This window comes from Lissotriton vulgaris, chromosome 5 (assembly GCF_964263255.1).
Source record: "Lissotriton vulgaris chromosome 5, aLisVul1.2, whole genome shotgun sequence".
Taxonomy (NCBI): Eukaryota; Metazoa; Chordata; class Amphibia; order Caudata; family Salamandridae; genus Lissotriton; species Lissotriton vulgaris.
Genome location: NC_141693.1, coordinates 1,650,853,472 through 1,650,925,560, shown reverse-complemented (window position 1 = coordinate 1,650,925,560; position 72,089 = coordinate 1,650,853,472).

Below are 72,089 nucleotides of genomic sequence, written 5' to 3'. Positions count from 1 at the left end.
TTTATTGTGGGTTTTCCTTAATCTTTTTCTTGCCTGTTTGGACAGGGTCTCAGAGTTTCTAATAACACTTAATTCTTGATTTGCTTCAGGGCAGATCATATTCGCCTCATCCACTATCAAATGATTCATAGATTTAATACTTTTAGGGCTAACTTGAGATACCTTAGACATTTTTGAATTGATGGCATCATTCGCAGATTGTTCATTTGTGTCGGTGAATTTACTATTTCTGCTATTCGTATTTTCTTGTGAATTCACTGATTTTTCTAAGGTAAACAATCCTGATTGAACTGGATAAATTGAATAATTTTTTTCCACAGTTAAATTAGTGTTATCTTCCTTGGTAATTAATTTACCTTGGGCTGTTCTACCCGACATCAATTTCATTTCATGTATAATAGAGCTAACGATTGACGGTAGATCTGAAATTTTGTCAATCAGTTGAGCACAAGTACAGGTTATTAATTGATTCTGTTTATTCGATTGGACTTTGGTTATCAAGTTGGTCAATTGGAGAAGTTTTACTTCTATCCCTACTACATGGGAAGCCAATGTGTTTAAAATATCTACCTGGATGTCTAATTTATCCGAGTGGAAATTAAGAGCATTAGTGATTGAATTCATAGTATGAAGTAAACACTCCCATATTTCACGGTCAGGGCTAGGAGGGTTATTTTCTATATCAACGGTTTTAGCTTGGAAATTCCCATCAAATTTTGTTAATAAGGTTAAGTCCACTGAGTTGAACTGATTATTTAACACTATATGTGTGGATTTACTTTGCTCATTTAGATCGGGACATTCTCAGCACTAACTGTACCTGGTACTAGTAGTGATTTATTATTGATAAATCTGTTCTCCAAAATTATACTCGACTGGTCCAAATTAAAAGGCCTTGCATTACCAAATGTAACAGATTGGCCATTTGGACTAGAAGCTAATTCAGCTATCGCTGGTATTGATATTTGACACCCCCTCTTGGTTTCTGTCTCATCAGCGATATAGCCTAACATGAATACCTCATCGCTTACGTTCTGGTCCAGGCCTGAGGAGATGTTGATCACTGATCCTGTCTCTTTTTGGCTACAAGCCAGTGATTTAGAAACTCCTCCTGTCTAGTTACTAGAGATTTGTCAACTTAGATGTCACAACAGATTGTATAACAGAGTCCTGCAAATGGTTTTGCGCTTTTGTCTGTAGCTGACCAAAAGTCGTTAGTAATTATTTGAGGGTTGGCAGCACTTCATCCTTTTTTGAGTCAGAGTTTATGATCCTGATCTGAGAATTACCTCCATCTTTTAATTCTTCTATTTCTGAAGACACCTTAGATTGTAATATTTCACACGGGTGAACTCTTTTTACACTTGTTGACGATGAGGGTGATGAAGGTGATAAACGATCATTGTCAGTTTATTTTTATTTCCTTGTTGTTTTTTGTGCTGTTTTTGGTGGTACTTAAAAATACTTTTAATGGACGGCTGAATAACATGAACTAGATTTTTGAAGTCTTGACCAGGATTTATAGAGGTAACTGCCATTTTAGCTGGATCCTTCATACACTCCTTTGTGGAGACACAAACCTCAATGTTTTCCTCACTCTTTTGAGGTTGCTTCGATTGAGACACAACATCGATACTTTCCTCACTCTTTTGACGTTGCTTCTTTTGAGGTTTAGGCGGCGCCCCTCGCTGTCAGCCTGATCTCATTGTCTACAGACTACAGACTAGTTTGAGCGAGATGCTAGGCAGGCATGCAGTCTAGCAGTCTAGCCTTTCTCTTTCTGTAAGTGGCGGCCCTTCTGTCCATGCAGGGACACCCCTCCTTAATAATCGGTGGCCGCGCTCACCTTCCTTGCACCTTCCTTGTAACTGCAGACTGAGATAACCCCCGGTACTCTGGACCTCTCAATTTCCGCCCTGCTGTGCTATTGTTCACTGTTCACTTTATGACTCCTATGATAAGATATAATGAATGTCTTATTGCATTTGACCTTGAGCCCGTTACTGTTGCCTCCAAGTGCCTCCAAATTCTGATTTCAATAAACCGACGAATGGGCAAATGTGCAGATGTGCATCTTACTGCAGGGACGAGGCTATTCTCTGGGCTCTGCAACCAGATAACACCTATCAGGAGCTGTTCACAACCTGTTCACAACCTTACCACCACCTCTTCCTCTCCCTCTGGGCCTGTGTGGGAGGTGCGGCAAGGGCGGTACTGAGGCTGCCACAAACCATCCAGAAGAAAACAGGAACAGAGACAGGAACCGGGAGCACCAGCGTTCCGACAGCCATCGGAGCAGAAAAAAAACAGGCATGACGGTGGTTGGGAGGGGCTTATGTAACCTTCGACCTTTGGATTTCTGGCGTTTTGATTGGCTGGGTGAAGGCAGGACTGCCTCACGTGGTAAGGACTGGGACGGGGAGGACCCATGAGGGGGTAATGCCGTGCAGATCCACTCAACAATGTGACTCGTCTCAAAGGGCCTGGGCTCGGAAAGGAGCATGAAACAAACAAACGGGGGGGGGGCAGACAGGGAAAATCGGGCAAGCGGGATTTACCTGTGATAGCAAGTCCTGCTCAAGCTCCGACCACCACTGCCACCACTCCATACTCCGCACTCCAGGCTCCACACTCTAGTCTCCGTGAGCCCAAACTCCTCCTCCTCCAAGAAACTCCAAAGCTCCAAAACTCGTGCGGACTGAGGGCGAGCAGACTGGGATTAGAGAGCGAGCAGGGTTTTGATATAGCAGAGAATCCTGCTCAAGCTCGAGCCCAAGCTCCAAGCTCCAAGCACCGCAGTTCCGAACCCCAGACTCCAAACACCACACAGAACCTCTAGTACAGATTCCTCCTCCGAAACGCTGCAGTGCCAGGAGGTTTAGAATGAGATAAATGACGCTATGCAGCAAGACAGGTAAAAAAGACTGGCAAATTGGCTGACTGTCTGTCGGGCTGTCTGTTTGCCTGCGTGTAAGATATATTGGCTATAAAAAGTTGTGAGAGGTATCACGGTTGAGGAATGTCAAGATGCCTCGCTGCGCTCAGCAGGCATTCATGGCTCCCTTCTCATCAAGCAGTGCTTCCGTGGCTTGCAGACCTTGCCACAGTAGTGGGGGAGCCAGTGGGGATGCCAGCCGGGCAGGGGCCAGGCAGGGAGGGAGCCAAGTGGGAGACCAAGCCAACTGGTCCTGTCCCGGTCCCGGCTTACAGCCCTGCTCAACGTCTCTGCTGCTCTCCGACGGTGACTCCTCTGCTCCTGCACACTGCTCGGTTATTCGACTGACTGCAGAACGCAAAACGTGGACTGGATGCCCGTCAAGAGAAGAGACTGATTTTCATAGAAGAGACTGATTTCAAGGGAGTGGTTCCGAGTGAGCTGCTCTGAGGGCAAACCTTGCAAACATAAAAAAATAAAGAAATTGAGTGCTACCTGCGCTAGGAAGAAAACAGGTCACTGCCGCTTCACAAAAATGCGTGAATGCACCGGACCCAGTTTAAATCATGCATAAGGGGTGCAGGAGAGTAAATGGGAGGGCGATTACACTTTCTCAGCGAGAGCTCTTCACTAAAAGGTAAAAGAAACGTTGGGCACATTTCCACTTAATCCCAAAAGCAAATGGGCTTGCACTCGGTAACTATAGCTTCCTCGCGCTATGCATTCCAGGAAACAAAAATGGGTTGATTAGGAAGACAGAGCAGGAAGGCAAGATCTTCGTAATATGACGAACCAACAGAAGGGAGAGGTCACAGACGAGGATTTCTGCTGGGAGGTGTGGTCCACCTGAAGGCAGTTTGCCAAGCACCTGCACGTGGGAGCAGGATTCTTTTAAAGCAGCTAGGGCACCTTATGGTGCTTGGGAGAGCACACAACCTGATTTTGGGCATAGTAGGGTATATGTAACAAACCTGGTTTGAAATGCGAAAAAACACCCTAATGTGTAACAATAGCAGAAAAGGAGTTGTAGACCTTGCCAAATTTGTCATTGAAAAAAAAACAAGATTCTCTCCCACAGTGCCAGAGAGGCTGGGCGTCAACTACCAGCTCACAAGGTTTGAGGAAGGAGTTGACCACTTTAAAAATTACCTTACCCTCTCTATCGGAGTTATCAATGCACCTGGCAATATGGTCTCTCCTTGCCTCCTTCATCAATTTATGCATTTCTTTCAAAGATTTTTTATATGTCATTTTAGCAGTAGCATCATATTTCGCCCTCCACTGTCATTCGAGGCGCTTACACTTGCTCTTCATTACCTTAAGCGACTCTGAGAACCATGGGGCTGAGGGTGATTTCCTCATGAATTTCGTGACTCTGGCTGGTGCCGTAGCCTCTACTGCAGCAGCAATCCATTTATGTAAGACCAGAGTGTCAACATTAGGGTCTAGAGATAGAGGAGGTTGGCTGGTCATCAGAACTGGGCCTAAGCATTCAGCTGTAAACTTCTTTCAATTTCTCTTTATGAAGTATCTAGAGCTAACCGGCACGTTGGGTTTTGCCAGGTTAAAAGAGAAAGGAATAAGAAAGTGGTTGAAACTAAACGAACTGTGGCCACTTATGTAGGGTGGTCCCAAGATCTCTTCATAACTGTGAATAAATAATGACCTATTTTAACACCATGATCATTTCTATTTAGATCAACACATTTTCATCTGCTACCCTTTTACTCTAATATTGCAATGAAGAACCTTTCATCAATATTCTTTATTTGTATTCTGTTCCCAGAACAGGAGGATCTTCTGTATTATATAAACACATATTTTTCTACATGAATCTCAACATCAAACCTGCAATTATCAAATCATTTTGATCACAGCAAAGAGTGGCAGTGAAATTCAATCTAATTACTTTCTGGTTTCATACAACCTGTCTCGCAATGGCAATGGAAATTACAGTGACATCTCTCCACCCATCTGCAGATCACAAACTTGTCAATTGATTTGCAGTCCATGTTCCTATCTTGTTATATGAAAAACTTCTAAACATCACAGAAGGATTGATTCATCCTTCGACATTAATTCTAGTGGGCCTGTGGCAGTATTTGTCAAAAATGACCACAACATGTTTTCAATAATTTCACTACACATACTGGAGACAGAGGTGCCTTCATCCAAGACACATAACTGATATATAATTTCAAACTAGGTATTTTCCAGTCTGATGTCACTAAAATTAATTGCTTAGTATCACATGGCTCAGCCCTGTCAAATCTTTTCATTCCTTAAATGGCACTACTAGCCTGCATCTTGAAATCTCATCACATCACTGTTAGACCTGACACCCTTGGTGTGGTTTTACCCTCCCCCCTCCTATTTTGCTGATATGTGTTTTTCTTTTGGTTTAGGACTCTATGCACTTTACCACTGCTGGCCAGTGCAAAAGGGCTAGTGCTTTCACCCCTAAACCTGGTAAAATAGGCATACACTCGATTGCACATCTAATTTACTTAAGTACCAAGTAAAGTGGCATTATATGTACCCAAGAATGTAAATTAGATGCTGTTAGTATCAAGGCTCACCTGAAGTTTCCACAGGAGCGAGAGACAGAAGACTGAAGAATAAATCCCAACTTCCCACTACCACTAGTCCACCCAACAGAGTCAAAGCAGAACTGGTGTACAGGGGGAGAGGGGAAATAAGGGGAGGAGAAAGCCCAAGAAGGTCCCTTGGCATGCCCTGGCATCAAGATTACATCACTGGAGACTTTTGTGGTCCTGTAAACAAAGTATTGTCAATACACTACTCTAATGAAGACTATAAAGCATGGCAATAAATAATCACTAATAACACATTATGGTGTTTACCTGATTTGTTCCCCTCTTCCACTTGTGTCCAATAAAAGTGTAATACAGGAGCCAACAAACAATTCTGCCTAAAGATATACAAATAACAGAGAAAACACTGGGGGGTGGGGCACATTGCTCTATTATGTAACGTTGTTTGTGTATCAGTGCTTACCAGTGTAGGTACAATAATAAAAACAGAACTTAGCCCAAAAATAATACCCAAGGCTGACTCTCCGTTCAGCCAGATATAAAGAGTGCAGGCTAAACCAACCTTGTCTCCTTAAAACTTAGGAGAGTGTAACACTGACTGCTGAGGGGTCAGAGGGGTCATACAGCCAAGAATAACTGAATGTAAGGGACCTCCTTTTCTTCAGTAGTTTATAATGCAGATTACTATGTTTTATACAGCCAGGAATGATTGAATATAATGTATCTCCTTAACTTCTGGAGTTTGTAGGGCATAATGCAGGGATTTCATATAAACAAAGAAAATGCAGATGCTCATTTATGCCACAAGGATCCTTTCAGATAAGTATGCTTTGTAATATTCGCAGATGGCTCTCATTCATACAAGCGCAAGCGTGTTACTGAAATTATTCTTTGGTTGTTTTTTTGTTTTTGTGTAGGAGCAGCCGCCCCATAGAATGCTGTGCCAACGAGTGAGGGCAGAGGAGAGACCCCACAGAGGAAGGCAGTGCTGAAGAGTCAGGGCAGAGGAAAAGGCCCACCGCGAAATGCTATGCCGAAGCGTCTGGGCGATTAGGATTGCCCAACGCGAGGAGCCGGGTGCTGGGGAGAAGGACATGAGGAGCCATGACCCGGAAGTGCCGACGAGTGCCCCAGACGGGAAGGAAACGCTTGCAAGAGCTAGAACGCGAAGTGCCCTTCCCATCTAGACAGGGAACTGTATGTGGGTTGAGCTCTGCCACTGACTGCGGCAGGGACAGATCATTCATGACAATTAGTAGGTCTGTAGAATTTATTGTGCCATCCACTTAACTAGACTTGTTAAAAATGTTTCAGGCCTGCATTGTAGCCTGTGTGCAGTTCTAAACAGCCAAATTGACCTGGCAAAATAAACCCCTTGCCTGGCATAAAACATCCTTTTCACTACCTATAAATCAACCCTTGGGTAGGCTCCAAACAGCATTGAGCAGGGTGCATTTTATCGCTGTGAAAAACTCTTAAATAAGTTTTTCAATAAGGAACGGCCTACCCATCCCCTAGGGTAAAATCGGGTTACCTTATTACCTTTCATAAGTGATAACTTTTGTCTGGGAACAGGTACAAATGTCACATATGATCTCTAGACAATTGTAATGTAAAAATCCTCTTTAATAGTTCATTTGAAATTGAAGTCACAATTCTGAAAATGCTACTTTTCGAAAGTTGACATTTTCTTGTGCTAACCATTTGGTGCCTGCAGACTGTATCCTCGGTAACATGAGTAGGTGTTGTTGTTGGTTGGTCTTTGTGTATTCGTCCAAGACAATGTCACAAAGGGGGACAATGTGTTGGCAGGATGAGCCATCCTTACAAGATAGGTGGGGGCGGAGCTTTCACCTACCACGAGTGCACTCAATAGGGTCTGCCTCCTGCACTCACAAAGAACTTCACACTAGCCTTTCGTCAACCAGATATCTTTGGGTTTAGGCAAAGGTAGGAAGGAAATTACAGTGCCAGATTTTGCAACTGCCCAGGTGGCCTGCTGCAACTGGACCTGCGCAGACCTGAATTGGACCTGCCTGATCCATGTTGGCCTTTGCAAGAGGGGATTCCTGATCCCAACATATGCCTTAAACACCTTGGACTTGCATCTGAGTACACTCCTCTGAAGAAAAAGGAGACATTCTGACATTTTGGGGCTCTTCTAGACGGTGAATGTTTGCACCAAGATTTCACTATCCACAATGACCACCAGCGTGAAGCTTTGGTGGACTTGACTCTTCGTGCTACAGTGACCACCAGTGACAACCAGCAATAAAAGATCTGCATTTCGAGCTAAGCATCAAGAGCCAACAGTGACCACCAATGTGAATCTCCAGACATGACTGTCCACATTCTTTGCGCTACAGCATTGACTGTCAGAATTTTTGTCATTTTGGTGTTCTCACAATCAGCCACCATAAATCAATGGCACTCATATCTTTTGTACTGCCACTTACAAGACCTTGAAAAGAAGTGTGTGGAAAGCAACTTGTGGGTTTGCCTAGGAAATGTCTGTTGCTGGGTCGGTTTGAACTGGGCATCCTTCTTAGGCACCAGTTATGTGTGTGGAATTTAACCAGAATTCTATGCCATTTTCAATGTCCTCTTGCCCATTCTTGCTGGCCTAACTTCGAATAGCTGGTTCAGAGTCTGTGGCACCCAGATCCTGTTCAAGTGTTACTCCTTAACGGGATTTCCTTATTCTCTATCTAGTACCAGTGCATTTTCCATACCTAGTACCTAGTTGTCATAGTGCCTGTGTTGAAGCTTTTTATGATATGCAATTTAGGGTGACAAATTATTTAAGTGAATGAATAATTGTAATGATGCATTTGTTTGTAACCAATTGACTGATCATGTTGCACTTAAAACAATCTGATTATATTGTTTAGTAGTATGATTAAAAATGAAGCAATAATGTAGTCTAATTATGCCACATTTTAATGTGAGACACTATTCATTTAAACCGGATGCCATTTCTGGTGTTATGCTCATCTTGCTGCTGCTCATTCTTCCTTCCAATCAGTGACCGGCTCTCAGTCTTCTCTCCCACAGTTTCCGCAGACACAAAGCACTATGACGCAGAAGAGCTATTTTGTCAGAATATGTGTATTGTGAATTAAACTTTGAATCATGTACCTTATGTACCATTTTGTAGGTTTTCCACTGCAACTGTTCATGCGAGCATGTAGTAAAACATAACTCTATGGGCTATTGTTTAAGAAATGTTTCATTTTATGTTGAACATCTATGGAGTGCAGTTGATGGGGAAGCAAACTGAAAGTTTCTCTTACCTTCAAATATAGGCTAGTAGTAAGAACCTTTTATAATTAAGAAGTTGTTTTTGATTTGCCAATGTGACTTAAGCAAGATCATACCATCCTGAATTTGCTGTTCTATTAATTGATATGTATAAATTGTGAATAAAGCCCCCTGATTGTGAATAATTTTCTTATTTTCCTCTTGAGAGTGAATACTTTGAGATTTTCTTTTCTTGCTTAGGACACTATTAGTACTCCTTATGAGTTTGACACTTAGGAGCATATTTACAATAAAGCGGTGAAGCTTGTCATTAAGCCAAGAAGGCTAACAACATGCTTTGTCACTTTAGAAACGCAGGGCAGTACCATATTTACTAGAATATGGTGCAGCCCTGTGCTTCTACCTGCACTGGCACTAACTTTAGCTGCCTGGCACCAACACAGGCACCCGTACACCACAGTGCAAGGATGCCTGTGTTGAGGGGAAGATTGTTTATGCGCAGGAAGGTTCTCCTTCCTGCGCATAAACGATCTTTAAATGCCTTTTTGTAAGTTCTATGTGTGCTGCTGCTTAGTGCAGCACACATAGAAGTTGCAAAACTGCATTTTTTTCAAATTGGAGTTTAATAATGCCGCCACTCCCCCGCAATGTATACTTGTAAGTCGATGAATGTTAATAAAAAGATTTATTTTAAAAAATGCCGCCACTGATGGGTAACACTGTGGAGTATGGTTATTTGTCCCCCCCCACCCAATGGGTACACTAATGCAAAAAGAGATATATGGTATCCTAATCTCCACCATGATGTATGTACAGCTTATGTTACGTGGTGCATAAAATGAATAAAGATTATAAAAATAAAAATAAACAATCATAGGCAATTTGCTGTTTCTGTGTGTGCTGCACAAGGCAGCAAATAATGAAATAGCAAAAAAGAGGAGAAATAAAGCTTTTCTCCCCTTTTCGCCTGTATAAGACCAGGTTTTTCATGGCCTTAAGTTTAGCACTGCCTCCTATTTACGCTGGCCTTGTAAATAGAAAGTGGTGTCAAAATCAATGGGGGTTGCGGTGGAATGCCCACAACAACACCCATTGCCCTCCCCTTTCACGCTAAATACAGCTTGAAAGGTTGCCTTATTTACAAGTCAGTATTAAGCCATGTTAAGTGTCTCAACGCTGACTTGGAAATAAGGTGAGGCCCCTATTGCCATCACAAGATCACATAAAGTGACATTGTGACAGTGTCAGTCTCTCACTGTCTCTGTGTGATTATCTATAGCATTTGTCTGGTATCAGGTTGTCTCAGGGGCAGTGTGTCACATAACCCTCTCAGGGTATGACCACAGTGGTCCCAAAAATAACTTTAATTTATATCCACCTAATCCATAGTGGCCACTTGCAGTAACTCCTCTATTCTACTCATTAACACTTACTATACCAATCCAGCACTTCACATGATGCACTGTACAACACATTACATGTCCCTGCTCAGTCAGAGCAAACAAACAGATAGAGATTGACTTCCTTTTAGGCTTGGAATGTGAGTGGTGTAAAGCATAACGCATTTTAAATTATCAGGTGCCCATTTTGTTCTGTTTATTATGCTTGACTTCTATATCCTAATCAGCGTGCTGACAAACTAAATGTAAATTGATACTTGTATAGCGCACTACTCACCCGCAAGGGTCTCAAGGCGCTTCTACGAATACCGCTGTGGAACCCATCCTGGCTTTCCCTGTGAGGCGTCCACTCCTGGGCACCCCCAAGGTGGAGGCCATACATACTTAGCGCTGTGGGGGTGGTTGTGGAGATTAAGCAAGCTATTGCCCAGAGTTGCAGAGTGGGACTCCATGATTGGAATAGGCACCGAGGCGAGAATTATCAGGTCCGTGGAATTTTGAGCCCAAGACCAGCAGAGGCAGGGAATTGGACCCTGGTCGCAGGTTAGACCTCTGCATCAGGGTCTGCCGCTCTAACCAGTGAGCCACACTACTCCACTGACGAAGCCTTTTTCCTTCTTTACTGCGTTTATAAAAGGCCTTATTGTAATTCAATAGAACGCTGCATGAGAATGTTAGTCTTGGAAAACTCCAAGGTAATGTACTCCATCAGACCATTCCACATCTGAGAGCACACAGGCCCGCCACAGTCCTTCAGCACCGACCTTGCAATTCTCAATCTGTACATGGAGCACAACTCGTAGGAAATCTGCATTTTCTGGCCATACATATTCATTGACTTTATACATATTCACACTCTTCAAACATTTCCTGCACATATTGATTATTTCAGAAATAGCTTACTGTTGTGCACCTCAGGAAGCCAGTAAAGGACGAGTACATTTTTCGAATTCCAGCTAACACATTTAAAATTGATGAGATGGCACAAACATAATATCATCTGGTGAGATAGTCACTACGTTCTCTTGCATATTCAAAAGTAGCATCGTAAAAAATACAACGTGTAAAAAGTTTCGCTAACAATGAGTTCAGGATATATATAAAAAGTCACCAAAAGGTAGTCTATCTGGCAACCTAAGTCAGGAGACTTTACCCACCAGTACTGTGCAAAGGTATGCAAGTGACTATGCACACTAGTGTCATGTATATCTTCGCCAAATAAAATGTTTGGTCAACTACCCAGGTGCATACTGATGCAGCGACCGCTTGCAAAAGAGAGAGCGCTGCACTCCCTGCTGGCAAGGGCCTGTCTGTACCGTCCCCCTGAACCTCCTCTCTCTCTCTTCACTTCGTTTTTTATCTACTCTCTTTTACTTCAATTTCTTCTGCATCTGTGAAGTTAGATTTTTATCTTTGCTTCGACGCAAGTCAAACTGGTAACGTGAAGACAGACTGCAATTCTGGCATGCGTGTGGCGGTATTGATTTGATAAAAGTAGCTATTTTTACCTTGCTTCTGGAATGAGGAATCATAGAACTGGCTATTATCGCTCTCTATTTCACTGCACACAGGGAGAAATGCCAAGTGGTGCCTGCTGTGCTCTGCCTTCCTGTATATGGAGCTCTGGTCAAGAAACCTTTCTGGGAACCCCTCTAAGGTTTACTTTTAGGTCAGGGAGAAGAGGGAAAAACAATGAATACAATAGAAGAAAAGCTCCCTCGTGACCGATACACTATTTTTTCAGGGTACAACCTCTGATCATCATGGGCATAAACACATTATAGTAACACAATAATTTTATTTTCTCATTTTTTTATTATTTAAATTATTTTTTCATTCAATTACTTCTTTTTTTGCATCATTATTCTCAGTTTAAAAAAAAATATTTTCTTCATTTCAGATTACATTATTTCCATCTTAAATCACAGTCCAAAAATTCATAAGTCCTATAACAATATGTACATAGCCTTATCAACAGGTCGAGAACAACCCAAACACAACACTCTCTCACACTCATCCACACTCACAACTTCATCAATTCATATTTATGACACACTCTATTATTGTTCTATCTGTTGTCTAGTATGGAACCACTTTGAGATTTTACAAGAACTTGGCCAATGTGTTTCGGTGGAAATTAACAGCAATGAAGACCACCTTCATCAGGACCCGCCAGATAAATCAATGAGTGTTCTCTATGACCCGGAATTTTATACTCAATTTAGATTCAGTCTTTCCACGTATCGCTCAGGAAATAACATCATGTAGCGACCACAGTTTTTAGTTATTTCTCAACTTATCCTTATGTAATAGCAGGGGGACTTCTGTCTTGTTGTGTCCCACGTTCCTAGCTCCACACAAGTAGCTTCATTATCTCATAAGGACCATAAAATCTGTAGTTCACTTGTGTCCGTTGTTTAGCAGATATATCTTATGCAGGGAAAGGTACCTTCAAATGTTTTTAGTTTTTCTCTTTTTCTTTTGACCGTATATTTCTATTTCTTCTCTGCCGAAGAATATCTTCTATTATACCAGGCTGTGTTCCATCCAATTACTTTTTTTAATCTGCGTCTTTCTCCACAGCCGTCCAAAGTGTAGCAGCTCGCTTCCTCGCACTGCGTGAACTATGGAGCTCTGGTCACAATTAGCACCATCTGCATTAAGACCTCATGCCTGATACACCTCTGGGCAACTTACATACTTTGTTATCTTGGTTGCAGATACAACATATCCATCATTAAATATTTATGTCACTTTTGAAACCTCTGTTTGTTTTAAAATATATATTTACTAAAGGATGGAAAAGGTTGTTCTAGTCAGTACACTGCTCATAGACATGTCTGGCTTTGAATAAAAGTATCAATATATTAATGGGTCTGTCTTGAAAACTCCTGATTAGAATTTCACAGCAGGTCATGTTCCTGATTTCCTGGCACTAAGGGCCCGATGTAGGTACCAAATACCGGTCGGAAACGGCCGATTTCTGCCGTTTCTGACCGGTATTTGGCCTACTGAGATGTAGGGGACCTTTTTTTGTCCGAGTCGGTATTTTACCGATTCGGTAAAATTACCGAATCGCAAAAATACCGAATCGGTAATGTTACCGATTTTTAAGTTTGGGATGTAGGTGGGACTACTTTCTGTCCCACAGGCCCTTCAGATTCGGTATTTTAACACCCAATCCAATTGGGTGTTAAAATACCGAATCCAGGTGTGCATGCACATGTGTGCATGCACACCTATGCCATGTGACAGACAGACATGCCCTTAGGGCATGTCTGTGTGCCACATGGCTCACATGCCTGTTTTGGGGGTGCTAGAGGGTGTCAAAGTGACACCCCCTGCACCCTTGCACAAATCGGTAATTACCGAATCGGTAGTTACCGATTCGGTAGTACCCATTGATTCCTATGGGCTTCAAGGCTCATAGGAAGCAATGGGGGATACCGAATCGGTATTTACAGAATCGGTAAATACCGAATCTTACAGATTCGGTATTTTGCCGAATCTGAAATACCTACATCTCCCCCCCTCTAATTTACCACTTCATAAATACCGATTCGGTATGATTCGGTATTTATGAAGTGGTAAATGTAGATTTACCTACATCGGGCCCTAAGTGAAGTAATCTCTTTGGGCCATATTATCAAGAACGGCGATAAAATTATCGCCGCTTTAGCGACAGGAAACTGGCGCTAAAGCGGCGATAAGGGGCTTGATAATATGCCCTTGTGAATTCCCATAGAAGCCCAGGTTTGCTGCCCTGCACACCAGAACCTGGGTGTCTATGGGAATTCACAACGGCATATTATCAAGCCCTAAAGCGGCAATAATGTTATCACTATTCTTGATAATATGGCCCCTTATTTTCCTTACATTTAACAAGGCAGTTTGCTGGTTCTAAGCCCTGGCATTTGAGCCCTTCATCTCCCCTGCCTAACCATTGGCTTACCTGCAAGGCAGAGGAGGAGGAGAAAGGAAAGCAGGTCACACTTTTTCTCCTAAGGAAAGATCTCTACTTCAGAAACTATCACAGTAAGCTGTGAAATCTGATTGCTTCTGACTAGTGAAAGGAAATATTGTATCCTGGAGTCTAGTACATGTGCCTACAGACTCCACTGTGCACATTATATCCAATGGCACGTAGAAGATGGTTAAAGGTTTTTTTTCTGTGTGTTTGATATATTTGTCAACAGTATGTGCACAGCCTTTTCTATCAGGATTGAATGTCTGCAGAGATCAAAAAGAAGGCCTAGTTCCCAATTCTTCTTTCTTTCCCTTTTCTTTATATATGCTCTCATGTCTGAAGAGAATATTCAAGTGCAAGGTGCCAGACGCCACAGGGCCAGCTGCACGCAGATGGCAACCACATCAATACTGCATTGAAAAGGTCAATGGGTACAACTCTTAAAACCCGTCAGAGGAGGGAAAAGGAAATCTCTGATCCAACCAGGTGGGTTTACTTATTAATAGTTTGGAATACACAAATGCCGGTTAGGTTGGGTTGATGGTTACATTGGAGGAACCTGAAAATACATACTGGTGCTCCTCTCTAGACCATAATAATACATATTCTCAGAAATTGGGAGCAAACTGCTATCTTTTCCACCTGACTGAGAAATCAGGAAGGTCCTCTTGACTCGTTGCAGACACTTTAGTCCTCTCTACCATTCAACAGATACTGGAGGCTGGCTGCCTCACAAACGGCATCTGCAAACGCAGTTGAGCTAAGTGGTGACTCTATCTAGCAACTAAACTAAGGCAACAGCCTTCATTCTAGCATCACTTTTAGCCAGTTTTATTTTTCTTGTGTCTATCTAAAGGTTCTGTATGGTCCAATGTAAACACCATTTGTTTATGTGGTTGCATACCATTACTGTGGAACACACTGACGCCGATTCCCCTTCTTGATTACATTTTGTTCCTCATGAGTTAGAGGCTGGAGAGCCAAACCCTCAAGATTCCTTGAGTTTTCCCAGTTTATAAAATATCCACGTTTGAAGTAAACAACAACACCTAACCCTAATAGGTGAATCTTCCAAGCTGTGGTAACCCCTGTTTCTGAAACTGAGAGACTCTTAGTTTGACTTGCAAGTGAATGCTGAATTTCTTCTTGCTTCAAGTTGTTTTCTGGGTTGGCTATCCGGGAATCAACATACCTTTACAGGTGAGCAAAAAGTGTCCAATTACCTTCAAATAGTAAACAGCTATCAGATACTATTTAATTGTCAAGAGCTGGGCACTCTGAAGGACTTTCCAGTTTTCTTCATGATTGCTGAAAACAAAAAGGTGACTTTCCTTAGTAACAACAGATGTGACATGTGTAAATTGTTTCTTTAGAAAGTCCCTAGTTAGGAGTAAAAAGTATCAAAGAGCAGAAAAAAAGCCCTGGCAAAATTGGTAATTCTTGATTGAAGATAAGCAAGTCTCCAAAACCAAAATAACGGTTGAGAAAGAACCCATAATAAGTCTTCAAGAAACAAGGAGCTCCAGAAGGAATCGTGCAGCATAAAAAGTAGAGCAAACTTTAGGGACAAAAAGACTGCTAAGTGGGAGATGATGCTTGTTTCTGGTCCAGGGAGGGCCTGTCCTGGCAGGTCGGTCTGGACTGTTCCCATGGGGAGCAGGGTGAAGAATGATTTGCATATGGCTGAGTCCAAACTGGAATGGCGTGGTGAGCAAACACACAATGGATCTATGCCCAGATCTCTGACTGGAGGTGAGTGTTTGACATTGTTCAGCACTATGTTCATCAATTTTTCTTTTTGTGAGTGGGAGATGAAAGCAACAAAACAAATCAGCAAACACATGAGCTACAATGTATCCCTTTCATCCCTTTTAGACAAAGCCACTGTTAAAACACTGGAAAGAAGGTCAGGTCCCTTCAAAATTAAGAACTTCAGACCACAGGCACATTAAACGCAGCTGTCTTCGATAGGCATACATTTAAGACAAGCCACACCATCTCCAGGAATATAGCATCTTTGAGGTACAGAAAAAAGAAGACCATGCTTCCATTTCTTCATGAGTGCTTTCCAGGCCAACACAATGAGTAGTCTGTAGTTCACCCATATGGGTGACCACAGTTGTGGAAAAACCAACACTAATTGAGGGGCATTGTATGGTTTATAGTCTAGTTTCTGCCCACTACAAAACACTGACTGGTCCTTGTGGCCATTTCCGATAACATATGGGCTATTCTTGCATCAATGTGGCTCAGCAACATGATCTTCTTGGCTTACCCTTGGTCTTGGATATTATTCTCTTTGCCATACTTCTAAGGGCCCGATTACAATGTCCGACAGACCTAAGTCCATCCGACATTGTTTGGGAACTAGGACCAACCAACCCGTCGTCGGTCCCAACCCAGCAAGTAGAATGTAACCAAACAATGTTCAGTCGCAATCCTATACTTTACAATGGAAGCTTACATTCTGACTGGAATGCATGCTCTAATTTTAAAGAGATGATGTGCAGTTCATTCCACCACCCCGTGGCATAGAACACTGTACGGTCGCAATCCTATTCATTACAATGGGAGCATGCATTCCGACCGGAATGCATGCGCTCATTCTAAGGAGCTGAGGTGCAGTTCATCCCCTCAGAACGGTACTGCCTCTCCTGTAGTAAACAGTAGCCCATGCACTTATCACATTCCTCTTGGACTACAGCAACTCTTTATATCTTGGCTTGCCCAAACTTTCTAATTGTCTCCAGATCATCCAAAATGCCACTTGGTCACTCTTTTCCTGCTGCCCATTGTGAAATGGTTTTGGTTCAAGGCTGTCTGCATGGTGTAAGGAGCTTTCCAAAAAAGAGGACTCAGGGGCCTTTTCAATCTTATCACCGACTATTTAACAGGAATCTTCCAATAAGGTCAAAAAAAGAGGCTGTTCTTTCAGCTTTTTAACACCAAGGCTCTGCAACAACCTTCCTCTGACTATTCAACTCTGTTTGTCTAAATCTATGATCCGAAAGAAACTTTTCTCAGTAACATTTCACCTTGCTTCTCCTAGTGCAGTTCTAGTGGTTCAGTGCCAGGATGCCTTAAAATAAATACAAATAAATGAATAAAGCCAAGTCAATTATTTGGTTAGCTTTTGATAACATTTACCAAGGTACAAATGGAAACAATATAGGTGCTAACAGGATATACAAGCCCTGATGAATAGATCTCTACTGTAGAAAGCTCTTTAACATGTTTAATTCTTGCCACAAACAGCAATTTTTAGGTCGAGCTTTAGCGGCAGCTGGCATGCGCTGCTCTCTCTGCGAGACTGCAGTAGTAGAGTAGGGAAGACAAGCTGCCCCCATTATCCGCCTATATTTAGGCTTCTGTCTCTGTCCTTTGTAAATGATGGTGTACAATTCCATAATAGGCTTGTTAGTCCCGCCTTAGTACGGCCATGACGTCATTGGTATCCTCCCATGTCTACTGGCCCCTTTACTTCGCTGTTAGACGATGCGTGCACTCTTTTATAATTTATTGACCAAAACAGGATAGGACACACCCCAGCCGGCATCCCTGCGGATTCACTGCCCAATAGCTTGGCTTCTTAGACAATTACAATGTAATTGGGAAGACTAGAGAGGGTTTAATAGGTGAGGGGTGAGGCACGGGGTCAATCCTGCAGTGCTGGGGGAGCCGCCCTCGGCGGTGCGAGCCCGTGGCATTTCAAGACGTTTCGGCTGCACTTGTGTCAGTGTGTGGGCAACTGAACGGCAGCGTAGGTCCTCCTCGCACCATGGCAGGGTGGATGAGGATCAATTACTGGACCCAGTGCTGACCACCGCTGCCTTTCCATTTTGTTACCCGCTCAGCATTGCTATATAATGCTCACTGGCATGGTGGTATGGATCCCGCGACCATGTCATACACAGCCTGAGCCCACCAGCGCCGGCGACAGAGCTGATGCCAGTCCAAGTCAGAAGCTTGCCCCACTGCCAGAGTGAGCACTGTCACCCCCAGTTTGTGAACAGTGGCACATTACCATAAAAAGGGTAGCATTGAAGGGGTGGCATTGGTCACACTGTAGGCCAGGGTGTTCATGTTGCGTTGTTGCAGAATAGCCCTGCAGGGGGCCTGCCTTTTGCGGGGACACCGGCTTGCCTGCAAGGAGTAAGTACAAAAGCATTAATATGTCTTCAAGTAAACTTGTGCTATATGTGTTATTGGAAAGACTAGCAATAGTGGGGCCTCTAAGCTGAGGTAGCGAGCAGGTGGGAAGTTGGATAACTCGACTCTTGGGCGCTCAGCTATAATAAATGTTTTTATTTGATTGCCTGAGTTGTCAATGAGTTTGTATTTGAAATACTAGAGCATGTCGGGCTGTGACCTAGACTGTGTCAGCTTCCCATAATTACGATGGGTGCCGCAGATGAAATCAGAGTAAGGCCTCTCACATCCTACAAGACTGGACCCGGGTCCCTCAGGGCACAGAGAAGGCTGCCTGGCTACTGATGCTCCTTTCCATTGTTTGATTGCCAGCAAAAAGCATGGGGCATAGTGGGAGCACTAAGGCTTGTGAAAGCCTGCATGACAAATTGTTTTTCTACTGGTGTTCTGTTGCATTGAGCTCCCCTTCTATGTGTGCCCTTATAACACCGGCCCGTCCACCAACAGGTGACTGTGACTCTGGCAGCATGACCCTGGATCAGTTTCCTACCTGCCCGGGCTCCCTGGAATTGTTGCTGTTGCCTGGGAACACTAGTACTGTGGAGCAGGTGGTAATCTTCCAATGCCAGGGCAAGCAGGCCTCTCTCCAAACTGTCGCACAGTGCAGCCGTCAGTTCAGAGTGCTGCTCTCATGGTCTGGTGAACCTCCTGATTCAAGACAGACTGATTTCAACAGCAGCTGAGAGGATGCATGCAGCCCGCTGAGTCAGCCACTTTCTTACCAACGACAACGGCAGCTGCCTTATGTTTTATTTATCCCCTCACCCTGCTACGTATCTAATAAATGAAGAATGAAAATGGCGTCATTTATACCAAGGTTGTAAAATCACCTTGGCACCAAAATGTTTTTCACAGGCACACAATTATTTTGGCACCTGATTAAGAACTGCACATAAACAGACGAAGAATCACCAGGGCAAATGGCAATTGTGCCCCCCTTTTAATATGATATATTACCCCGTGCACACAAATCCGTACGTTGCATTGAGAAAAGGTACATGTGATAGAGAGTGGCTGAGAACCGGGGGCTTTTTACATCTAATAAACCGCTCACTCAAGGCTTTCAGTAGCAATAATTGGAAATCCATTGATGTCAAAAGGCTAAAAATAGGATGATTTTATGGCAGTAAACATTCGCACATAACTGGGCATATTTTTTATTTCTTGTATAACAACAATATGCCATTCTCTCTGGCGATGTCTGATTGTATTTTACATTGTTAACATATAGCACAGGTCGGACCGGGACCAGGGTTCAATTCCTGACGTGGCAGGGTCTTGGGTCAATGTCTGCGGACTCGATAATTCTCGCCTAGGTGCCTACGCTAACCATGGGTCTCACTCTGCAACTCTGGGCAATAGCTTGCATAATCTCCACAACGGCCCTAGCAGCGCTGGGGAGGCCTGGCTTCACCTTGGGGGTGCCCTCTCAAAGGGAAAGCCAGGAGGGGTTCCCCAGCGCCATGACACCACGTGACAAGGTAACTGTGCGCTTTACAAGTATACATACATACATACATACATACTTAATGGATTTCAACTTGCTCCTAAGTCATGAGGATTTCTTTCAGTAACTCCTCAAGTGCTTTGTACCACTTTTTAACTGAAGTGTTTTATGCCGCACCATTAATTATATCCGCGCGACCCTATGAGAGACCCCCAGTTTTTTCATCCCACTTAAAGGTTCCAAAGGTGAGACCTATTGGCTAAAACACAATACACAGAATGGGATTTAGGTCAATCTACTGTGATCTTTGTTTGGTTTTCTCGTCAATCTCATTTCCATCCATCGTATTCAATTGCTTTTACTTCCTGTTCTTGGTTGTTCTTCCTGTGTAACACATTTGTTATATTGCATTTCTGATTGGATGAATTGATTCCTTCCAGTGTTTACAATCAGGTAATATCTTTTTTTCTGTCCCTTCTGTGCTTGCCTTGTTTTAAATGTTTGTCCTCCATTTGTACTGTGTGTGGTATTTTCTACACAAATGTCTTATGCTACTCTCCCACTGCTCACCACTTTCTTTTTTTTCCTGCGAGGGCCTGGCTGCTGCACTTTGCAGCATTGATGCTCCCTTTACTGGCCATTGCTCTCCATTCATTCCACTCTTTTTAAGTTTCTTTATATGTATTTATTTCTGAGAGGGCCCTATCAATCCACACCTCTGCAGGGATGTTTGCTTCTTTCTTTTCACACTTCCATACACTACTTATTTTTTACTTTTTCATTCTGAATTGGTCATTGACCATGCTGGAACAGTATATTAAAAACAAGCATTTGCAATGCAATCGGTCTCGCATTTGCGAGAGTTAGAGCTATTGGCGTTGTAAATGACAATGTCTTTTACCCATGCGTTTTGGTTTGGAGTGGAGTGGATCTATGAGTTTAGAGTGGAATTATGTGGGTTGCATTGAAATTGTTGTTGAATTGTGTGGTTTGTAGTGTATTTGTGTAGTGGAATTATGTAGCATGATGAATAGATAGGAGGGGGAGCTATATAGAATAGATAAAAAGGAAGGTAGAGAGGAATATCTAGTTTGTGAATGAAGTGGTGAATGAACTCCTGACAGAGGAGCAGAAAGTCTATGTGAGAAACAGAAAAAAGGGGAGGACAGGCCACAGACATGTAAAGAGAGTGACACCCAAAGAAGAGAACAGCGTGGGTTTGAGGAACAGAAATTTGTTAAAGAAACTGTGCCGTAAGGCAAGGATCTAATTAGCATTATTACTAGTGCCAGCCTTGGAGGTCCATCCACTGTACATTATTATCTAGAACAAACTGCTTGTGAACATGGTTATCAATGCCAGTCCTACCGTAGGCATCCTCTGACCATTATTACCAGTGCCAGCCTTTTTCTTTGAGTACTATTCCCAACAGCAGCAGCCTTCATGTAAAAAACAGTTGAGCATCATGATCCATGCCAGCATTAAGCGGGAGGGCAATGCTTTGGCAGAATATATAATGTCAGCCAAAATGTGGGCACCATCATCTGAGCCCGCCTCAGTGTTGACATGTCCTTTGGAGCTGTTAGCAGTGCCAGTATTAGTGAATCCATCAACCTGCAAACTATCATTAATGCCAACCCTGGTTTTGGCACAGGTTCTAATAATGCCCTTATCTAAGGTCGGCATCACTTGAATGCCTATTTACCAAACTCCTAATGTCAAGCAATTCACCAACCTTACCTTCCTGTCGCCCCATCACTGCATGCTGCTCCAATCGGCTTCGCTAACTCAGTAAGGCTCAGCAAACATTTGGCACTCACCCACTGGTGACTCGGGAGCCGAAGGAGCTGAGAATGTCTGCCATCACCCCCAGCATCTGGTCGGTTCACCCCGGGGTCTTCTGAGGTTCCTTCATGGTGCCGGTGCTTCCAGGGTTCTCCAGCTACCCAGCGTTGACGTCAGCAAAAAAGACGCCATCAATGACGTCACTCGTAGGCACTCACGGTGCCCTCGACCAGCTCAGAGAAGAAGTTATGGGTTTACCCACTGCCTCGGATGGGAACCGATCCTCCCTGCCGTGCACCTCCAACTCCAGGGATTGCACAAATAACTCTGGGGCAGGAAGGAGCTGGGCGCGGGGCAGACCCAGGTGTGCGCATGAGAAATAAATTGACAGGAGCGATGGGCCGGGCCTGCGTGTAACACCTCTCTTACTTTCCACATCATAATACGCCCAGCTAAGCCTTTCCAAACTCCACAACTCACTCCTCGGCCGGCCGCCATCGTGATGAGAGCCATATGTTCTGGGGAACTACTGTAACTCAAGCCCTCGCCGCAATTCCGCGCATCCATAGATCCACCATGGGGGGAAGATCCTTCTCCTACTTAGCGGCCAAAACCTGGAATTCTCTCCCCACCCACCTCCGCCTTACACAGAACCACCTCTCCTTCAGAAAGCAACTAAAAACTTGGATATTCGATAAGTAAAGCACCCCCCTTCCCTCAAGCGCCTTGAGACCCTCTGGGTGAGTAGTGCGCTATATAAATTTTTGAACTTGAACTAGCTGCAGGAGGGTCTCGTCGGCAGGGGAGGGTGTGCGAGGTGTGAGACAGGGAAGGTGCCAGAGAGAGCACCTCACACATCAGATGGAACAGTGCTTGAGATCTCCATATGCATGATTGCTCATGGGAATATTGTCAGAGCGCACAACATGCGTCAGGCCAAGACGCGGAAGGCACGAAGGGGGGAGGGGGCAAGGATGCGCAAGAAGGTAGTCTGCAGTAAAGGGGTCAACAGCCAGGGAAGGATACAAATGACGACAAGGCCGTCATAAGGAGGGACTAACAAGCCTACAACCAATTAGAATGCAGCATTTACCACACAAGCCAATCAAAAAGATGTGCGGGGGAGTGGGTGGGGCTTCTATGAAGCTTCCAGCTATAGTGAATACTGCATGCCTCAAAAAGTGTTCTGCGCATGCGCTGCAACGCTAGGCGAGACCTAATGACATAATAAACGCCAGTTGCTTCCCTTTTTTATAGGCAAAACAAATTTGATTTTTCAATGCTTTACATATGATGTCTGCAGATAGATACTGTGATATCACTTTCTAGGTACTAGAGGAAAACCCATTTGTGATTTTGCTTACTAGGCAAAACCTATTCTTGCAATGACCCTAGTATTTACCTAAAATATGACCCATATGTGATTTTTGGCAAAAGTCCTAATGTAATTAGAAAAACCAATAACTGCAGACAAATATTGTTTATATCAAATGTTGCAGACCGATAAATGATTTTACAGAATAATTGTGAAAAGGGTTAGTATATGATAAATCATGAGGCTGCATAGAAACAAAATATATGACCAATGGTCAGAAGTCAGTTTATTATATCGAATCTTATGAAAATTACACTATTAATGATTTTGAGCAAAGCATGCATTTCCAATAGGATGCCAGATGTTACTAACTAGTGCTTTTTTTCACCAGAGTTTTATATAGTAGGTATCAGAGTGCTTTACGTGAGCACCAGTTTTGTTACAGATAGACACATTCATTTTTTTTGGTTTGGCATGGGGAGATTACGTGATTTGCCCACAATCACAGGAAGTTGAATGCCCCTGCCTAGATTTTAACGTAGTTCCCCATCTTTGAGGTCGACGGCTCTAGCTGTAAGGCTACATCCTCTTCCCTAAACCTTTGCACCATTTATGGCTTTAAACCATACATGATTTTTAAGCTATTGTGTATGATTAATATGATTTCCCACACAAAACACTATATTTTACTGCTACAGACAATCTATTGATTGTGAATGCTCATGAAAGTTATAGGACAAGTTTGTTGTAATCACCAAAGGTCATAAAGTAAGGTTTTAGATAATTTCTTAGGCATGTCAAATTAGCCGTTTACATGTGTCTGTGTCAAAAGTCATTAATCAAAATTTTAGTTTTTTGTAGGAAAGTTACATCTGTCAAAATGAAAATATGCAAGTGAGTGCATCCTTATAAACCAATCAAGGGACACTTGTTTCAACCTCATTTGCTACAGCATTTTAAAAGTAGGCAATAGGCACATGTCCTTTGGGATGCAACTCTCCTCATCTCAATGACAAAAACTATAGGTGACTATCCCGTCGTTATGCAAAAGCTGGCAGAATAGAGAATTACCATGTAAGCTAATGATGGGATGGCGTGCCTGACAGGTCAAATTTAAACATTTGTATGGTACACCAGTCGTACTGGCTGGGATGTGGTAATGTGGGGATATTTTGTATTTTGGTGGACATACCATAGCCGTACGCTCTTTTGGAAGAAGGTTCTAAGTCATATAGAGAAGTGGTTGGATATCCCTTGTAACCAAACCCGGCAACAATGGCACCTAATTTGAGGCCACCTGACATTAAATACATAGTGAAACAGGACTTAAGAATGACTCTCACCATGACACAGGCAGCAAAGCAACTCATAGGACTTAAATGGAAAACTTATTTTCCTCAGACAATGCAGGAATGGGTGTGAAAACTCTGGATGTTGTTGGCAATGGAAAATTTTACCTGGACTTTCTTGAAACGAGGGATAAATATGAATGAATGTGGGCCTCCTTGGTACATTACTTGCAAGAAATAGTTTTGTAAGGTTTTCCCAAGTTGCTCAGATCCCTAAGCCTTACCTCGTAAATGAGTAACTACTATGTCACCTATTGTGGATTTACAGTAAAATGTATTCAGCACCAGATGTGAGACCACATACCCATGCAGTTCAACCTAGTGGGAACGTAAGGGTCATACACTAGTGGAGGGTCAGGGGAGTGCAGCCAGAAACTGATGTTGGAAGTGTTTTGTATTTGCTTTGACAGATGGCCTGCAGTGTTTTATCCTATTCAATGAAAACAAAGAAAAAGAAGAAAACTGGAGGCAGAAATCGTGTTGCTGCTGTGTGATGGAGGGGCGGTGCAGGAGTACGCGTCAATCTCATGACGGAGAGTCTGTCACAGTGGAATCGTACTAGTGGATAGATGGAAATACTACTCTGTATCACAATGAGCCATCCCCTAAAGCAGTTACAGTGGTTCTGAGAGAGACAGGCTACCAAACAGCTCTGTATGGTCTCCAGACAAGGGGCGAACTGCCAGCACATACCGAGTCCATGAGTACAACATGGAGGCAGGCCACTAGATAATTTTACAGTGGGACTCCTGGTCTCAGAAGGCATTCCTGGATTTATGGCAGCTGAGGGGGAGGGAGCTGTCACTCGAGCGCTTCAAAGCGTCGCTCTCTCTCCTGCAACAGGGGCCGCGTGTGGGCCACAAGTGGGCCGTGCCTGGGTCAAGGGTGGGCCCGTCCTTTCATAGAATTGACCAAAGAAAGGGGGCTGGGCCACCCCCATGGATTTGCTTCAACGCGTCATTCCTACGTCGAACTCTTTGTCCCTTAAAGTCCATTTTATTTGATCGAAGCGGCGTGAAGAGATAATTGGATCTGATTGTGGGGAAGTACAAGATAAATGCAGGTGAAGTGGTAATGACTGGTTCACTAGAAAAATCTTTAATGGGTGCTATGGGGGCCTTGAAAAATTTTATTAAGGACACAGAGGCCAAACTTGAGGCAACCCTTAAAGCTATGTTTAAAAAGGTCCCCACATTGGTAGAACCGCTTGACCCTATAGCCTTAACTTTACTTGGATGTGAACCACAAACAACTAGCATTAGACAAGTCAGCTCACAAGGGGATGACCAACACTCGACTAACTAAAAAGCTGCTTGCCAAGAGAAAAGTACAACATCACCCCCAAATAAGAAACAAAAGCAGAAACTTGCACAAGAGGTCAACTCCAAGCTTCATACCCCACATATGGGCATTAGGACAGGAGAAAGAAAGGCCAGAGGTGCGGTTAAAAAAATGCCCCTAGCGAAGACGCACAAGAGGGACAGGACTCTATGATAATAACCTGTAAGTTTATTAAATATCTTTGGTAACTATGGAACAGATAATGACCATCTTGAACCTATCCCTAACCAGCAGATTATCTGCCATAGAGCTTCTACTGCAATCCAATATCAGAGCACCAGACCAGTGTATGAGGAGACCTGATTGTAACATGAGGGTCCAAACTCAAACAGCATTGGATACGAAATGGAAGGAACAGGCCCCAGAGAGCAATGACATTAGAACTACTACTGGCATTAAGTATCATGATACAACCAGTAATATAAATAAAATGACTAAACTCCCATCATCCCTGACACAACATAAATGTCAATGGCTACGGAACCAGTCGATCCTCTTTAGGAACTATAGACCTACCACCTGACAGTGTACCATACGTGGTTGCCCATGTAGGTGCCACCCGATCCTAAATTAGAAATGCCTTATAGAACGTATGATGCCTTCGGTGTCAGATTTGAAATTATCAAAAGAACAAAAACTATGTCATGATTTTTTAACCAAGATTCAATGCTTGCAAAAAGTTGTGTGTGGTAGATTGTATGAGGGAGTATGATGTCAGGATGAACAAACATTGCACCACTGTTGTAAACAGCTACTTATTTCCTTTGTTAATCCCTTCAAACCCATCTTCTCTTCCTCTATTGCTAGATGGGTTAAACGAGCTATGCAACTGGCAGGCATAGACCTCCAGAGATTTCAAGCACATTCATTAAGAGGCGCTAGGGCCAACCAATCTTTTTGGAAAGGAGGTAAGTTAGACTATATTCTTAAGGTGGTCGACTGGTCTAGTTATTATACCTTTGTGAAACACTACTGTAAACCTGTTGAACACATGTCTGATGTAGTTTTGCTAGTCTACCAACATGCATAATGGTAGCTTCTGGTCTTGTAATGAAAGTGTGATTCTTCTATTACTATGACCAGAGAATCTGGATTTCATTAACGACACAGAGGCTATCATTATCCCAACCATTCCTTCCCAGAAGTGCACGCTTCACCTAATACGTTAATGGATTGGTGTCGTTACAACGCAGGCTATTACAACGCCTGCTGTTACAACGCGGTTTTTACATCGCATACCACTACAACACATAGTGCTTTTAAGCGCTGGATAGTGATTTATTTAATTTACTATTCCAACTCCTGTCCCCGTGGATAGTAGGGAAGGTGTTGGATAGTAAATTAAATATATTCCCTATCCTAGAGCTCCCCCCAGCGCAATGCGTTGTAATGGTTTGCGTTGTAATGGTTGCGTTGTAATAGTAATGCGTTGTAATAAATGCGTTGTAAGTGATGTTTCCCATGTTAATAGGTTATTTATAATGGCAAAATTTGAAGATTAAAAACAAATTTTAAAGGATGAAATTAAGAAACAAGTCAGTTTTCTTTGTATAAGGTTTTAATAATGCACTATTTAATATTCTCAATATTCTCCCTTTTACAGAGGGCTTAATAGTTCACATTTTAATATTTTGTCCTTTTTCTGATAATTCAGCTCATATGGTTCTTCCATAAAGATCCATAGGATGTTGCCACTGGAGATTCAAGACTGCTTCCTCTTCCCTCCAACCAAGTTTCGGCATTGTGATTTTGTTGTTCATATGGAATTTACCAGTTACTACAAGAAGAAATGTATTTGTTTTCTTTATAGTTGAACTTGTTTTCATTGCATTTAAAAGTGGCTGATCTATCTCTAGGCTTGTATCCATTGTAACACATGAGCATTCTATTCTAGATCTTTGCTTTTGTGATGTATAACTTTAAAATGGCTGCTTGAAGTTGCAATAAACGAATAATGCATAATGTTAGCCTCCGTGTCTTTAATGAAATCCAGGTTCTCTGGTCACAGTAATAAGAGAATCACAATTTCATTTAACATTCTGATTCTTGGGATACTCTTACTCTTTAAAGGGTAGAAGTAGGTGAAGTGATGCTTTATCCAGGTGTAATTCTTCTTGAGGAGATTATTCCATAGTTAAGGGTAAATCAATTTGTCTTAAAGGTTTTATATTCAAATTAATTTGGGCTTAAAGCGATTGTATAAGGATAGTACCAGCTAGGATGATTAGTGGTGAGAAGCATTCAGATAAATATTTCCAATTGCCTACTTTTAAAAATCTGTAGAAACAAGTGCCCCTAGATTGATTTATAAGGATGCCAGCACTTGCGTATTTTCCTTTTGACATATGCAACTTTAATACAAAAAATTACAATTTTGATTTATGACTTGTGACTAAAGGGCTAATTTGACATGCCTAAGACATTATGTGTCTAATGTTTCGCAATAGTATAGGAACTGGATCAGAAAGAATATTGTTTAACTTACCTCCTTTCCAAAAAGATTTACTGGCCATAGCGCCTCTTAATGAATATGCTTGAAATCTCTGGAGGTCTATGCCTGCCAGTTGCATAGATAGTTTAACTCATCTAGCAATAGAGGAAGAGGAGATGGGTTTAAAGCGTTTAAAAAAGGAAATAAGAAGCTCTTTTACACCAGCGGTGCGATGTTTGTTCGTCATTGCATCCTAATCCATCATACAATCTACCACACACAACTTTTCGCAAGCATCGAACCTTGAGTAAAAAATCTGTTCAGACATAGTTTTGTTTGTTTTGATTGCAAACATTTCTTTTGAATTATTGTTAGCCAGGTTGATATGCGAAGTGTAGTATCGGCCTTTAGCGACCACAATGGCAGCATAATAGCTTTTTTGTTTGGCTCTAAGTGCAAGTTTAGCTTTTGAACAATGACCTCTAGAGCAGCACCCCCTCTCCAGTACTTTGCAGTCATGTTTCAAGGCTTTCAACTCAGGAGAAATCCAGGGTTGGAAGGGGACTCTCTTGTCTGCTTAGGCCGACGTGAAGCGGATTGGGCAGACACCGAATCAGCGATCCAGTACGAAAACCTGGACACATTACACATTCAAGGTCTTCTTGAAGGGAAGGCCGGGAGGCAGCCAAAGAACTAATGAACTGGCGAGGGTAAATTTTACTATAAATCGGAAGGGGGTAACTTTCCAGGAAAAAAATATAGGGAAGTGATCCGACCAGGAGGCAGGCAAGGTCTTGACAACCAGTATGGGAACATTCGAGCAAATAGGGTCTAGGATGTGGCCCCCTTGACGGGTAGGATGACTGACTCATTGAGAAAGCTGAGCCAAGTGAAGAGAGTCAAGAAAGACAGCAGAGTTACCCGCCTCAGGTTGGTCGAGGTGAAGGTTTACACCACAAAGGATCAAATAGTGCGAAAAGCCCATTGCTCGCTAGCTAGCAGTTAATTGATCTATAGTTAAGGACTCTTTCAAATTGTTCAACCACGAAGTTTGCTACATGCACTATAGAAGCCTCCACAGAATCCAGGTTCCTTTCCAAGCACCAACGAACCCATCTTTTCCAGATGCCGTTGTATCTATAGTGTGAACCAGGGGCCCAGGATTCTTGGAGGAGAGAAGAAGCCTGTGTCAAAAGGTCAGATTTCATGGGCTCTCCTGACCCTTTCCAGGCAAGAAGTTTCAAAGTCCAGCTCTGGAGTAGCGGGTGTTCCAAACTGTCTATGTCTCTTAGGAGGCCTTGTGAAGCTGGGAGTAGAAAGAGAATTTCGTAAGTTAATTCCAAGGCTGATGGAAAACAAGGTTGGGACGGCCAGACAAGTGTTATTAGGATTATTGAACATTGCTCCTTTATCAACTTTGGTAGGACACATTTGGATCATTGCAAAGGGGTAAAAAGCCTATACTGAATCATTTTCCAAGGTTGAAGAAAGGCATTCACTGACAGAGCACCCGGGTCTGGCATCCAGCTGAAGTAATTGTTTAGTTGAGACATCAGTCTGCTCTCAAAGAGATCTGTTTCTAAGGGGTCCCAAAGGTAATCTAGTCTTCTGAAGATGTTTACAATCAATTGGTTTCTAATCAGTGTGATCTCCTAGGAATCAGGAATTTCAATCCACACAAACATTGATTTTTCCGTGAAGGTATTCTGCTCTTAATGATATTTTGTATTCCAGGCAGAACATCCATAGCTTTTTTGCTAGGTTGGAGAGGTCTGGTGACTTGGTGCCCCTAGGCGATTTATGTAGGCTACGGATGACATGTTGTACATCTTGAGAATGCCTGATCTGCCCTGAAGGGATTGCTTGAAACTCTTTAGGGCATAGAGCCCAGCAGTCAATTCCAAAAGATTTATGTGGTGTGTACTCTCCAAGTAGGACCATAAGCCTTCCATATTCTGAATCTGAAAGCAAGCACCCCAGCCATGAAGGCTGGCATCTGATTCCAGGACAAATTATGGGGAAATGCCAAAAATGGCTATGCTATTCCATGCATCCAGATTTTCTAACCACCAGGTCAGTTCTGTCTTGGCTTTTGTGTCTAGACAAATGTTGTCTCCTACCATAGGCCAATTCAAAGGGCTCTGCCCTTCAGCCTTTGGAGGGCCTGCTAGTGTAAAGCACCTGGGAAAATAGCTTGGATGGCGAATGAGAGGAGGCCCAGGAGTCAGGCTAGTTATATTAAGGTTAACAGGACATGTTTCAGAACGTGTTGTATTGCTCTTTAAATCTTGGTTATCCTTTTCGGAGGGAGTAACAGCATAGACATCACGGTATCTACTGTGAACCCCAGGAACAAGGAACTCTAGAGACCTCAAGGGAGTCATGATCGATTGTTCTCTGTTTATTATAAAACTTGCACTCTCTATTAAACTTACAGTAGTATTCAAGTCTTTCAGAATTTGAGAGTGGTCTTGAGACATGAGAAGAATATTGTCTAGGTAAATTATAAGACAGATTCCTCTCTCTCTCAAAACTGTGGTGATGCCCCTCATAACCTTCGTGAAGCACCAGGGGGCAGAGGGTTGACTGAAGGGGAGAGCTTGCAACTGGTATAGGTGATTGTTCCAAGCAAATTGGAGGAAGGATGGGGATTCTTGCTCCATTAGAATTGTAAAGTAGGCGCCCTTTAGGTCTAGTTTCACTAACCAGTCTTTTTCTAAAAGCATGTCTCTCAGGAGATGGATACCTTCCATCTTGAAATGTCTTTAAGTGAAAGATTTGTTCAGTTCTCTGAGGTGTATTACAGGTCTCCAGCCTTTGTCCTTTTTCTCCACCAGGAAAATATTGCTCAGGGAATTCATACATTCCCACGGGACCTCTACAATTGCCCCTTTTTCCAACATAGATTTCACTTCCTCTGCCACAATAGTCTGTTGTTCTTGGGTCAGGCTTAACACTTTGGGTGTTGTAAGTTGTGCTGTTTTTTCCATGAAATCTATTTTGAAACCATGAACAGTTTCTAGAACCCATGGGTTTTGAGTAATTTTTTCCCAGGTGTGAAAGAAATGTTTTAACCGATCCCCCACTTTCCCTGTTAAAAAGGAAGGATGAGGTGAGTTGAGGTGAGTTGACACTTACTTGAAGTGTTGGAGGAGTTTTGTCCTCTGGGTCTGAAGCCTCTTGAATAGAAGGGTCTTCCTCTCTGAGGGTAGATGGAGGGGTTCCTCTGGTAGGGATGACCAAAACCTCATTGTCCGAAGAAGGGCCGGTAGTGACGGCAGGTAGAGCGACTCCTTCTGCCGGCCCTAGAAAAATCCGTAGGATTAAAAACTCTGCACGTTAGATTGTGCCTTATACAGTGCGGTGACAGTTGCCACTTTTTTCCTAAGGCTCTTAATCATGTCTTCCCCAAAAATAAGTCCATTTGGGTTGACAAAAGGTTCCTTTTCGGCCACATCACAAAGCTTAGGGTCTATTTTGTATAAGCCAACTTTCCTTCTCTGAGTATTAATTGTGGCATAGGCATTCCCGAGAAGGATTAGTGCCCCCTGGCTCCATCCCCCCAATAAGTTGAGGTTTGGGGAAAAGCCATTAATTTGGCTTTCTTTAGGTTAATCATTCTGCACAATGGACCTAGCATGTCAAGCATGCAGTCCTGGCAAGTCTTGAGAGAGGGCTCCATGCCCTTCCTAGGGTCCCTGTCCAATTTGACTTAATAAGTTCTGGTTCTAAGTTTAGAGTGAGGCAAATTTTGTCTGGACCATGGATCTTGGGCATTAAGCCTTTAAGATTTTTCATGTGTATCTCTCAAGGGGGGTTTCCTAACCACCTCTTGATGAATTGGCCACGTGGTTCTGATGCCACCTTTGGGTGCTCCTGGGATGTTGTATGTTAAAGGGGGAGAACAGTTCCTCGCCTCGAGGGTCAATTATCATTTCCTTGAAGGAAGAGGGAGGTTCATCCTCTGAAGGAGTAAAATCTGGGCCTTTCTCGTCCGGATCTAAGTCTAGGATATATTCGTCCATAGTCTCAATTGCTCCTTAATGAAGGACAATTAATTGGGGGTCAGATAGAGCACTTGGGTAGTGGGTGATGCTTCAGGCATCCTGGTAATTTATGTTGCTAAATAGTCCTGAGGTCTTTGGGGCACGTAGGCCTCCCTTAGAGTTTGAGGTGCTCAGTCCTGCTTTAGAGTGTGAGCTGCGTAGGCCTCCCAATAGGTTTGTGGTGCTTTGACCTTCCAGTGTGCTCAATGGGATCACTTTTCTATATTATTGACCTTTTGACCCTGCATGTAATAAAATCGTCATTATGCGCTCCTTGGCTTGCAGAAGGGTTGTTTCCCTCATGCAGGGATCTTTTGCCCGCAACCATTTGGCTAATGGTTTCTCTCATGCATGAGTGCATCTTTTTGTATACATTTTTGAATAAGCTTCTCATTAGCGTTGAGAGTGGGGACCGGGGCATGGAAATTATCTGATTCAATGTCAGGCATTATAAGTTAGTGGATTCCAAAGGGTTAAATCCTTACTAACTTGATACCCAATGGGGTTAACAACTAACTAACTCAAATAGCAAGAGACTTGCAAAATTATAAGTATTAAATATTAAATAATAAATATTCCAACGGCTAGAAACACTTGTTCTGTTGGGAACTGTGCTTGTTAGAACAGTTGCCTGTCCTGATAGGTTAACTAATGTAAGGCCACGGCAAAGTGGCAAGCAGGATTTAAATGTATCCAAAAAAGTGTCCTAATCGAGAGGGGAGACCCAGCTGATTGCTTGCGTCTCAACCGTCATTATGCCTTGAGACGAGACAGTTCGTCAGCTGTTTCTTAGTACATCGCTAGGCAACCAATTGCGCTAATAAAGACTCTCCCTTTTTTTATTAGTATTGGAGGCCTCATAGATTCTCAGCAACTAGCGTGATGCATGTGCAGTGTACGTCGCGTCATGGATGCCAAGGGTCTTTCCGTGAAAATGGAGGAGACTCCTTGCTGAAGGAAACCCGAGTCCGAGGGGAGCCAGCAAGCCTAAGGTAAGCACCTGCCAGTGGGCCCGGACTCATAGGGGGGAAGAAACCAAGACTGGAGGGAGTCGGCAGGCTCCCAAAGCCAAAAAATATCAGCCAGGCCCACACTCCGTAAATTGGAGTTCCGACAGGGCTACGTTGCACCTACATAAAGGCTAGGCAAAATAAGAAAAGCACAGCAAATGAGAGAACACCTACACAAATAGAAATAGCAAGGTGTCCCAGAACAGCAGTACAACAAGGCCGCAGAAGCAATGATCGTCGCACAGGAAAGGCCAAACATCACAAAAAATCATCAACAGGGTACAGAAAAACACAGCAGGCTGTAGTAAACTAGTTCTTCTCTCTTCCCTACTGCTCAGCTGGAATACATGATGACCTCTACTCCATTTATGGGTGTGGTGTATCTTGTCATGGTGAGATTGAGGGACAGTCAGTGACTGTAGTGACCGGATATTTTGTCCCATTTCTGAGTGATGGTGACTTTAGTCTACTACCATCTTAGTATAGTGGATAGATCCCTATTTTCGGCCTATTCTTAGGGTTAGCCTACTGACTTTGGCATAATAATATGCCCTTTCATAATTTTCAGGCCTGAAGGCCTATATTAGAGGGTAGATCATTTATTTCTGACATCATATTACCTATTGGTAGGGCTTGCCTATGTATTTTGATAGAGCTATACGTCTCTTTCACCTTTTTTGGGCCTACAGGGCCCAAACGAGAGAGACTCCATTTTCTTTCCTCCCTCGGCTGCTTGAGGTGCTTGTAGGTCAAGAGTGATGTTTTAGTTATGACCTGTTGTTCACTGGAGAGGAACCGGTCAGGGCTGGCCCTTATCGGAGGAATGTAAGCAGAGCTCGGGTTTCAGACGAAACAGCAGCTGGCCACTGTGGGAGCGTCGGAGGCCCGGAGCCTAGAACAGGAATCTGGTGGGCGGCTGGTTATTGTCTGGAAATTTCCATGAACGAAAAGCTCTTTATATTATCGAGGTGTAGAGAGGAGAGGCAGGCAGTTGACAGTTGGTAGTTGCAGTTGACAGTTGGAGTTTGGAACGATCGAAGGCTGATGATCTTTTGGAGAGACTGAAGTTACATCATGAGTCAGTCTGTTAGAGCAGTTGGAGATAGTTAAACGTCGGAGTTAGAACAATCAGAGTGAAGAAGTTAGTTGAACAGATGGTTTTCAGAGCGGCTGAAACTATATTATTAGATTGAAGTCTGGAGGTGAATACAGTTCGTGGGAGAGAGGAAGCCAGTGCAAAGTGATCGATGCAGAGCTGAGAAACAGAGAAGAAGAAGAGCGAAGGGTTCAAGTGCTTTGAAGGAGCATAGCGGAGCAGACGTGTATCCGTGGGTGCAGAGTAGAATCTGAGATGAGCCAAGGCACAGACGAGAGAGGGACCTAGATGACAGCTAGAAACGAACTCCGTAATTATAAGGTGAAGTCTGTCCTGCTATTATAGTGTGCAAATATATTAACTCTTTCCTTTACTTTTCAGGCTATGCTTAGATTGTTAGGTAGTATTGTGACTGTATAATATAATGTTTTCTTTGTCCGTTATTGTGTAATAAAGGGACCCCAGTTTGTAACGAACATATATATTTGAGTATTGTCTCTATGATAAAGCTAACCTTTCTTTACAGCCAGGTGCTAGCGTATGGAAGGATGGGCGATTCCCTTCCTACAGGCAACTGATGCGGGAAAATGATGTAAGTTTTATGTCAGGGAATAATTCTTAAATATAACAATTTGGCAGTTCTTGTGTGAGAGGATCGGATCTTCTATCTATCACATGAGGGATAACAATTCATATAAGATAGAAGATACTCCCAGTAAATATTAGGTACTTAGGAACTTCCCAATAGAGAGAGAGCAGAAGGTATTAATAGGACAGTGAGATTGCTCAGGATAGGGCGTTAATGAGAACACCAATTGTGATTGGTGTGTAGTGAGTATATTTACAACAAGGGGTGGTGAGGGACAGAGTCTCTGAATTAAGCAGAAAGCTCTCACCCAGTCAAGAGATCAGGGCTAGATCCAACACTGTTTTTTAGCTCACTGCACCATCCCAGTTTCAGAACCTGGCTGTATGCAAATTAGTCTGTTCCTGTCCCAGTGCATGATGGGAACAGGGCAAACCAAACTACAAAAGCCAATTCTTACACTGGGAAGGAAACAACTCCCGGGGACCGGTTTCTGGCATTACAGCCGTCTTCGGCCCGGTTTGCTTGAATCCTGATGGTGCAATGAGCAAGGGTCTCACATCTGAGAATACCCTTCCACGCTTAGGGTGGACAAAAATATTTACAACAAGGGGTGGTGAGGGACAGAGTCTCTGAATTAAGCAGAAAGCTCTCACCCAGTCAAAAGATCAGGGCTAGATCCAACACCGTTTTTTAGCTCACTGCACCATCCCAGTTTCAGAACCTGGCTGTATGCAAATTAGTCTGTTCCTGTCCCAGTGCATGATGGGAACAGGGCAAACCAAACTACAAAAGCCAATTCTTACACTGGGAAGGAAACAAGCTCCCGGGGACCGGTTTCTGGCATTACAGCCGTCTTCGGCCCGGTTTGCTTGAATCCTGATGGTGCAATGAGCAAGGGTCTCACATCTGAGAATACCCTTCCACGCTTAGGGTGGACAAAAATATTTACAACAAGGGGTGGTGAGGGACAGAGTCTCTGAATTAAGCAGAAAGCTCTCACCCAGTCAAGAGATCAGGGCTAGATCCAACACCGTTTTTTAGCTCACTGCACCATCCCAGTTTCAGAACCTGGCTGTATGCAAATTAGTCTGTTCCTGTCCCAGTGCATGATGGGAACAGGGCAAACCAAACTACAAAAGCCAATTCTTACACTGGGAAGGAAACAAGCTCCCGGGGACCGGTTTCTGGCATTACAGCCGTCTTCGGCCCGGTTTGCTTGAATCCTGATGGTGCAATGAGCAAGGGTCTCACATCTGAGAATACCCTTCCACGCTTAGGGTGGACAAAAATATTTACAACAAGGGGTGGTGAGGGACAGAGTCTCTGAATTAAGCAGAAAGCTCTCACCCAGTCAAGAGATCAGGGCTAGATCCAACACCGTTTTTTAGCTCACTGCACCATCCCAGTTTCAGAACATGGCTGTATGCAAATTAGTCTGTTCCTGTCCCAGTGCATGATGGGAACAGGGCAAACCAAACTACAAAAGCCAATTCTTACACTGGGAAGGAAACAAGCTCCCGGGGACCGGTTTCTGGCATTACAGCCGTCTTCGGCCCGGTTTGCTTGAATCCTGATGGTGCAATGAGCAAGGGTCTCACATCTGAGAATACCCTTCCACGCTTAGGGTGGACAAAAATATTTACAACAAGGGGTGGTGAGGGACAGAGTCTCTGAATTAAGCAGAAAGCTCTCACCCAGTCAAGAGATCAGGGCTAGATCCAACACCGTTTTTTAGCTCACTGCACCATCCCAGTTTCAGAACCTGGCTGTATGCAAATTAGTCTGTTCCTGTCCCAGTGCATGATGGGAACAGGGCAAACCAAACTACAAAAGCCAATTCTTACACTGGGAAGGAAACAAGCTCCCGGGGACCGGTTTCTGGCATTACAGCCGTCTTCGGCCCGGTTTGCTTGAATCCTGATGGTGCAATGAGCAAGGGTCTCACATCTGAGAATACCCTTCCACGCTTAGGGTGGACAAAAATATTTACAACAAGGGGTGGTGAGGGACAGAGTCTCTGAATTAAGCAGAAAGCTCTCACCCAGTCAAGAGATCAGGGCTAGATCCAACACCGTTTTTTAGCTCACTGCACCATCCCAGTTTCAGAACCTGGCTGTATGCAAATTAGTCTGTTCCTGTCCCAGTGCATGATGGGAACAGGGCAAACCAAACTACAAAAGCCAATTCTTACACTGGGAAGGAAACAAGCTCCCGGGGACCGGTTTCTGGCATTACAGCCGTCTTCGGCCCGGTTTGCTTGAATCCTGATGGTGCAATGAGCAAGGGTCTCACATCTGAGAATACCCTTCCACGCTTAGGGTGGACAAAAATATTTACAACAAGGGGTGGTGAGGGACAGAGTCTCTGAATTAAGCAGAAAGCTCTCACCCAGTCAAGAGATCAGGACTAGATCCAACACCGTTTTTTAGCTCACTGCACCATCCCAGTTTCAGAACCTGGCTGTATGCAAATTAGTCTGTTCCTGTCCCAGTGCATGATGGGAACAGGGCAAACCAAACTACAAAAGCCAATTCTTACACTGGGAAGGAAACAAGCTCCCGGGGACCGGTTTCTGGCATTACAGCCGTCTTCGGCCCGGTTTGCTTGAATCCTGATGGTGCAATGAGCAAGGGTCTCACATCTGAGAATACCCTTCCACGCTTAGGGTGGACAAAAATATTTACAACAAGGGGTGGTGAGGGACAGAGTCTCTGAATTAAGCAGAAAGCTCTCACCCAGTCAAGAGATCAGGGCTAGATCCAACACCGTTTTTTAGCTCACTGCACCATCCCAGTTTCAGAACCTGGCTGTATGCAAATTAGTCTGTTCCTGTCCCAGTGCATGATGGGAACAGGGCAAACCAAACTAAAAAAGCCAATTCTTACACTGGGAAGGAAACAAGCTCCCGGGGACCGGTTTCTGGCATTACAGCCGTCTTCGGCCCGGTTTGCTTGAATCCTGATGGTGCAATGAGCAAGGGTCTCACATCTGAGAATACCCTTCCACGCTTAGGGTGGACAAAAATATTTACAACAAGGGGTGGTGAGGGACAGAGTCTCTGAATTAAGCAGAAAGCTCTCACCCAGTCAAGAGATCAGGGCTAGATCCAACACCGTTTTTTAGCTCACTGCACCATCCCAGTTTCAGAACCTGGCTGTATGCAAATTAGTCTGTTCCTGTCCCAGTGCATGATGGGAACAGGGCAAACCAAACTACAAAAGCCAATTCTTACACTGGGAAGGAAACAAGCTCCCGGGGACCGGTTTCTGGCATTACAGCGGTCTTCGGCCAGGTTTACTTGAATCCTGATGGTGCAATGAGCAAGGGTCTCACATCTGAGAATACCCTTCCACGCTTAGGGTGGACAAAAATATTTACAACAAGGGGTGGTGAGGGACAGAGTCTCTGAATTAAGCAGAAAGCTCTCACCCAGTCAAGAGATCAGGGCTAGATCCAACACCGTTTTTTAGCTCACTGCACCATCCCAGTTTCAGAACCTGGCTGTATGCAAATTAGTCTGTTCCTGTCCCAGTGCATGATGGGAACAGGGCAAACCAAACTACAAAAGCCAATTCTTACACTGGGAAGGAAACAAGCTCCCGGGGACCGGTTTCTGGCATTACAGCCGTCTTCGGCCCGGTTTGCTTGAATCCTGATGGTGCAATGAGCAAGGGTCTCACATCTGAGAATACCCTTCCACGCTTAGGGTGGACAAAAATATTTACAACAAGGGGTGGTGAGGGACAGAGTCTCTGAATTAAGCAGAAAGCTCTCACCCAGTCAAGAGATCAGGGCTAGATCCAACACCGTTTTTTAGCTCACTGCACCATCCCAGTTTCAGAACCTGGCTGTATGCAAATTAGTCTGTTCCTGTCCCAGTGCATGATGGGAACAGGGCAAACCAAACTACAAAAGCCAATTCTTACACTGGGAAGGAAACAAGCTCCCGGGGACCGGTTTCTGGCATTACAGCCGTCTTCGGCCCGGTTTGCTTGAATCCTGATGGTGCAATGAGCAAGGGTCTCACATCTGAGAATACCCTTCCACGCTTAGGGTGGACAAAAATCGCTCAAGATAGGGCGTTAATGAGAACACCAATTGTGATTGGTGTGTAGTGAGATCGCTCAAGATAGGGCGTTAATGAGAACACCAATTGTGGATGGTGTGTAGTGAGATTGCTCAAGATAGGGCGTTAATGAGAACACCAACTGTGGTTGGTGTGGTAGAGTGAGCTGCTCTCCAATATGAGAAGGAGGGTAGAATAGCCCGGGCCAGATTGTCGTGGGCTATAAGGTGAGATCATAGGATGAGACATGGAATTCCGTAGTTATTAGTGAATATTCTTAGTAATCCCTTAGATCTAGCAGTGTTTTTGATGGTATAAGCTTGTATATTGCAAATTCCCCATTCCCGGGTAAGTACTCAGGTACTGTTGTAAATAGGATCCGGGAAGGGATGGTGTTACGTTTTGGCCTGGTTGGTTGCATCTAGGTGAGTGGAAAGTTTTTGGTCTGAGAATCCGGTCATTACAGTGACCTAATTCAAGTTTCAAGGTGACTCTTACCCTGTTGTGCATCTTATCATGGGGAGGTTGTAAGGGTGGTCGGTATATTTCATGGTTAGTGTGTACTCACACTTGGGTAGGGTGTGAGACTGGAGTGTGCTAAAGTCAAGTTTAGTATTAAGTGTACTTATTTTGTGGTGGTTCTGGGACCAGTCAAATGCTCCAATTTAGATTTTTAGGGATATGTATACCCCACAGTGTACCCTTCATTGGGGAGGTTGTGGGGCCAGTCAATGCGGGATTCTTTCCCTCGGGTGATGTTTTACACCCACGTGGGACTTTGTGGAGCCAGTCAGTGCTCCAATTTAGTTTCTAGGGTGGTGTTTTACCCTACGGTGTACACTTTATTAGGGGGGTGGAGGAGCCAGTTAATGTTCCAATTTAGTTTTCTAGAGTGACACATACTCTATTGTGTCCCCTTTAATGGGGAGGTGAATGCTTCTTTTCTTTAGGTTGTGGGTCCTCGCAATGTTATTCTTCCCAAGGGAGGGGGATAGGGCCTGCATGGTGGTTTTGGAGCATAAGATCCTTCCACTTTTCATGTTTGTACAATATTGGTGTGTTATGCTCTAGTATTGTGTTTGTACTTTTCATTTACCTCATCCAGAATGTTTATTCTTTCTTTTCTTCGGGTGTCTTCATTTTGATGTCCTTACTCCGACGTTTATTCTCCTACATTTCTGATGTATCTTAAATAATTATGTTTACACTTTTTCACTTCTTTGCTGTTGTAGTTCCCTAAGGTAAGAGAATGTGTAGTAAACTAGTTCTTGTCTCTTCCCTACTGCTCAGCAGGAATGCATGATGACCTCATAGAATGTTTGGGTGCCTGTCTGCGTGTGGAGCGTCAGTCGGTGAAAGAGGCTGAGCAGCAGGGAGGCTGCTCCTGGTGGGGCTACGCTTTATCTAGGTATCTTCTCCTTCTCATCTACCTGGAACCAAGCCTGAATAAAGTAACCAGCATCCTGTTTCTAGCACTGAGTGGTGGGAGCGAGGTGTTCCTGCACTGACTCTCCTTGGATTTCTGCCTCTCCCTACCTCCTGCTACTGTTTGCCGGACCCGCTCCGTGGCTCCCGCTTCACGAGGGGAGCGAGAAAACCAAGCAAGGGCTGCTGTGGCTCAACGGGGCTGCGAGCGCGAAAGGCAGGGACTCCATTGACCAGGAGTCCCTGCAAGGCCAATCAGAGACGCCTGGCCCGCTCTCCCCGGTAGCCACGCCCCCAGCACACACGTTCATCAACCGTCTCATACCCGCGTGCGGTACGCGTGCGGTACGAAGCGCAGAGCGAAGACCGGGCAAAGAGCGGGCCGTTTGAGGCCGTTCGAGGACGGCAGAGACCGGACCGGGCCGCCCCTAGTGACGGCCATTCTCTTTGTCCACGTATTGGCACCAGGACTTACCCAAGTTGTATAACAGCCGCTCTATAATGAGCAATATGGAGACCAGGAGCAAAACAACTTTGGCTGCGGTTGGACCCGTCGCGGCTGGATCCGCCCAAGGTAAAATTGACAATTACTTTCTCAAGGCAGGATCTCTCTTGATTGATGATATCACAGTCCTAGAAATATGCATCTCCCAGGAAATTGAGTGGGTCAGGAGATCATCCATGGGCCTATTAGCGTTAGCAAAGACCCCTGATTGAAGGTTGGATGCAAATGGATCACTGGCCGGGGCGTGTGGGGGTGCCCAGCCACTCGCCAACTTGGACCTCTCTGAGGAAATCTTACGTGACCTGGAAGACATGAGCCTACTGAACCTCCCACTGACCCAAACAGCACAACCCCCAAACTCAATCATGGAGGAAGCCACGCCACAACCCCTAAACTTACCCAGGGAGGAAGCCCCGGTAGCATCGCATACCCTCGACACAGCAGATTCACTAAGTAGAGCTAGGGGAGAAAGAGAAGGGGCTATACGAAAAAGGAAGAGGGGGGGACCATCCAACAAAGAGAGGAAGGCCAAAACACCGAGACTAGGCACCACACAAGACAAGGGTAGCCCTGGAAATACTAGAGTGGAGACCTCTATACTAAACAGAACAGAGCCTGCACCATCTGTTAACGCTTCCACTGAACCTCCACCCCTCACAACGGATGACACACTGGAGTCAGTTGGAGAGGATATTACACTCGCAGATATAGGTGCACTGTTCAGGTCCCTGCTTAGCCCCATAGAAGCTCGCCTGATCAGGATAGAAGCAAGGCTGACCAACCTTGACCACCACCCAGTTTGTGGATAGTTGGAAAGCCGAGAAGAACGGTTGCACAGTAAGCGTAGATCCAAAGACTAAGAAGGGTCCGGAGCCACAGAACCTGACCAAGAAAAGGGGGACAGAAACCACCAAATTCTCGAACCCAAATCCCAAGCAAAAATCCACTACCCAGCAGGCGGCTAGTGCAAAAACAAGTAACCCTCCCCCATGCCCACAGCCATTAGCAACATCCACCGATGTAGTAGACTCACAGTCAATAGCCACTCCACTTCCTAAGCTTTTACAAACTAATTCCCAACACCCAAATATCACATTACAGAAGACACAAAAAACTGTAACAGTGAATCTTCCACCAGAGGTAGCTACATTCACTGTAATTCTGGCCGGGGTACCGGAACTAAAACCAGCAGCCATTGAAACAGGGGCCTCGCTAAAAAATAAGGTCATAAACTGGCTATCTACATTCAGGCCGCTCCCTAGAGGCATGATTAGCGACATTCGTATGATGCGAAGAGTCTCCTGGGTGGGGAAGAGGCCCAAAACAATCAGCGGCGACTGCATACTGGTCAGTTTTAAAGAACCAGGAACAGTCTCCTATATTTGTGGTTGCTTTCCGGACGATGAGGGGAATAATACCCAGTCGCTCCCTCTTTCATTTTTTTATCCATCAAATACCCATATAGCTAATGACCAGAGATGGGGATGCCCCCAGGATTCATTGGGGAATTGGGAGTACAATCAAGGAGGGAGGAGGAACCCATACCATCAGAGGCAAATGGCATTGGGGCATGCTATGATACATGACGAGGCTGAGGGCTGGGAAACTGTCACCAGGAGAGGGTTGGGAAGGGGTGGACGAGAGCGAGGAGCACCCTGGCCCCCTAGATACTACCAGCCCCCTTATCTCCCAACTTTCAATCGGTATGATTGCCTTGAAATGGTGGACTGGCAGTCCGAGTACAAAGGCAGGGCACATTTCTATGGGCAAGCTACACCAAACACTACAGAGGGCGGCGGGGACAAGCTGCCTGCTATATTATGTAATACTAATCAAGGGGAAGAGCATGCCATCCGCACAAAGCTAGGAGATCCCCAACACAGAGTGGAAATGGCACCCAAATCACTTGATGACCATAGGGGACAATGGACCACACGGGGGTATCCCCAAAATATCATAATAACTTATTGATAAACCCAGGTACACTGGAGAGCAGCCAGCATGCCACCCAAACAAGAGAGTATCACACTCTAAAGATGCTGTCATGGAATGTAGCCGGACTGGCTAATAAAATAGACTCCCAATCGTGGGCTGCCCTAATTGATTCTAAAAGTGTATGCCTGTTTCAAGAGACCTGGGCAAGGGAGGAGCACACTTTTCGGGGCTTTGAGATATTTGCAATACCGGCAAAATGGGGAGGGAGGGGTCGTCCATCGGGAGGACTCGCAATCTGGGTGGCATCCCATTTGGGTTGTCTAGCCACACGCCAAGATGTGGACTCAGAAGACATACTGGCCGTCCTTTTGGAATGGCCCAGATCGCTCAAACTACTTATAATAAATGTTTATTCCCGACCACTCCCTATATCTAGCGTCTCAAAAACCATAGAAGAACTGTCGTCCTTCCTGGAGGCCATTCCTGGAGGTATGCTCTGCGTAGTAGGGGGGATTTCAACTTGCACTTTGAGCCATTACCGGGCCTACTTGATGGACCCTCCCTAGAGGAGGATTCAAGTTGGCAGGTTCCTCCCTCAGAGGCCCACCCACCGAGAGCATGGACACCATTAGCCGTAAAGATAAATACACTTACCCTCACCCATGGCCTTAGGGCTTGTAATGGCTGCGTCACATCTGACATCCCGAGTAAATGTACATATAACAAAACAGGGAGAGAAACAAGATTAGACTATCTCCTTGTACAGCTATCTGCTTGGAAAAGGGTTATAGACTTCAGAGCGATACCCAGAGAAGACAGCGACCATAACGCCCTGGAACTGGAATATGTCATCCTTCGAATTGAGGACAGGGTACAGGACGACCAAAGGGCTAGGGCAGGACATCTCCTAGAAAACAATAGAAAGAGAATAAGATGGGAGAAGCTGTCCGCCACGGACTATAAGATAGCGAACCTCTATGCCAGGATCACACCGATTCTAGAAGAGGCATTTGCCCCGCGGGCGCCATCGAGTACTCAGGAAAATAGAGATCAGCTCCGGAGTATACACGAACATTTAATTAAAACTCTAGAGGTGGATCTGTTTAGTAGTGGACCCTCCAGGACCAGGGGAACACACAAAGACACCTGTTTTAACATCACATGCCGAAACTCCAAACGTGACCTTGTGCTTACAATTAAAGCGGGAGGAACGCGGGAGGAGATTCGTGCCAGAAGGCGGGAGTATAAGACACTCGTGGCAAATGCCAAGGTGGAATGGGAGCTCCAACACTGGGAGAAGCTCCCTGAGTCACTAGCAACCAGGGACTCCCGTAAAAATTGGCGTGTGGTTAACCACGGTTCCGAAAACCTCCCATCGGCAATCGAACCAAACATTGCTCCGAGCGTGTGGCAAAACCACTATCAGTCCTTATAAGCCCCGGAGGCTGAATCCTTGGAACCCCCACCCCAAATCCCGCAAAGTAATCAGGCCCGGTGCCTTTCACTGAAAAAGATGTAAGGGCGGTGATTGCAGGGTTATCCTCTGGTAAGGCACCGGGGCTGGATGGGGTACCGGGAGATTTATTTAAACAGGAACCAGGTATCTGGGCCCCCTACCTTCTGTTGATATTCAATGCAGTCCTTGAGGGGATGGAACTACCTGATACTTGGCTGGGGGCGGAGGTGGTCCCGATATTTAAAAAGGGATCTCCCTTGCTTCCAGCCAACTATCGCCCAATAAGTCTCATTGATGTATCGCAGAAGTTATTTGGCAGGTTAATACTCAATAGGCTACAGACCTGGTTGGAAGAGACAGACATCCTCAGTCCACTCCAAGCAGGATTTAGAAGAGGAGTCTCCACAGTCGATCAACTATTTCGACTAAACATCATCTACTGGAAGACAGCATTGATCGAGGGCGGCACCCTGTATGCGGTCTTTGTGGACCTACGTGCCGCATTCGATCTGGTTCCAAGGGCAAAATTGTGGGAGGTAATGGCTGAGCTGGGCGTCCCGGGAGACATCCTTGAAATCCTAATCAGACTCCACAAAGATAATTATGCACGAGTTAGGTGCGGGAAAGGTGGTAAGCTGACTGACAGGTTCCCCGCTCGCAGAGGGGTGAGGCAGGGTTGTGTGCTGGCCCCGACCCTGTTTTGCCTCTTCGTGAACGGGGTGATAGAATACCTGAGGAGGATTAGTAACATCGATGCACCAAAATTGAACGGCAGCAGGGTGCCCGCAATCATGTTTGCGGATGACACCCTGCTGCTGTCCAAATCACCTATGGGGCTACAGAGGGTGCTGGATGGATTTCTAGGTTTTTGCAACAAAAGGGGGCTTGAAATCAACCCTGCAAAGACTAAATTCATGATTCTTAACCCAAAGGGCAATAATCGCCCAAATCCCCTCCTGGGCACAGCATGTCTGGAAAGGGTACATACCATAGAATATCTTGGGATTACCCTAAACCAGAAATTAACATGGTCGGCCCACATAACAAAAGCTAGTATGAAACTATCGCAGAGGGCGGGAGGTATCACGAGAATCACTAGGAAATCCCCACTTCGCTCGCTGGCACCTGCCATTCAGATTTATAAAGCCCAGGCTCGGGGGGGAATCATCTATGGAGGTGAGCTGTGGGGCCACACCTCGACACACACTATCCAAAGCATGGAAAATAAATTTATCAGACAGCTGGTTGCCCTCCCTCCAAGTACTCCACTTCTCCCATTGAGACTAGACCTGGCTTTGAGACCTATTACGGAAGAACTGGGCCTCAAACCTCTGATGTACTGGCGTCACCTCTGGAGCAGCCAGGATCTTGCCAACTACAGAGCGGAGCTGCAGGAATTTCTCATGTTACCTAATGCCACCAAAATTCCTTGGCTAAAGTATATAAGGAGAATGTGTGTGACTCTTGGAGTGCCTGACTTATGGTCGGATCCGGAAAATGCGTGCAGGAGGATGTCCAGAAAAGCATTGTCTACTTTGTTCTACAACCACATGCTTCAAAAAACACTGGATACCACTCGGGAGGGGTCCTTAACAGATCTCTTCATTAAAATCAAAGACTCGTACAGCCACGAATGTGTCTTGGATGGCATGACACCGGTGTTACAAGGAAGATCTTCCTGCAATGGAGGTATGGGTCTCTCCCCCTAAGGTCCTTCACAAAAACTTGGGCAGGTGTATCGGAGACAGGGGCGTGCCCGGCATGTGGTTACAAATCGGAGAATGACTTGCACGTGGTCCTGTTCTGTGGAGCCTATACTAGAATTAGGAGGCATTGGTTGGTCCCTCTTTTAAAAAACTTGGGCTTCAGAACATATGCTCCGGCCTATAGAGTATTAAAGTCGGATCTATCTCCGCCAACAGTGTTTGCTATGGCAAAATTTCTGACTGCAATGTGGCGGGCACGCGCTTGAATAATCAAGGGCACCATAACACTGTGAACACCTCTTCTACTTCCCTTGTATTTGGGCTAACCCATTTTTCAGAATTGTACTGTATTAAGTATATTTTTATACTGTTCTTATTGGGTTTTATATGCATTTTAATGATTATTCTATCTTGTGCATATCTTTTATGATCTTTTATGATCGAAATAAAGATTTGAAATTGAAATTGAAATTGAAATTGAATAAAGTAACATTGTTTGTACAGCTGGTCTATGGATCTTCCATTTACAACACAGGCCATACAACTAAAACAAGGTTACATAAAGTATCAGAAATATCATGCTAAACAAAACAGTTCACAGTATCATTCTAGAAAAAGTATTAGAGAGTAAGGCAATAGAACGTATCTGCTTGAAGCTTCATTTAAATAGGCAGCTCTATCTAGGCTTGCCCCCATTGTAGCACATGAGCATTCTATTCTACAGTTTTGCTTTTGTGGTGTATAACTTTAAAACGGCTACATTAAGAATAATGCATAATGGTAGCCTCCGGTCTTGTAATGAAATTATCTGCCCCACCAATCTCTCAACAAATGGCAGTAAACCCTAGCACCCTAGAGGACACACTAGAGGACATCCAAAAGCCCCACTGAGTAATGGATATAAAACATTTATAAAGGAGAACTACAAATGTTATCCTCCTTTAAATATAACATTGTTCCACGTGATCAAGATACTTTCTCATGGTGCTCCTTCAGGCAAAAGAAAATCAAAATCCAATATGGTAAAACACTCTTGCTATCCATGAAAGAAGGAAAAATCAAGATATCATAATCAAATTTTTTTTTAAAGAAAAAGTAGTGTTTCAAGGTTTAGATTCCAAACCAAAATAATTTGAACATATGTTCCAATCCTTCAAAAATGCATGTTCCCATACATCACTCATATTGTCATAAACAGACAGCATGCTCGACACAATATCAAAATGACAGCTGAAAAATCACTCCACCCACTCATGTCTATGTTCCTAAAGTAAACACAATTACACACTCAATTCCGCTTTACCAATACAAATCCAGTATGCATTCTGGAATAGTTATCAGCTAAAGTTCAAAACATTTCTGGCTGTTAGTCAATTTGTAAATCAATATCTGTGGCTAGAGAAATATTGTCTTGTGCTGCAAAACTAAGCCTTTACCTCCTCCACATATCACTAATTCTCCCAGTCTGGCACAGATTATCCTATTCAACACAAACACACCCACTATACATGTAGAAAATTGGCAGCAATCAGTATTAGCATTTAGCTGAATCCATCTTGTTTTCAGCAGCCATTTTTTCTGCCATGTGCTCACCCTGTGCTCTTTCCTTCTTCACGGTTGTTTAAACTTGTGCTCTGCTTAGAGGACTAGCTATCCTTAGACTCTGCCACTCTGCACATGCGCAGAGGAATCTGTAACTGTTCATACATATGCTTTAGTCTGTAACTGTCAGGTTAACTTTACCGGAGTCAGCAACTGCTAGCTCCTCCCTTACTGTTGACTCTGCATTTCTGTATGACCATTTATGTATGCAACTCTCCTATGTGTGTTTGTACTGCCTTCTTTTGAGCTTGTGTGTGGGTATAAAAGACCCATGGTTCTTCTACTCCTTGTGCTACTTCATATACTACCGAAGGGTGCTGTGTGAATGTAGTTCCACCTCATGAGGTTTAATAAACATTTCTTTTATCCTTTCAGTTTCTATGCCAACTTCTAACTACTTGTCTGAGGAATTGCGTGCATAGAAGAGCGAACCCCTAGCACTGGTAGGCCTGCCTGAGGCCCACCTCTACAGATTGGCACCCAACCAAAGTGGGGCTCATCGTCGACTCGGATGCCCGAAGGAGTGGTCGAAACGAAGGATTGGAATCTCGCTGTGGACGATCAATGCCAGAGGAGACCTGCATCTTGGCATGCACAGCGTTTTTCCTCTCTTTCTGTTATGACCCACCAGGTGGTGCCGGTCCTCGACTGAGATCTCTTCTGGTGTTCGCTGTGCAGAGACCATTTGGTGGATTCAGAACTTGGCAGTTGGAATCTGGAGACCCATGTAAGGTAAGGTCGTTTGATGAGACAATAAATATATGGAATATGACAGTTCGCCAACATATGGAATGTATGTAATGTAAATGTAATGTAAATTGCATTTATATAGCGCATAAATCACCCGAAGGTCTCAGAGCGCTTGCACAGACATCAGACAGAAAGTGAAGGACAAAGAAAATTAGAAAAGCCAGGTTTTAAGGATTTTGCAGAATCTAAGATAATTAGATTGTGCCCTAATAGATAGCGGCAGGGAATTCCAGGTTTCAGAAGCTGTTTTACTGAAGGAGCTATCGCCATTTCTCAAAGTACAAACTTTGGGAACCTTTAAGAGCTGCTTGCTAGAAGATCTAATGGCTCTGGCCGGTATGTGGGGGTTTGAGGTTTTTTCCAGGTAAACCGTCCCTTGTCCATGGATGGTCTTGTGTACTAAGCAGCACAGTTTAAATTGGATACGTTTCTTAATGGGAAGCCAGTGCAAGGTCCTAAGGGAAGGATTTGAAGGAGTACGGGGAGGAAGGCCAAGCACCAGTCTGGCCGCGGTGTTCTGCAACACCTGCAGTTTTGCCAGAAGGTTTTCGTTTATGGAAGTTAGTAGGGCATTCCCATAATCAATGCGACCTATGATAAGGCCTTGGACTAGGGGCATACGGGACGAGAGGGGGAGTCACTTGAAAATTTTCTTCAGACTGCGCATCAGGCCAAAATTAGTCTGCACTACTTTGTTAACGTGTTCAGTCATTGATAGCCTATTGTCGACTATCACCCCCTGATTCCTGACTGAGGACCTGGGCGGAGGGCACTGTCTGAGTGTGGTTGGCCACCAATCGTCAGTCCACGATTTGTCTGCTGTTCCAAAAAGCACAATCTCCATTTTGCTGGCATTTAGTTTTAAAAAATTGTTGCGACCATGCATTTTTGAAATCTAGTTTGGTTTCCGCAGGATCAGGGCCAATGGTGATCAGCAGCTGGGTATCATCAGCATAAGATACTGTATCAAAGCCATAGGCTCTGATCACTTTCGCCAGGGGGGAAACATATAGGTTAAAAAGCGTTGGGCCTAATATCGAGCCCTGGGGAACACCTTTATCATTTTCCTGGTGGCTGGAGGAGAACATTCCGACTTGCACCTTTGAGTGCCTTTTGGACAAATAACTTTTAATCCAAAGTAGCGCTGGGCCTTCAACACCAATCTCTACAAGCCTCTCCAAGAGAATGTTATGCGAGATGGTGTCGAAAGCAGCAGACACGTCAAGCAGGACCAATATGGCCGATTGTCCTGTATCAAGGGTCATCCTAACATTGTCTACTATTTCGAGCAGGGCGGTCTCGTTGCTATGGTACGCCCTAAAGCCGGATTGGGAGGGGTAGATATATGGATTGCAATTTATATAGGCAGGTAATGCGATTTTTCTCTAATCTATGAAGTATCTGTAACGGCACACTTTGTGTTAAGTGCCACTGCTGTATAATATTGTATATTTTACAATATTCTTGGGCATGCCTGTTTTAAGCACACTTCATAGAATGTGTTGCTTCTGTAATGGTACCAATGTAATTATTGAGAGGACACAGATGGCTTCCCCGAGGGGACGCCTGATAGCGATATGTATATTAAAAATTGTATTTCTTATATAATGTACAGCACCTTATGGAATAAATATACTAGCAAGTAACCTGTGTTTGGCTGGCCCATGCATGGGTCAATTGATCTTAAGAAGATTCAGTATGTGGAACAATGTATGTTAAAGCGTAAGAGTCAACAAGACATGTTTGACTGTGTACGAATGTGGGAGAAAGAAGCGCATGAACGAATGAGAAGAAGCAAGCTTTACTAGATAAGCAAAAACGCAAAAGTATCCATGCGAAAGCACAGGAATTGAAAGAAAAAGAAATTAGGGAGATAAAAGAAAGAGAGGATAGAGAGCGTCGTTTACAGGTAAATGGCCAATACCCTATCCGGGGGCCCCCTCTATTCTCTCCTTAATAAACCACAGGATGATTCAATTTTTCTAGACCGTTCTCCGCCGACATATACCTTTCCCTCTGATCCTACTCCTGATTCTGATGATGATGATTCTCCTTCAGATCAGGATAATTTGCAAGAGACTCGCTCTATGCTAACCGCTGAACCTTCTGATCTTTTGGCTGACACACAACAATGGCAGGAAAGGGAGCAGTTATATTTTGCGGAATTGTTTGCCACACAAGTAATTGAACAGTTTAGGAAACATTCCACGGATTTAGAGCCTGATGATATAGCAAGGGATTATATGCAATTGCGTGAAAGTCTTTTTCTCCTTCCTCAGGTGGCTGAATTAATTAGACGTGTGGTTAAACTGTGAGCTGATGTATTCCGTTTGCGAGAGGAGAAAAAGGCGGCTGTTGCAGCTGCACAAACACTTCAGACCTCCATGATGCAGGCCGATGCTTCAGAGACAGATAAGAAAGTTGTAGTTCATGGGAAACCAATGCGGGAGGCCGCTCCTTTGTATGTTCCTCCTAAGGGTGTGGGGACGAGTGATAATAACAAAGATTCTACTGATGTGAAGGATTATTTTATTTATAATTGGGTTTATACTCCATGGAGTGGAGCAGACGTCATGGCTCTTAAAGCTGCTTTGCCTGACCCGCGCCAAAATCAGACTGCTTTTTATTAACCCTGGGCAAAGCACTACGCTACGCTCGTGTAGTTTGCGAAGTTTGCGCAACTTCGCACTACGAGAACTGCATGTAGCACAGTGCAAACATGCGTAGCGTAGTGCAGCGGTCAATGTTTGCTTGCTCGCGGTCCTCAACGTCAAGTTGGCGACCGTGAGCAAGCAAAATGACATCCTTGCAAGACTTTTCTCTTGTTCGCGATCGCGAGCACGGAAAATAAACCTCCCGGCGAGATTCTCAACGCAGGGAGGTCAGGTTTCTCACTGCGAGTGGTCGCGCATGCTCGCGACGGCTCGTGATGAGAAACTACCAGTCCGCGTTGGGAAAGCTGCAGCAAGATGCCGTTTTCAATGATTGCACAGTGCCGCATGCTTGTCCGCACTGTGCAGTCATTGAAAACTACATCTTGCACAGTGCAAACATGCTACTATGCAGTTTGGGAAGTGCTACGCGTAGCTCGCGTAGTGCGGAGTGCGCTTTGCATAGCTACGCGTAGCGCTACTTAGCGAACTACGCCCACCCCTACTTTTTATGAGGAAGTTGAAGGAGCTATTAGTTCTTGTACCATGACATTATCTTATATCGACATGTTTTTTGGGCTTATTTTACCCCCTGATATGTGGAGAACTATTCGTAGAGTTGATGACCGTACAACTTTTGGGGATGTTTGGAAGGAGCTGGAAAGGATTGATGCGGAAAGGGAACCTGCGCAGAAACCGCACCAAGTGATTTTAGATCTTCCAAAAGTCATTGTAGTTAAATTAAAAACACTCATTCCCCCTAAAAAGATAGATTGGACTAGATTAGCATCCTGCAAGCAAAAGGCAGAAGAATCTGTCTCTGATTTCCTTACACATTTTGAGGAAGCATTCCACGACTTTAGTGGCCAGTCTTTAACAGATGACACAGGCTGGCATCAGTTGTCGATAAATTTGTCGCAAACATGTTGCCAGGAATAGTTAGTCACCTGAAGGCCAGCGAGAGTTCATGGACTACGTCTTCCTCAGTCTCTCTTTTGACTTAGGCTCAGTATTATGAATGACAAGAATTAGAAGCTAAGGGAAACAAGGATAAGAAGAATAAGGAGTTGAAAACTAAGGTTATGACAGCTCAGGTTTATGGCCTCTCTTACGGAAATAGTGGTAGCAGCAGACGTACAATGTATCATTCTGGTGCGTCCTCTTTTACCCGAGCTACTCTGTCTATTGATCAGTGTGCTTACTGCAGGGAGATCGGACATTGGGCTTTTGAATGTCCTCGTTCGAATACGTTTGATAGGAGTAATCAATATCAAATATCTGACTATTTGACTTCAGATTTGACGGACTCTGCTTCAGCATAGGAATGCCTAGAAAGGGGTAAGGAATCAGTTGAAGGTCCAGTTGATCAGAAGCGTCTCTATGTCCAGCCTCGTGTTTTGGGTTCTACTGATCGGTTTCTGGTTGATACAGAAGCTACTCGTAGCTCCTTGTCTAAACAATTGGTTCCAAGGGATCCCCTGTCTGGCTTAACCTTTATATCAATAGTTTTCGATGGTACACCTTCCCTTAGCCCACTGTCACAACCACTTGCATTCAATGTTGATACATTTACTGCTCTGTGTCCATTTCTGCTTTCCCCTAACACACCGGACAATATTGTGGGTCTTGATATGCTCAAGTATTTCAGGGCTACGATACATTGTCCCCCAGAAGGTGTACGTGTTATTTTAAATGATAACTATCCAGTGGTTGAGAAGTCTTGTCTCCTTAGGGAAGATATTGCATTGGCTTCACTCCCTAGTACTTTGTGGGCCACTTCGGACACTGATGTTGGGCAAATGGTTATTCCACCAGTGCATATTAGTGTCAAGGAGGGAGCTTCATCGCCACGATTGCCTCAATACAAAATTTCTCGAGAAAGTAAAGAGGCACTCACACGCATTGTTCATGATCTCATTGAAGTGGGGGTTGTGAAAGAAGTCCCTTATAATGTTTGCTATGGCCCTATTCTGCCTATTTTGAAGAAAGACACTGATACTAAAATCTACAGGTTTATCATTGATTTACGAGAGGTTAACAAGATTATAGTATCACAATACCCGGTAGTTTCTGACATCACAACACTTCTTACTTTGGTTTCTCCGACGGCTACTACCTTCGCCGTGATTGATTTGAAGAATGCCTTCTTTTCAATTCCTATTCATCCTGACAGCTGGTATTTGTTCGGCTTCACTTTGAATAATCGATCCTATAGATTCTGTAGAGTTCCTCAGGGGTATACAGAGAGTACTAGTATATACAGCCAAGCATTGAAAAGACAGCTTGATTCTTTCCCTTTACCCACGTGGGTGGCTCTCATACAAAATGTTGATGACATTTTGTTGGCAGCCGATACGCCCGAACAGTGTGAAGAAGGTGCACTGTCTTTGCTATGATTCCTTGCAACACACCATCACAAAGTTTCACAGAAGAAATTGCATTATTATAGACCAAAGGTGAATTATTTGGGTCACCTTCTGTCTAAGGAAGGATGTGCACTTATTGCTATAAAGCCAAGATCCCCCCTAATAATTAAAAGTCCAAGAGAAGGGGGATAAAATTGTATGTGTAATAATTGTAAATGATGTCTTTGGATAGACATACAGCACAGATACTTATAACTGTATTGTATTATTGCAGATACTAAGAATCCCCAACTCTACCATTATGAAAACTGTATTTTTTCGGCCCTGATGAAGGTGATAACATCTTGCTTTCACCGAAACGTATGTCGGCCAGCTACACACATCTGAGAATCCCATCTAAAGATCCATACCAAGGAAAGGACTTTTCAAAAACCAAAATATGAGGGACTGGCGCTATCTTGAATGTATTAGACATACAGATCATTGTCTCAGATTTGTTCTCTTGTGAATATTCTTTGCACAGTATGAGAGCTTGTGTGTTTGAGAGGAATGAATGGTGAGAATGAGGGAATGCTTTTTGATTTCACTTTAGTTTTTTTTCTGTGGGGGCTATTTATTGATGAATTGAAAAATAATAGAAAGTGTTTTCTCTTCCTTATCTATGAATGATACTGTAAATAATCTTATGCTTTGGTTCATCTGAAAAAAATATCTTTATATATAAAAAAAGGAAAAAAAAGAGAGACAATGTTTTTTGATAAATAAAATATTTTCTAAATAAAAGTCAAGTTTGATCTTTTTCTATTGTATCTGTGCTGTATACTAAAATATTACAAATAGATCTATGATCAATAATTAAATTAGATAGGTCTGACAAGAGGTTGTTTCAGTTGGGATGTGCACTTACACCAGATCGCATTCAAGCTATTTTAGACACACCAATGCCCCGACCTCAGAAAGAACTCCGTGATTCATTGGTCTTACCTCTTTTTGTAGGCAATGGATTTTAGGATTTTCACACATTGTTAAACCCTTGTTGGCTCTTCTGACTAAAGACACTCCAATGCCCCTTCTATGGACGACTGAATGCCAGAATGCTTTCCATCAATTGCGTCAAGCTCTTTGTTCTGCACCAGTATTAGGCACTCCAGATTACACTAAGACTTTTATACTCTATGTACACGAGAGAGATGGGTGTGCATTGTCAGTTTAAGTACAGACACACGGTGACAAGCAACGTCCTTGTGCATATTTTTCAGCTGTTCTTGATCCAGTTGCCCGTTCATTGCCTGGGTACTTCCGCTCTGTTGCAGCAGCAGCCGTGTCTATACGTCAGAGTGAAGGGATAGTTTTGTCACTCAGATTATTAGTGTTAGTACCCCATGCAGTTGATGCCCTTCTGAACCAAACCAAAACACAGCACTTAACTAGTGCTCATTTGACAGGATATGAATTGACAATTTTGGCATCTCATGTCACCTTGAAAAGATGTTTAACCCTGAATCCAGCTACTTTGTTGCCATACCCAGCGACTCAGTCTCAGTCACAGGAGTCTCATGATTGTATATTCCTTACTGAGGAACAGACAAAGGGTTGTGTGGATTTGCAAGACACGCCCCTCTTCAAATGTTGATGGGGAATTGTGGGTTGATGGGTCTTGTTCGAAGTTACCAGATGGCACAACATCAGCTGCATATGTGATTACAACACTTTAGACAGTAGTTGAGACAGCTCATATCCCTCAGAGGTCAGCTTAGGCAGTTGATTTAATAGCTTTGACACGAGCGTGTGAACTGACTTGTGTGTGAACATTTATACAGATAGCCGCTATGCTTTTGGAGTGATTTTGGGTTACTCTGGAAGCAGAGAGGCTTTCTTACATCCCACGGAATGAAAAAATGCATAATCTTTTGGCTGCCTTGACATAGTCAAAGAAAATAGTAATTGTTAAATGTAGTGCAAACAAGAACGAGACTGATAAAATAGGACAAGGCAATGTCTTTGCAGATCACACAGTTTGTGAAACTGCAATGCAGCGAAGTACTACATCTATGTATGTAGTGAAGTCACAGGCCGAACGATGGCATGATATTAGGCAGGAAGTGCTAGACATGCAGAGATATGCTTCTGCTGAAAAACTAGAGCAATGGTCTAAGGAAGGAACATTGGATGATGAGGGCTGCTGGAGGATTACAGAGATGACCAAGTGGAAACTGCCCACAGCCTATTTACAACCTATAATTCACATGGCACATGGGCTGGCACATGTTGGAGCTTCCTCAATAACGAAATTGCTCACGCAAGTTTGGGAGCATCCAGAAATTGCCGGGAAACAGCTAAAAAGACAGTACAGTCCTGCTTAATGTGTCTCCAGTATAATCCTGGTAAAGGGACACAAACTCCTACAGGCAGGAGGGTTTGCTGTACTAACTGCACCTTTTGAAGTTTTGCAAATGAATTATATTCAGCTAGAACGCTGCAATAATCTAAAATATGTCTTAGTAGTGGTATGTGCCTTCAGTAAGTGGATAGAGAGGTACCCTACGAAAAATAATACAGCTCTAATCACTGCAAAGATGCTTCTGAGAGAATTCTTCCCCAGATTCGGTGTTTTCAAACTTTTATGGAGTGATAACAAACCCCATTTTGTAGGGCAAGTTGTTGAATATGTCCTGAAGGGATTAGGGATCAAGCAGAAGTTTGATTCAGTTTTTCATCCACAATCAGCAGGGCTAGTGGAGAGATATAATAATACTATAAAATTGAAGCTAGCGAAAATACAGGCTTCTACATCCTTGAAATGGCCAGATGCACTACCTTTGGCATTGTTGTCCATCAGATCAGGGCCACACTCATGATCTGGTCTGACGCCATATGAGGTGGTATTTGGAAGGCCTATGAATATTTGGGGAATTCCCTAAGCCACGTCCCATACATGATGTACTATGTGTATTGATGAGTGACTATCTATCACAGTTGACTGACAGTTTGATTTCTATTCATCAACAGGTTTGAGAAGCTTTTCCTGACAGGTCCACAGGTGAGGCCCATGGACTCCGGCCCGGTGACCACGTGATGGTCAGAGCCTTCCAGAGGTCGAGCAGCTTGAAGCCCAGGTGCTCCTCGGGACAAGAACTGCAGTTTGAGTGACGAACAGGAAGAACTGGGTACACTCAATGCATTGTAGCCGTGTGCCGTCTAGCCTGGTGGAACCTGCTACCCTGATCGACCATCGAGAGATTTTGGATATGGAGAAAGGCCAAATTGTATCACCTAGAGAACCCTGCTGAAGTCTTCCTGGACCACACAATCTCTAGTGTATCCCAATATCAACTGAGACCCCAGAAAGAACCTTCATTGTTGAAAAAGACTGGTTGAGCTAACCTCAGAGTAGAAACCAACCACTGCCCAGGACTTTAGAGCTCCAACGATTTTTGTTATTTCAACCAGCGGGATGTATATGCCGAAGGAGAGCATGTCAACTGCTGCAAGAATTTGTGATAGAAAAACTATGTGCATTACTGGATTTGTTGTCACTGTGGTTGCTTTGGCAGTGATAACTTGGGTTGTAGAAGAAGTGGATCCTGTTCGACAATTGCTGACTGCCACTACTCCAGTACCAATTGAGCACCACTATTTTACTCTCCCATATCATGAGCAGAAGCATAGACAATCTTACTTGAAGAACACGTTCATCCAGATGATGCAACACATGCACAATGCTACAAACACTACTGACTGTTGGGTGTGTGGGATGATACCTGCTCCCCAGAAGAAGGGAGGAAAACCTTTTATTCTTCTTCCATTCTCTCATAGTGGTTCTTGTCAAGCCTGGTTTACACTTCTAATCACTTCCGAAAGAGCTAACATTACTAGTATGGCTGTAGGGGGAATAAACTATCATCTCAATAAAGTGTGTTATCCAAATGAAGATGGCAATCCACAGGCTAAAGGAACTAAATAAGAGTGGGAGAAGTACCAACCCAGAAATATTTCTACGCCTTATGTTTTCCCAAATATGTGAACTAATAAGGGTAATGGACCATTTCTAATATGTGTTACTAGCGCCCGAGCAGACTTGTGTATAAGCAGTGTCAGGAGAATCCCAGTAGGAAGAAGCAAATTTACTCTAGTTTTGACCATTGAAGCTGTCAATAATAGTAGTTTCATGTCTTTGCATAACACCTACTTTGTCTGTGGTAACAAGGGATACTACCATCTACCTGTTGGATGGTCCGGAGTTGCTATGTGTCCTTTTTGTTACCACCTGTGTTTCTGGCACCTGCATCATATCATTAGGACTATCGATTATTTAATGATATCACTAAGAACAGATAGAAGAGGACAATAAGTTATGATGAGGTGGACCAGACTGACACTGCACTATAGCAATATGTTGATTTCAATCTGGGACTGTTCTTCTTTGTTGGTGCTGCCTTAAACAGTAGAAAGATCAGACGTTTAACCGTGTAGTGGAAGCTGTGTCCAACCAGACAGCTATGGCACTTGGGAACATTACAGAGGAACTGCAAATTGCAAGGATTGTGGCACTAAAAAACCGTATGGCCCTAGATGTAGTCAGAGCTGACCGAGGTGGTGCATGCCGTATCATCAGAAGTAGCTGCTGCATCTATATACCTGACAATACTGATGGAGCAAGGATTCGCACGTTAAGCGACTTGCTTGTATTCATGAACCTCGAATAACCCTAACTACGTAATCAACTTGTTTTGTCTTACTAATCTGCCCTTTTACGACATTTGGGTGTCAGAGAGACGCTTGCTTATGTGTCTATTAATATTAATATGCTTGCAAAACTTAAATGGCTGATGCTACGCGGGAATTTAGACTGCGCATGCGTCGGTCATAACCATGTGACGGGACGTATTCAATGTCTTGGTGGGAAAGCAGTTGCACATGCGCAATGAAACTAAGATGGCTGCTCTGTGTTCTCACATGCTCAAAGCTTGCATTGCCGCTTTCGCAAAGCTGTCCATTCTGCATAATCAATAATGCTATAGTTATTATAAAGTAATGGGTGAAGTATAGAAATTCATGGTATACAGTGAAATCATTTATTCTATGTTTTAAAACTGTTTCTTTTCCATTTCATGTACACTTCGAAAACTTGGCTTTTTCTGTAATGCTGTGCTCCGTTTGGAATGAAACTGCGTCTGTGCGAGATCTGTGAGTCTCCAGAGCAGATGGAAAGGGGCGACCAATCGGTCCCCCCGAACGTATGGCAGAGTACCACGATCCCCCCGGGAAGCCATCTTGGGCGGGAGGCGAGTCTCGGCTGGTATGCCCGAAGCGGCGTAGCCGGGGCGCGCCTTTTCCCGCCCTAGAGTGGGTTGGCCTAGACACTGACGCGGCTGGCCACGCCCTTGGGGCAGGCAGGGGCGGGTTTACGCCCGCCCTGAAGACGGATAAAAGGAGGAACAAGACCAGAAAGCATCCTCTTGTTCCTGTGCTCTGAAGCTGCACCTCCTCGCTGCACGTGAGCTCGAGACGGAACGAAGAGCCAATTTTGAGCGTTGTAATCGTTCTTGTTTGTTTTCCAGATACTCTGTTGGAGAATGCCGAAGAAGGCGGGAAAGCGAATGACTACCGACCAGATGCTGCGTGTTCTCATGAAAGAGGTGACCGACCTAAAGAGGCGAATGGATAAAGACGAGGAAGGGGGGCCGAAACGTCCTTTGGTGGGAGCAGCCCCGGGAGGAAAAGGCAAGAGGCCCAGGAGGGGAGCAGCTGGGGGAGATATCCCGGGTCCCAGTGTCCCGCTCGAGGCACCCACTCCCGTGCCGGAGGAAGGGAATCCGATTCCCGTTGTGGTCACCCCCGTGTCCGAGGAAGATATGCCGCCCGAGCTGGCAGCACAATTAGCAGCGTGGTTGGGTAAAGGTAGCGAGGGCGCCACGGCTGTCGACGCGCAGGTATTGATGAAGCAACTGCGTGAAACACGGGAAGCAGCGAGGGTATCCACGCCGGCTGCGGCCGTGGAGAAGCCACAGGGGACGATTTCAGTCACAGACACAGCGTCCGGTTCAGGTAAGCGGCCATTGCCGATTGCGAGGGAGGAGTCGGCACCCTCTCGAAGGGAGAGGTTGGGTCAGCATGTCCCTTTAGCTATTAAAGAAAAGATATGGGCAGGGGAGTATGTAAACATCTTCTCGTTGCTTACTGATCATTATGAGATGGAGCATGTTAAAGGTCAGAAGGACCTCATGCATCCGAGTGTTTGGCGCGCAAAGATGGCCGCCTTTAAGGTAAATGAAAACATTGGCAATTGGGGCAAGGCGTGGGGGGTTTTCACATCGATCTTGGGAGAACGAAGGCCCGAATTGCTACCCGAATTGCCGATTTATCAGTCACGGATCATGGGGTACTCTGTATCACACGAGGGTAATCATTGGTTCTGCTATGATAATATTTTCCGAAAAGCAAAAGAACATGATAAAAACTTAACTTGGGATTGTTATGATTCTGTGTCCTGGTCCAAGATGAAGGATACTGGTATGTTGAATTTGCCATTGGTAGGGAGCAACGTGGGCGAATCCTCCCGTCAGTATGCGGGGACGCCCTTTCGATCAGGTACGGGTACCGACAATCACTCGAGGCCTACCGGTAATGCAGGTAAAAAGGGGGTTTGTTGGAACTTTAACAGGGGTAAATGTACTAGGCCCCAGGGGTCGTGCAAATTTAGACACGAATGTAGTGGGTGTGGGCAATCATCCCATCCTGAGTCCACGTGCAGAGCTAAAACGGGTGATAACGGGGGTAGAGGAGGTGCCAAACAGGTCTAACATAGTCCGAGGGGCGCCTTTACCTACCCCGATTGATACCTTGGCAATGATTCCCTGGCTCAGTGAATACCCGGATCGTGCTTCCGCTGGGGTGGTGCGGAACGGGTTTTCATATGGTTTCCGCATCCCAGTGGGGGACTATCAGGGTGTGGAAAAATGCAAAAATCAGATATCGGTCTTGCAGCATACGACCGTGGTACAGGCAAAGATCCAGAAGGAGGTTACTCGAGGTCGAGTCGCCGGTCCGTTCAGTGTACCCCCGGTTGCTAACTTTGTTTGTTCGCCTTTAGGAGTGGTCCCCAAGAAGGACCCGGGTGAGTTTCGGCTGATACATAATTTGTCAGCCCCACGGGGTCTGTCTGTAAACGAAGCGATAGACCCGGAAATGTGTTCGGTGCGGTACGCATCCTTCGATGAGGCCGTAGCCATTTTGAATCGCCTGGGGCCCGGTGCGCTGATGGCAAAATCTGATATCGAGTCAGCGTTCCGGTTGCTCCCGGTACACCCAGACGATCAGCGTCTCCTGGGATTCATGTTTCAGGGTCAGTATTACATGGATAGGTGTATGCCGATGGGATGCTCTATATCTTGTGCCTATTTCGAGAAATTCAGTAGTTTCCTACAATGGGTCTTCACTAAGAAGACGGGTTTCCAACATGTGATGCATTATCTCGATGATTTTTTGTTCCTGGGGGCAGCCGGGGATCCGGAATGTGGGCAAGCTTTGGCTGCATTTTGTGTTTTAATGAATCAGTTTGGCGTGCCATTGGCACCAGGTAAGACGGTGGGTCCTTCGACTTGCCTCGAGTTTCTGGGGATCGAGTTAGACTCCGGAGAAGGTTGTTTCCGTTTGCCAGGTGATAAAGTGTTAAAGTTCAGGGCATCCCTGCAAATGTGTATGAATGAATCTAAGGTTAAGCTGCATCAATTACAGCAGTTAGTGGGACAGTTGAATTTCGCCCTAAGAGTTATACCAATGGCCCGCCCTTTTTCCCGTTCGATCGCTCAAGCCATGGTCGGACTGAAGGAGGGCCATCATCGCACAAGGCTCTCGGCAGAGGTCCGCCAGGACATGCGCATTTGGTTGGCATTTCTGGCGGATTTCAATGGTCGAGTCGTCTGGAACAAACCGGCCGTGTCCTCTGAGGAGCTGGGGCTGTGGACAGATTCGGCAGGGAGCATGGGTTTTGGTGCCATTTTCGGCACTCGATGGTCTGCACAAAAATGGCCGGCATGGTGGCATAACAGTGGACTGACAAGTAACATTGCTTTCCTGGAACTTTTCCCCATTTTGGTGGCCCTGAGAACGTGGCCCGAAGGGTTCAGAGATCACTCTGTGGTATTTTGGTCTGACAATATGACCGTGGTTGAGTGTATCAATAGCCAGGCAGCACGATGCAAATGGATTTTGAGACTGCTCAAGGAAATCGTATTACTGTGTATGCAATTGAATGTGCTATTCAAAGCAAGACATGTCCCGGGGGTAATGAACCAGGCGGCTGATGCCCTTTCTCGTTTTCGTATGCAGGCCTTCTGGGGTTTTCTTCCCACAGCGGACCCGGAGCCAGCACCCTTTCCCGAAGCTCTCTGGTCTCTCGGTGCCCCGAACTTCGTAACCTCGTGGGAGAGAGTTTAGCACCCAGGACGAGGAAGGCATATGAAGGGGCGTTCCGGTCCTATTTAGCCTTTTTGGGGACTGCTAGAGAGGAGCTTTGGGGCCAGGAGGAATGGGTAGTGAACTTTCTGATGTCGTTACATCTGGCAGGGAAATCGGTGGCCACGGCCCAGAGGCATCGGGCTGCCATTTCCTTTGTTGCTAGGGCTCATGGGATCCAGGACCCGACAGCGTCTTTCGTTGTGCAAAAAGCGCTACGTGGGTGGCAACGCCTTGAGGGTCGCAGAGTAGATGAGAGGCGCCCGATAGGTTTGGATAGGTTGGCCCAGTTATTATCCAGACTCCCTACAACATGTTCATCTCAGTTTGAGACAGTGTTATTCCGAGCCGCTTTTACGCTGGCGTTTCATGGGGCTATGCGGGTAAGCGAATTAGTGGCAAGGAACAAGCAGGATGTGACGGGAGGACTGTGCGCAGAGCACGTTCAGATCAGAGGGGAGACGATGACTGTCTCGTTTGTGAGGTCCAAGACCGATCAGAGTGGGATGGGTGACTGCATAATTATACGCAGGATTCCCGGGTCGTCCATGTGCCCAGTGAAGTGTTTAGAGGATTATTTAACACGAAGGGTGGCATCATGGGAGGGGACCTTGTTGAGACACGTGGACGCCACCCCACTGACAAGGTTTCAGTTTCAGCGGGTGCTTGCGATGTCGATTACAGCTGCGGGCTTGAACCCGGGCGAGTTTGGGACCCATTCCTTTCGGATAGGGGCTGCTACAGAGGCTACAGCCAGGGGTCTGAATGTGGAACAAGTTAAACGTGTGGGGCGTTGGTCCTCCAATTGTTATAAAAGGTATGTGCGTTTGCACATGTTGTGAAGCTGTAATGATGTACTCACGCTTCTTGTTTTGTTTGGTTTTCAGTTACGCAAGCCTACGAGGCGGGGCGGACTATGCAGTCGACCCAACACCGGGCCAGCGGTCAGACATCACCGGCTGTTAAAAAGGAGGTGTGGGTCGTGGGCCACTCATACGTGAGGCGTGCCGCGGACGTATTCAAGGCAGGTGACATGGTGCACGTGGCTGGGGAATACGGGTACAGTGTGTCCTTCTACGGAAAGGGCGGTCTCTGTATTGACCAGTTTCAATCATTTTTCGAGGGTTTGCTAGGGCGGACGAGGTCACCGCCGTCTGTAGTCATAGTACATCTTGGGGGCAATGATTTGGTCACCACTGGTAGACGACTTCTCCTGGAGGCGATGCTTTCCACTGTAAGTTGGTTAGCGAGGAGAGTTCCAGGGTGCACAATTGCGTGGTCCCATATGATCCCACGAAAAGTGTGGCGGGGGGCTTTTTCTGTTTCTGCTTTAAATCACTCTGTGAGAAAAATTAATAACAAAGTGAGTAGGTTGTTCCGTTCCAATGCACTGCATTCTATCTCGCATGGGTGTATTAATGATGACAGTATGTACTTGGGGGATGGTGTTCATTTGTCTCGGATGGGGAATGAGTTACTCATAGGAGACTTCATAGCTTGGCTGAAGACGTTAAAACATGACCTTTAGGTAGGAGTGTGGTGGGGGGTCCGGATAGCCGGTCAACTATCCGGACCTGTGGCGGTAAGGTCATGATCGGTGAGCACTAATTGGAAGATCCCTATGAGTGGGCGTCACCCATTACGGATGGGGGCGCTCGGGGGAGGTGGCCATTGGCCCCTCAACGGGGAGGCGGTCCCTTCTAAGGATGGGTCGCCGAAAGGAAAGGGAAGGCGGTCAAGGCCCCTTCATGGGTAGGAGGGGTTACAGCCCCCTCCTGGGGAATTTCCCGGGGCCAGGACGTCTGCGACGGCAGATGTGGTAAGTTGTGTGGGGTTTGGGGGGGGGTCTACGCTACCTTCTAGATACCTCACACGAGTCCTCGTACGACCTTTAAGTGGCGTCGAGTTTTATTGGGGCCCCCGTCAAGTCAAGGGAAATTGGTAGTTGCACTTGAGGTATGCCTCCGTGCCGCCCCTCTCAAGTGAGGGGGATATGTCTGGGTTAGGGATCTTGACACCGGTTACGACCTTGCCGTTGGCCCTTAAACGTTAGGATGTACAATTTCAAAAGTTAAGTAAATGTTTGGTAGGATGTTAGTTCGGCTAGGAGAACCTTTGTATTAGAGGATATGTTAAGGTTAGCCAAACATCGCAATGTGGTAATGAAATTGTACATAATATGAAACTGTTGATTTAATGTTTTAATTTTGTTTCATATTTTAATAAATACGGCCCGGGAGGGTCACTCCCTCCCGTCTTCCAAAAACTTCAGAACTGTTTCCGGTTTCCCATCCTTGGGGATTGTGTTGAGAGGGGGTGGCGGGTATCTCAGCCATATGGAAAGGGGCGACCAATCGGTCCCCCCGAACGTATGGCAGAGTACCACGATCCCCCCGGGAAGCCATCTTGGGCGGGAGGCGAGTCTCGGCTGGTATGCCCGAAGCGGCGTAGCCGGGGCGCGCCTTTTCCCGCCCTAGAGTGGGTTGGCCTAGACACTGACGCGGCTGGCCACGCCCTTGGGGCAGGCAGGAGCGGGTTTACGCCCGCCCTGAAGACGGATAAAAGGAGGAACAAGACCAGAAAGCATCCTCTTGTTCCTGTGCTCTGAAGCTGCACCTCCTCGCTGCACGTGAGCTCGAGACGGAACGAAGAGCCAATTTTGACCCACCCACCAGCCCCTGAAGACAGCGAGTGGTTTTTGAATAAAGTTTGATGGATAATTCTGATTTTCGTTTACAGGTTGTGGTATTATCGTGAAGATTTTGAGTATGCAATAAAGAATGATCGATTTGTGTTATGTTTTGCAAATAAAGTAATTGTGCTTTAGTGTTCATCAGTAAGCATGCTTTGAATAAAGTTGTTGTTGCTACTGTCTGTTATATTTAGTCTTTAGTTATTTAGTGATCATTGTCGTATTTATTTTGGTCGGGGGTAAGGTCATGATCGGTGAGCACTAATTGGAAGATCCCTATGAGTGGGCGTCACCCATTACGGATGGGGGCGCTCGGGGGAGGTGGCCATTGGCCCCTCAACGGGGAGGCAGTCCCTTCTAAGGATGGGTCGCCGAAAGGAAAGGGAAGGCGGTCAAGGCCCCTTCATGGGTAGGAGGGGTTACAGCCCCCTCCTGGGGAATTTCCCGGGGCCAGGACGTCTGCGACGGCAGATGTGGTAAGTTGTGTGGGGTTTGGGGGGGGGTCTACACTACCTTCTAGATACCTCACACGAGTCCTCGTACGACCTTTAAGTGGCGTCGAGTTTTATTGGGGCCCCCGTCAAGTCAAGGGAAATTGGTAGTTGCACTTGAGGTATGCCTCCGTGCCGCCCCTCTCAAGTGAGGGGGATATGTCTGGGTTAGGGATCTTGACACCGGTTACGACCTTGCCGTTGGCCCTTAAACGTTAGGATGTACAATTTCAAAAGTTAAGTAAATGTTTGGTAGGATGTTAGTTCGGCTAGGAGAACCTTTGTATTAGAGGATATGTTAAGGTTAGCCAAACATCGCAATGTGGTAATGAAATTGTACCTAATATGAAACTGTTGATTTAATGTTTTAATTTTGTTTCATATTTTAATAAATACGGCCCGGGAGGGTCACTCCCTCCCGTCTTCCAAAAACTTCAGAACTGTTTCCGGTTTCCCATCCTTGGGGATTGTGTTGAGAGGGGGTGGCGGGTATCTCAGCCATATAACCTTTGAATAGTTGCTAAGGAGCTGATCGACTGAGAAGATGCTCCTGGGAACCTCACCTCACAAACTCTAAACGAATACAATGTATTTGTAAATAGAACATTTATTGTTATACGAAAAGAATATGTCATGAGAACCTGGAATTTAAGGGGTGGGTACGGAAACTGAATTTTAAGCCTGAGAAAGTCTAAAATTTAAGTGGTGTGATGACCTAACCTCCTCCTTTGTCCAATCAAAATTTGGGATCCTTACACTTGCAACACTGGGGGGTGGTACACTGACCCGAAAACCAGTATAACTAGCATAGGTTTAGCTAGAAAAATCGTCCGACTAGTCTGAATAGCTGACCTGTCACTGATCCAACGCACTCTATAGGTGACTGATACAGAGAGCTGCGGAGCACTCTGTTGGGAGGTTCGAGAAACCCAATTCGGGGTTTTGGGAATTGAAAGTGCTGGCGAAGCACGAGAGGGAGTAGCGCAGGCATTGCATCCGAAGCTACAGGTGTTGGTCGTACCCTTTGGTGAACCTGGTCCTGATCCAAATTCTGAGGTTATCCTGTCCTGCCTGTCCATGAGCTGCACCTGCTCGCCTACTGCCACCTAAGTCCTTGAGGGTTTCTTCCCGTCTTTTCCAAATGACCCGTGGCCAGGGTTGGTCTTCACTCTATCCTAGGTAAATATAAAGTCTGTGTGGGTGATTGCTTATCTATATTTGCATTTCTAATTCTCGAATATTGCAAAGTGTAATTGCATATGCTCCCTTTTCTCCCCTGTCCCTTGATAAATGAGATTTTCATGCATTATTTGTCTATTAGCATGTTCCACTTTTCAACCTACCTTTAGTCAATGTAAATCGTTTCTGTTCTAGTATATGTTTCTTTTCTAACCCTCCCTATTAGGAGATAAACTGAATCGATGGAATGTTCCAATTCTTAATTTCTTACCCTCCCTATAGTTTATGCTAAACTCTAAATCTCAGATTGCTATAAGTTTTCTCCTTTAACTGTCATTTGGATAATTGAAGGTCTTTTGTTTTTTTAGTATGTTCCCTTTCTTTACCCTTCTTTAATCATGATGCGAAAGATTGTTATCTAAATATAGCATGTTCCTTGTTATTACCTTCCTTTTCATTTGTTGATCTTATATGCTTAGCGTACTCTTATCTCTTGCATAGCTATACGTTACTCATTATTTTGATTATAGATAGCTTAATATTTTTTAATCTTATGCTCATGACATATGATGATGAAGATGATTAGATAAAGTGTTGAACCTACCCAGAGGCTGTGGTTATTTCATATTATTCAATTGTTTTATAACTGTTCTTGACTACCTGATTCAAAACTCAACTCCCTGATCCTAGGTGTTTAGGTTCTGAGTATCTACATTGCTAGGTTATAAATATAGGAATCGGAAGTATAGAAATCTCAAGTTATACTGAAAGTGGAGCATGAGTTACCCAAATGATGTTAAGGTGTATGAAAATTATGGGCCCAGGTGAGTATTAGTAAATATTTCCTAGCTGGGTGACCTGCGCGCTCTATCAATACCGCCTCAGTTTTTGATGCAATATCTAAATTACATAAGATTGCTGCTGAAATCCACCCTGATACTGGCACATGGAATTTTGCCAGTTGGTGTTGGGGGTTAATTGTAACTTGGGGTTGGAAAGTAGTTACTATCTTATGTATATTATTCTCTGTTCTACTGACATGTTGCTTATGTATACAATGTGGCCCAATGCTTTGCTCTGCTTGTATTACTACCTGTACTCATGCTAAACGAAATGTTGCACAAATGAATGCCCAGAAAATATTATATGATGCAAATTGATATACAAGATGTATACAAGGACTATCCTAGATCATACATGTCTTCAGCTAATGCTAAAAGGGTCATCTGTAGAAAATTGGCAGGGATCAGTGTTAGCATTTAGCTGAAGCCATCTTGTTTTCGGCAGCCATTTTGTCTGCCATGTGCTCTTTCCTTTATCACTGTTGTTTACCCTTGTGCTCTGCTTAGAGGACTAGCTATACTTAGACTCTGCCACTCTGCAAATGCGCAGAGGAATCTGTAACTGTTCATACATATGCTTTAGTCTGTAACTGTCAGGTTGATTTTACCAGAGTCAGCAACTGCTAGCTCCTCCCCTACTGTTGACTGTGCATTTCTGTATGAACATTTCTGTATGCAACTCTCCTATGTGTGTTTGTACTGCCTTCTTTTGAGCTCGTGTGTGGGTATAAAAGACCCATGGTTCTTCTACTCCTTGTGCTACTTCATACACTACCGAAGGGTGCTGTGTGAATGTAGTTCCACCTCATGAGGTTTAATGAACATTTATTTTATCCTTTCTGTTTCCATGCCAACTTCTATTTACTTGTCGGAGGACTTGTGTGCAGAGAAGGGCGAACCCCTAGCACTGGTAGGCCTGGCTGAGGCCCACCTCTACATACATACCAAATGTGTACAACCTCCTTGAACACGATGGGAAAAAGGAAGTGGCTTCCCAACCAATAGCTATTAGCACATTTGTTAAGTCTATTCAAACTCCTCACCACAAAAGCATATATTAATAGAGACAGTACTGAAATAAACCTCAAACATCATACTGCATCCATAATTTGACCCATCAAGAATCAGAATATACATAAGACAATCAGACACCAGCCTGCTAATTCCATAACATTCAAATTAGAACACATACTCACCCAACAGTATTGAACATTCTCCAAACATGGCTTATTTTGAGCCGGTGATTGCCAGTGGTGGCCACAGCACAAATTTTGGAAGACTGACACTCATTTTTGTTCATCAGACATTTACTGAGAGCAAGAGAGAGAAAAACTATGAGGAAAGACTGAGGAAGAAAAAGACAGAAAAGCATCAAAACGGGAAAAAGCAGGAACCTATAATAATGAGATAAAAGGAAAGGGAGTGTCTGGTAGTGGAATAAAGAGGCATAAGGTGGAATCAGGGCTATACAGTCTTGGTATTCAGTGTGCCGACATTTAATTGCACTGGTCCTGGGGTTCTGAGAAGAGCTTTGGGCACCGGCACACATTCTTTTACAAATTAAGTACTGATCCTAAATGTTAAGAAACTGCACACATTTGAAGTGCGCTCCTTAATTGTAGGTTGGTTATCTCATGTGCTGCTGTGATACCAGACAACATGTGAGCAATAAAATAGACCATCTGATCTTAATGAGGGCCGTGTCTAACTCAGAGCTGTAAACTATACATGAATATACTTCTGCAGCAGGGTTTCAAAATATTATGATAATACTGCAGTGGGCAGACTAGCGAAGAAGTAGCATTAACTTGCAAGCCCCCGCTAACATGCACTACTCTTAACGATGGCTCATACCCATACTTCCAATGTTTACTCTTCAACACAATGCTTTGAATAGTCAGCAAACGTCCACATTATATACCTTCTCCTAGAGAAAAATCAAATTTTCCTTAAAGACTTTATGGCCATGGCAAATAGGCTTTATTCCTGCTTGGAAAATATTTTTTGGGGTGGAAATCAAACGTTCCTCTAACCATACATCAATGCCCTCACTCACAAAAACACCCTTATCATATAACGAAGATGCATTAGAATATGGTACACTGAACCAAGCTTATTGCTCAGACCACTCATTGATATCTTGCATCCTCTCAGCATAAGCACACAGTCCCTAAAATTACCTGAAAATGAACCGTAATCAATTCTCACTTTGAACCATAAAACAACAGAGTGTAAATGCTTAGAAAAAACAAAATCCATATCATATACAGTAACACAGAGTTGCAATTTAAATGTGCACCAATTTTCTGCACCCCCCAGTGCAATAAGTTTGCACGGCCCTTTCTGTGATACAGATCTCATCAGCATCCAAATACTGCTAGCACTGTCTTTAGGGGCAGTTTCCTCATTAACATAGAGGTCCTGCCCTTTGCTAATTAGGTTAACACTTTGCCTTTGCGGGCGTGCCATAGTATGAATGTGGGTGCAGAGGCAAAATGATGGCACCCTGTCAATTCAACTCCCAAGGGCGTCCTCTGAAAATGTCCAAGAGTCTGAAATTTGTGTTTTTTCAATCTAGCCCATCCAAATGTGCCTGTGATGGCCTTCTTCCATCCATCATCCTTTGTTTCCCCCTGAAGTTTCTGTTCGCATCCACAGCCCCCTAAAACCATAATACAGCCTGGCACTTTGAAGAACTGTGTTTGTGCCAGGATAATACAGTATGAAAATGTAACAGAGATAATAAACATTTTTATCGAGGTGCATTCCACACAGTTTTTTTTGTACCAAACTTAGCTGGAGGATTTGTAACATAGTTGCTCAAAATGTGCAGTTTACTTGGCAATAACAGTAGGTCCGACTTATAGTTCCTGTATGCCTTTTATAAGGCATTGTTTTGACTGGCAGGCTCCAGGCTAATCAAACTCATGTCAGACTGTTCTTAAAGCGGTTTCAAGTTTAACTGTCAGAGGAAATTTAGCAATTATGTCTAGACATTATATTTTCATGGGGCAGCCAGGTGTTCATAAGACTTTGTGTGTGGGCTGTGTACGGCGATGCTGCTTAGGGCTGAGCGCTAAAAGTCTTTCATTCTATGCTATTAGAACGCCATTTTATTTTATCATTTTAATAACAAATCTGAATTCTGTTTTATACCCACCGAATTATTAGTATAGCCTTAACAGTATTTCCTTTGTACCCAAATTTCAAATGCTCTGCCATCTTTACTCTGAAAGTTCGAGTAAGCACAGCCTTGTTCTGAAGTTGGCACAACTAAGTTAGACCTGCAGACTTTTTGAGGTCAGTCATTTACCATTACTCGTTGGGTCTGTGTTTAAAGGTCTTCTAACATTCTTTGCACAAAAAGAGCCAGGCACCTGCTTGCTGGTGTCCATTTGCAGTGTCTATTTTAGCAAGGTTTCTGTACTCCGCTTACGAAACTGACAACAATGTTATTAAGTTGAAATGGAACATGTGTAGAATGTAGCATAACATGCCCCAATTAATCAGATGGCAGAGCACTGGCCCGTTGAAAGAGAAAATTGCACGTAAGATATTGTTGGGGCTTACTGGTTTTTATTGCATAAAACATAGTCGACTTCTATGAGTTTTCCAGAGTGACTATGCACTTTCACACCTGTTACAGCTTCCATCCCTTGAAACCATAGCCCGCGTTTTATCATTGCTATTTTGAGTTCAACTCGCAGTCTTGAGAAAACTGAAGTACTTTCGGCACTACACACTACTATTTTATGTATTTAACCAGCTACTATCTGGTGATTTAGCAGGCACAGGCAGCCACATGCACAGCATTTGTAATGGCCACTATTTAAACCAATCAGAAAGGTGGCCTGTGTAGGCAGAATCTTTGTGGCTGATACTCGGTCAGAAATGTACGTAGCCTATGGATGAAATGTGAAGAAGGTCTTGACCTTTACAAGCTGTTCAGATTTTGTCAAAGAGCCCTTAAAGTGTTGTATTCTTCATTGGCGACCTAGGGCGCCTAAGGCAGCATCCCTATCAATTTCTAAAAATAAAATGAGTGCCCTTGCAGGAGCTGTGCGCTCCTCACTGTGTTTACAACTTCAGTTCTAAACTGCACGATTAGCTGACTTTAACCCTGGTAATATTCTGCTGGTAACCTAAAGATATAGCATGACAAATAACTGCCCTTTTGGCCTCCAGAACATGTCCGCGCATCATTGTGTAAAACCAGACAGTGTCAATATATATCGAGGAGCAGATCTAAAAGGCCCAATGTTTCTAAAAAAGAAATAAGCAGGAATTTTGCCAAAATAAACTTACATGCAGCAAAGACGGACATATTTTGTTTAGACCACTGCTGCGGGTCATCATTTTAGTACCCTCCCAGGCCATTAGACACAATGGTACTGAGCCACAAAAGGCCGCCGCACTCCCCAGCAATTCTAAGTCATTGACTTCCCAACTATGGCGAGGCGCTTTATCGTTTTACTATAGTTCGTGCACACCTGAATATCCAGCCTATCCCTTGGTACGGCGTGAGTGATGATTGCTGCACACCGCAGAGTGAGGGCTTAAGTGTGAAGTAATGCGTTCATGAGCGATGGTCATTACTAAGTCTGTCGATAATGTGCGCAACCCCCTGTTGACTAATGCGTGCATCAGTAATTTTCCCGAGGTCTCAAAATCGAGCGTGAAACCGCTTGGCTCCTGCTTTAAAAGTATTTAGGACAACAGTCACCCATACTGTAGCAGGCGCGTTCTGACCCTAGCGCGGTCAAGGCTTACGTTAGGTTATATATCCCGCCACGTTTAGATCTTTTAAAGGCCATCTCTTCCCAGTTTCTCCTGCTCCGGTGAGCACGCGCCGGCATAGGTTCATTAGAATTTCAAGGCTAAGCCAGCCATGTCACTATTATAGAGCTGTCTGAGCTTTCCCTCTGAAACCCCGACTCCTCGTCCAATCAAAGGGACCCTGGCATGCCCGGTGGTCACAGCTTTAAGTAAATGAGTCCCACACTTAGAAGAAAACGGAATCAGAGTCTGAACCCCTTCTTTCATTATCCCTGCTGGCCAGAGCGATAGTGCCTGTAGGGCCCCTACAACATGATGAAATTGGCACACCCAGTCATTGGCATTTTTTAACGTACAGGCCATTTCCGGACTCACGTGGAAAAGAACTAACCTACATGATCCACGTATTATATATATCTTGTGTGTGGGGTAGATGCTACAACCTGTGCTTAGA